The 72,089-nt window shown below is 38.1% G+C and overlaps 5 protein-coding genes across 5 annotated transcripts; 2 read left to right on the top strand and 3 right to left on the bottom strand.

The window, feature by feature from the left end:
* Positions 1-7,954: 7,954 nt before the first annotated feature.
* LOC140232778 (transmembrane protein 170B-like) lies at positions 7,955-17,125 on the bottom strand. The gene is made up of 4 exons (XM_072312892.1): positions 16,980-17,125; positions 12,692-12,816; positions 10,890-11,060; positions 7,955-10,213 (listed from the first exon to the last, which is right to left on the bottom strand). Exons 2-4 carry the CDS (start codon positions 12,759-12,761, stop codon positions 10,083-10,085), a joined length of 372 nt encoding a protein of 123 aa, XP_072168993.1. The 5' UTR covers positions 12,762-12,816; positions 16,980-17,125; the 3' UTR covers positions 7,955-10,082.
* A 2,285-nt stretch (positions 17,126-19,410) lies between these two features.
* On the top strand, positions 19,411-32,573 carry LOC140232550 (glutathione S-transferase omega-1-like). Its single transcript, XM_072312648.1, has 6 exons — positions 19,411-19,571; positions 20,442-20,547; positions 22,128-22,350; positions 23,041-23,173; positions 27,482-27,576; positions 29,707-32,573. Exons 1-6 carry the CDS (start codon positions 19,535-19,537, stop codon positions 29,827-29,829), a joined length of 717 nt encoding a protein of 238 aa, XP_072168749.1. The 5' UTR covers positions 19,411-19,534; the 3' UTR covers positions 29,830-32,573.
* Positions 32,574-36,363: 3,790 nt separating this feature from the next.
* On the bottom strand, positions 36,364-44,697 carry LOC140233128 (malonate--CoA ligase ACSF3, mitochondrial-like). The gene is made up of 6 exons (XM_072313244.1): positions 44,632-44,697; positions 40,882-41,878; positions 40,154-40,308; positions 38,953-39,098; positions 37,464-37,682; positions 36,364-36,731 (listed from the first exon to the last, which is right to left on the bottom strand). The coding sequence occupies exons 2-6, from the start codon at positions 41,857-41,859 to the stop codon at positions 36,364-36,366; spliced, it is 1,866 nt and encodes a 621-aa protein (XP_072169345.1). The 5' UTR covers positions 41,860-41,878; positions 44,632-44,697.
* A 211-nt stretch (positions 44,698-44,908) lies between these two features.
* On the top strand, positions 44,909-48,972 carry LOC140233511 (triple QxxK/R motif-containing protein-like). Its single transcript, XM_072313630.1, has 3 exons — positions 44,909-45,047; positions 46,091-46,271; positions 48,606-48,972. The coding sequence occupies exons 2-3, from the start codon at positions 46,122-46,124 to the stop codon at positions 48,690-48,692; spliced, it is 237 nt and encodes a 78-aa protein (XP_072169731.1). The 5' UTR covers positions 44,909-45,047; positions 46,091-46,121; the 3' UTR covers positions 48,693-48,972.
* Positions 48,973-50,976: 2,004 nt separating this feature from the next.
* LOC140233510 (uncharacterized) lies at positions 50,977-64,537 on the bottom strand. Its single transcript, XM_072313629.1, has 5 exons — positions 63,842-64,537; positions 60,079-60,174; positions 56,459-56,587; positions 54,995-55,044; positions 50,977-53,229 (listed from the first exon to the last, which is right to left on the bottom strand). Exons 1-5 carry the CDS (start codon positions 64,494-64,496, stop codon positions 53,146-53,148), a joined length of 1,014 nt encoding a protein of 337 aa, XP_072169730.1. The 5' UTR covers positions 64,497-64,537; the 3' UTR covers positions 50,977-53,145.
* Between the last annotated feature and the right edge of the window lie 7,552 nt (positions 64,538-72,089).

The raw sequence follows: 72,089 nt of genomic DNA, 5'->3' as shown, positions 1-72,089 counted from the left end.
AAATGAGAAAAAAGTTTGATACAGTGACTCTCAAAAAGCTATCACATAAACTTAGGAGTGCTCCTGACCACTCCTAGATTTATGTGATAGCTTTGCCAAGTTAGGAGAGACTTTATGTGCTAGCTTCGTTCATGAAATGGTTTGTAGAAAAAGTCTCTCCTAAGTCTGAGTTTATGTGATAGCTTTATGCGATAGCTTTTTCATGAAACGGTTTTTAGCAAAGTCTCTCCTAAGTGTGACTTAGGAGAGAGAAAGTCTCTCTTAAGACTTTCATGAAACGGACCCCCGCTATATAAACAGTGCCTGTAGTTAAGCTGTACTACTATACTAGAAAAAGTAACAGTCCCTGCTGGTTAACGTGCGTACTGTAGTGTAGGGCCTACAGTCTGTATCCTGGTATAGGATAGGCTATCTAACGTTAGTCTATACTGTTTTAGTCTCAGTTTTGTCGGCCATTGTGATTAGAACATATGTACGTCAATGTTGCAGTTTAAGCGGCGGCCTTCCGCTATATAAACAGTGCCACAGCTGTATACTTGTCAACCAGTTTTAAGGTTAAGCGGCGGCCTTCCGCTATATAAACAGAGCCACAGCTTACTTGTCAACCACAATTTAAGAACTCTGTAGACACGCTGTGTTTTCTCTGGATTTATTTTGATGGCTGATGCCTCATAAATAAAAATGGTTTAAGCCAGATATCTTGAACAGTATACCGACCAGTACCAAAGCCTTCGTTCGTTTGCGTGGTGTAACATTTAGTGTAAAGCCTAGAAATCTACCTGTGAATCCCGTGATCAAAAGTGTGGGGTGAATGGGCATGTGGAGTCCTTGGATTTTAGTTGTTGTTTTTTTTTTTACTTTGAGCTGCACTGAGAAAACATTCATGTGAATGGTGTGTGTGTGTGTGAATTTATTGAAGTCAGTGATCAATACTTTTGGTTACGTTTCATCTGACATCACACTCTCATTTAATACTTGCTAGGTATCTCATAGTACATCGAAATACAACAGCACCAAACCCACTAAATCATATTACTTCATATTGATCTCCACAAGGTAATGCAGACGTGCAATGGCATAGATTATTGCTTATAATGAGCATTTCATTCAAGCTACCACAATTAGCCATGCAAAGCATAGACTTTTTCTATATGATAAGATATGAGGTGAGTGGGTTGAACTTAAAGTATTATTTTGTGCTAGTACAGTTATATACTAGTGTAGTTCTGTGGATGATGTGATACTATGTGATACTTGAAGTACTGTGGTACTAGCATGGAAGGACCGTGGTACCACCATGGAAGAACCGTGGTACTACCGTCTGGATGTACCGTGGTACTACCGTGGATGTACCGTGGTACTACCGTGGATGTACTGTGGTACTACCGTGGTAGTACCGTGCAAGTACTGCGGTAGTACCGTGGATGTACCGTGGTACTACCGTGGTACTACCATGGATGTACCGTGGTAGTACCGTGGTACTACCGCGGTACTACCGTGGAAGTGATACCATGAAAGAATGGTACTCATGGCATGGAAGTACCATGGTAATGAATGGTACTACCGTGGTACAACCATGGTAATACTATGGTATTACCATGGTATTTTTTACCATGGTAAATCCATGGTAAATGTACTGCCTTCATCTGTCAATTTACCATCCTATGGTAATACTATGGTATTACCATTGTAAAAGTACTATGGTAAAACTATGGTAATACATGGTAATACTATGGTATTACCATGGTATTTTTACCATGGTAAATCCATGGTAAATGTACTGCCTTCATCTGTCAATTTACCATCCTATGGTAATACTATGGTATTACCATTGTAAAAGTACTATGGTAAAACCATGGTACTTTTTTATAAGGGAGGGTGTTTCTAGATTTACAGAGTTACAACTTACAGAGTTTCATCAACTTGCCTTAATTCTTGTCCCAAACAAGTTGCTTTTTCGAGTTCTATTAACTCCTACTATTGTCTTCTTGTCCCAAACAAGTCAACTTGCCGAGTTCCAATAATTCGTCGTCTTATCTCCTTGTCCAAAACAAGTCGATTTGCCGGGTTCCAACAACTTGTCGAAAACAAGTCGACTTTCCGAGATCCAACAACTCGTCATATTGCCTTATCGTCCCCAACAAATCGACTTGCTGAGTTTCGAGAACGTATCATCTTGTCTTCTCGTTCTAAACAAGTCAACATGCCGAGTTTCAACAACTCGGCTTCTTGGCTTCTTGACCTAAACAAGTCAACTTGCCCAACTCCAAGAACTCGTCATCTTGTATTTTTGTCCAAAGCAACTCGACTTGCCGAATTTCGACAGCTCATCATCTCGTCTTCTCGTCCAATACAAATCGACTCAACAACTCGGCTTCTTGTCTTTTTGACCTAAACAAGTCCACTTGCTGAGTTCCAAGAACTCGTCTTCTCGGTATTTAACTTGTCTTCTCGTCTTCTTTTTGCGGCATCTGGTTGGCACTTATAAGCTTCCGTAGTCACAACTGATCGAAGACTTCCCCTACGGCAGTATTCCCTCTCTTTCAATGTGCTTGCAACCATTATTGCCTTGTCAAATATTGTAGTGTCAAAAATTATATTTGTCACTTCAAAAAGTAGAAAAAAAAAGAAGAAGCTGAAACACGCTATAACGGAGTACAGTACTTTATTTGAAAGATAGGATAATGTATACTACAAAAAAAGGATTATTATAGAAAAGCGGATGTATACTGCAAAATAAAAAGAATGTAGGCAAAAAGTCAAACCACCCGTATGGATTACAAGAGGAGATTTACAATAGAATCAATAATAAAGAGAAATGAATTGTTTAAGTTACAATTACATGAACATTCTGAAGAAAATATAAGCAATTATAAGAAGTATAGAAATAGACTGACCACGATGAAACGGACGTCGCGTAAATTATATTATGATGAATCAATTTAAGAATGCACAAGGAAAAATGTATTCTACACGGAAAATTGTGCAACGAATATTGGGGAAGAGTAATGAAATAAATCGCAAAGTTCTTATATCAAAGATCTCCGTGTGAATTCCTCACAAAATACAGCCAATGTCTTCAATATTTTTTTTTCTGCAGAAGTAATTGGTTCTAACGTACCAGGCTTCAAAAATTGATAGCCACTGAAAAAACGTATAATATAATCATAAAATAATTATCTAAATAATCCTTGAAATCATTCAATATTATAAATATAACATTATCTTTGAAATCATCACATTCTGTCGGTCATGGTGATATTAGCACTGTTTTGCTGAAGTAGACTATCGGATTGATTATTACTCCTCTCTCTCATATCTTCAGTCTCTCTTTATCATTTATAGTAGATCCCCAGTCCACTCAAGATTGCAAAACTTATTCCTGTTTATATCAACAACAAAAAATGACTCTTCATGTATTACTGACCCATTTCGTTGTTACCTAGTATTTCTGAAAATACTGAAAAGAATTATATACAATTGAATAGATGAGAAAATTTCCCTATCGAATACAATATTCTCAATCCTGATCAGTATCCATGGGTTAAGGAAATCACATTCAACTGACTTAGCACTAGCTCAATTACTGTATATAACGGAGTATCAAATGCTTTAGCTGACCAAAAGCATTTCGTAGGCATTTTTATATACTTGAGTATTTAAAATCATTTTATACTCTTGACCGTTCTGTTTTATTGTCAGAGTTACATTATTACGGTAAAAGAGGAACTGCTATCAAACTGTTTGAAAGTTATTGAAACAATCTAAAGAAATATACATGTTTTGATTCCTGTAATTTTGACGGCAAGGGTACATCCATAGGGACATTGTTATTCTTATTTTATGTTAATGATTTGCCCAATATATATGCAGCAAATATATTCCTTTTTAGGTGATCCGAGTATCCTTCGGATCACCTATTGTATCTGTACGGATTCTTTATTTATTTCTGGACAAAAGTTGTGCAGCGATTAGCTCAGAAAGTGCTGCTCCTATCAATTTCAAAATTATACCATATATGTATCATGTCACAAAGACGACAGATCTAACAAAATCATAGTGATCAGTCGACCGTGACGTCACTGTGACGTCATTATATGAAAACACATTCTCATTCATATCTCATTAATGGAATAGAATATTTTAATGAAATTAACATCACATATATTTCAAGTCAAGCGGATTCTACCTATATTCTCAAAAGTCATCTATACCTTAAGACGTGCGCGTACGCGCGCGTTGAAATATTTGTATGCTCCAATCGAGCTCAAAATTTTTTTGCATCCATTTCAGACCATTTGCCGCATTTTTTGAAAAATTGAAAAAATTGGACGGACGCGTACGCGCGCGCGCATATACGCACGCACAGCTCATATGCAATATAAATTTCCCGATTTTTTCACACGGATCGGATGTTTGAAATGTCAAGGAATAATTCTACCAAGTTTCAAGTCAATCCGACTCAATATGACGTCATACGGGCCCGTCAAAGTTGAAATTCCGCGTGCGCGTCAATGGCGATATACAGTGCAACTATGCCAAAAAACGCCAATTTTAAATCCGATTTTACTCGTCAGGATGGACGGTGACCCCCCATTTTCTTTACATATTCTGAAAGCTGATGAGTTGTACATGTCATTTCATGCGGTGGCAATGCTGGCAAAATGATTAAAAGATATCAAATTTCTTAATAAAGTAAAAAAAGTAAATTTTCAAAATGACGTCATCAAGTCATTTCAAGTTTACTCGAGCGTATCTCACTTATCCTTGGCCAATTTTCACCCAGATTTCATTATGTTGTAGCTTATTAAATGTACTTTCATATTTATGGTAACAAGATTTTGATTGGATGACGTCATCACCTCGGAAAAATGGATTGAAAGTATCCTTGTAAAATTTGACCAGTTTACGTGTTATCTCTATGGGAGAGCAGTCTTTCTGGAAGTGAAAATTGACATGACTATCTTTTTCCAGCACTAGCTCACTTATGCTTCGGTGAATTTCTCCCAGATAATAGTATATAGTAGCTGAGACTTTGGGCTATCGTAAGTGTGTCCTTCATTTTTTCATACGATGGCGGAATCACGTCCAAAAACTTGGTTGAAATTAAAGCTTATCTTCGATTTATTTTCAATTCCTTTCTTTTTGCAACTTTCTTTGCAATAACTCAGGAAAAACAAGCCCTATCAGCCCAATATTTTGCACATGTTTAGTTCATGTCACGTACATTATTTCATAAAATTACAACTGCTTGATCGGACACCATCTTGGGTATGTAAATTAGGGTCAAAGGTCATAACTGTTTTATCCTGTATCTTGGTGAATACATGTCCTATCTTTCCCATATTTTGCACACGCAAAGACCATGTTACAAGAATCATTTCACAAAATAACCACTTTTTGCTCAGATGCCATCTTGACTGTGCAAAGTGGGGTCAAAGGTCATATGTACTTTTTTCTCTATCTTCGTTATGACGTGTTATCTCTATGGGAGGAAATTTTTCTAGATGTGAAAATTGACATGATTGTCTTTATCGAGCACTAGCTCACTTACCCTTCGGTAAATTTCTCCCTGATTTTACTATGTTGTAGCTGAGACCTTGCGTTATCGTTATGTGTCCTCAGTTTTTTTCATACGACGTCGAAATCATGTCGAAAAACTTCGCTAAAATTAAAGCTTATCTTCGATGTATTTTCATATTTCTTTCTTTTTGCAACTTTATTTGCAATAACTCAAGAAAAACATAGCCTATCACCCCCATATTTTGCATATGTTTAGCTCATGTCACGTGCATTATTTCATAAAATAACAACTACTTGATCGGACACCATCTTCGGTATGGTAATTAGGGTCAAAGGTCATAAATGTTTTATACTGTATCTTGGTGAATGCATGTCCTATCTTTCCCGTATTTTGCACACGCAAAGATCATGTTACAAGAATCATTTCACAAAATAACTCTTTGCTCAGGTGCCATCTTGTCTGTGCAAAGTGGGGTCAAAAGGTCATAAAATGTACTTCTTTCTGTTTCTTCGTTATGACGTGTTATCTCTATGGGAGGGAATTTTTCTAGATGTAAAAATTGACATGATTGTCTTTATCGAGCACTAGCTCACTTACCCTTCGGTGAATTTCTCTCAGATTTTAATATGTTGTAGCTGAGACTTTGCACTATCAGGACTCGAATCATTGATTTAAAAAATCGGATCACCTTAATTTGTCAGTGATGACAAATTACAATCTCTAGTTTTTTTGTTTTTTTGTTTTTTTTTGCTGATGATACAAATGCATTTCTTCCTAACTCAGTTTTTAGATGTCTTATATCATTAAATGTTGAATGATCAACAAATTGTCTCAATGGTTTAAAAGTAAGGCTTTATCTTTCAATGTACATAAAATGAATTATCTTTACTTAAAACATCCAAGGAAAATTATTGATAGTGATTTTGAATGATATCTGAAAATAAATGGTATTTTTCTTGAGAAGAAATAAATCATGAAAGATATTATTCAGAGGGTTGAAGGTTCAGGTGTGAGTTTCTTTGATTTGTCTCCCTCTACAAATTAAAATTTGTTAAGATCGCAACTGCTGATCTGTGAATTAACAAACATGTCAGAAAAAAAGGAACCAGTGGGACTCGAACCTGCTTTCTTTAAAAATCTTGCGATATTAAAAAAAAAAAAAACAAAAACAAAAAAAACCAATAATTTGAAGAGGGAGAAACATTGAAGAAACTTACTCCTGAAAAAATCCTTATGATTAAAGGAAAATCTTGGTTGGAATGACTTGTATAGGGCAATGTGCTTTCTTGAACTGTGTATGCTTCTTAGTTGTTTTTATTTTTCTTCCAATATAATGCCTTCATTTGACCAGGGAAGTGCTTGGCTGATTTGACAATAGCAACACTGTATATACATGTACAAAATGTATGTCTAATTGTACGCAGGTACATTACTGTAATCTATGTAATCAATCGTGTACACATGTACATATGTGTATGTGTATATGTATTGTGAGTCGATCTGGCAGGACTAGTATCGAGAGGTTTCTACTCCATCTATATAACGCTTCCTGGTAACATTAGGCAGTGTGTACATGTAACTGGGGCGTTTTTGGGTGCAGCCGCCAGATGGTAACCGATCTGTGATGAGGGTAGCTGGGTCTTTTTTCCTTCCCCGTTTTGTTTGTTGTTGTTGTTGTTTTTTTTTTCCTTGGTTTCTTTCTTAAAATGTATTGTCTGGTCTGTGATGGTTCATTAATTCAGACTTCAAACATTCCCATTCTCAGAAATGAGATTTTATCACATACAAATACAGTATTACCTGTTTTCATCAATCACCTGGTCAAGACTTCTCTGTATTAATTTTGTCTTAATGAAAGGAGACACCCTTTTCCTTTTATACACATGCATGTACACATACATGTAGTAAATTAAGATAGCCCCTACCTGTTTACACAGTATTAACAGTCTGAGGATTGAAGAAGGAACACTCCCATTCATAGAAGTGGAGACAATCAGAATAAATCAAGTGACAGGCATATGTCAGTACATGTAATGCAGGGGCTGCAGAAGAGTTTGGTGTGGGGGTGAAGCTGTGGATCGGAGGGGGGGGGGTGGGGAAAGTGAATGATGAGTAGTGTTTGTGGTTAGGGATTGGGTCAAGAGAAAACAGCCTGCCAGCTTCAATGAAATCTCTAGGCCAAACCGTATAGAAAGCCATTGGTTTTGTTGTGGTCATTAGTGTGTGTGTGTGTGTGTGTGTGTGCGTGTGTGTTCAGCCAGTGTGTATTGGAGGGGGGGGGGGGCATTTGGCAGCCCCTGTCATGAAATTATAACTGTAAACATTTCAAACAGCCCACTTCACTCCCAACAGTGTCCACACTTGATGTGTAAGGAACTGAAAATTCACTACAAATCTAGATTCTGTCTGCTCCACACTATTGATATTTAATGTCTTCTGCATATTAGTCAGAAATGGGACACTGAATAAAAAGATAGTACACATGTACAATGTATGTATGAAACTACAATAATATTAACATCGGAAAGGTGTCTCTTCAAGCATATACATGTACATGTATCATTCAAAATATCACTTACTACTCAACCTTCCAACAGTGGAACAACTAAGAAATCATGCAGCAAATATGATTTCAAAATTATTTATTTACAGTATATATACAGTACTGTATGTACATGTATTAATATTTTAATTTCATGATCATATAGGCTCAGCCTTTACACTAACAAAATGACAAAAATATTGTACAAAGTTTTCCTGTTTCATTCAATCATGAACACAAGAAATTGTACAAGCACGCATAAATACAATCAACATGTTGTAACATATTTTGTGGGGGGGGGGGGACAAAGTGCTGCAGAGCTGCAGGAGTGAGACTGCAAATTACATAACAATCACACAATTTGTACAATGCTATAATTATTACATGCATCTCATCAGAAAAGCAATGGAGTTTGCCAACCTTTACTAGTGTGTATATTCTTTGCCTCTGGTGTGGGTCCAAACAGAAATTTATGCATCCAGTTTACTGTCAATTAAATCAAGTTCCTACAGGAAAATGTGCATAAATATGAATTCAAATCATCAGGTTTAAAATAAATCAAATCATTTCCCTGATTTAGGAGATGCAAAATGGTCTGTACCAGCAGACCAAAAAAGAAAGAAAGAAGAAAAAGATGACATTGAATAGGCAGTAAAGATGGTAAAAGTGTTATTATTACAACATTATTTCTTTTCAGAGTACGTCACGTACAAATTGTACTGGTGTAATAAATAGACAAACCTTCTTGAACTGAGAGCAAAGGAAATATGGAGATAGAAACATGTAGCTGATCATAGGGTACATGTACATAAATCACTAAAAATCATATCAAGTCCATACAAATACAGTTGACCTCACACAAGTCAAAACAAATGGCTAAGTCAGGAAAGAATCTACCCCACATGGATATACATCTACACATGTGTCAAGTCTATTGGGTAAATTGAAATTCATGTAAGTCAAAGTATTCTCCCCTTTCTTTTTGGACTTGACTTGGGTGAGGATGATTGTACATGTATTACAGTCTGACCAGTATAAGCTATGCTTGCAATAGTATTGCACAATCTTTGTCATCCTGAACTTCTTGGTCACAATGGTCCTATATGTACCATTATGGATTCTATCTGACAGCTAATGGGGCAGAAAAATTGACTCACTCAACTTCAAGCAGAGCCTCCATCAAATGTCAGAGAGATATCAAAGTCATTGCTATCTGGTAGAAACAACTTATAACATGGAAGGAAATACATGAAAAAAAGCTTCCTTACTCTAATCAAAGGAATAAAGCACTTTCCATATTACAGTGGACTCTCGCTATAACAAAGTCCTCTGGATCGGCATTTTTCTTTCGTTATATCGAAATTTGGTTATAACCGAACAAATAAACAATAAAAAGCATAGAGCAGATGATGTTGAGGCCTGAATTTTTACTTTGTTGTAAGTGGAATTTCATTACTAATAACGGGAGTGCACTGTACTGCAGACTGTGAATCAATTTGACCTGAAAATTGATACCTGTAACAGTTTTCCACACCCAAGATGCTTGATACAAAGCACAATGTACTGATATGGTACATATAGGATAATGTGAAAACAACAACTTTTAAGATAGACTGGCATTATCAAAGAGCCATTGCTAATTCACATCAATATCATTTCCTTTCGTCTTAAAGGCATGTAGTTCCATCAAAGCTTCATAGCACTTTGTAGCCCTTCATTACCACATTATCTTTAGCTCTGGTATAAATAAATTCACTTAAAAAGATAAAATCATACCCATGATAGCCTGGACAGCTGACTCTTCACCCATTCAAGTGCACTGATCTCTAACATCAAGACACATTGTCCTTTGGTCTTTCAAAATAATCCACAATGCACAAAATGAGCAAATTTACCTGTTACTAAAGATATTAATAAAGGTATCGCAATGCTCAGAGTTCATGCAGACCAGGCATGTGGACATTGCCCTTTTGTGGATATCTTACTAGCTGCATTCTAAGATGTGGCTTGAGGAGATTATAATGTTCCCAGGATGCGTGAGAAGGAGATGACAGCAACCATAATAGTCTGGCCCCAACCACAGACAAGGGCCCACAATGGGATCATCGTCACTTCGGTAGTCTCAAATAATCCAGCAATGATTGCACCTGGATAAATCAAAGAGAAAATTACAAAAACAAATGGAAAAAATTACCTTGAAAAATAATCTTTTAACTCATATTGAATGCTTAAACAGGGCAAAAGTGCATGCACTGTGACATACAACATGCAATGTCACACTGATTCGTGTCATAGGTTGTCATCAATGGGATATAAGAGTGTGTGGTTGTAATCATGTTAGGCGATTCACTCCTGTCTACATTTTGGTATACCTGGTATACATTTGTACTACAAATGTAGGTTCCTGTAAATATCAGTTAATGGCACAGGAACCTGGTATAAGAGGTTCCTGTAAGGAATGGGATAAGGGATTTCTGCTTTTATAATGAGAATATATATATATATTTTTTTTTTTGGGGGGGATGTGTCTGGTTTTATTTTTCAAAACTACTTTTGGTATCTTCTAGCATCATAAGAATAACAAAAATATCAAATTTTGTCTCTCATGCAGATTACACCAGGACAAACAAATATCAATGTACATAATCTTATGTACAATGATGTTTCGTTTTCCATTTATACTGCAATTGACAATTGCATGTTTCAAATTTGTGTTTTTCTCTTTCTTGTTCTATTTCAAGGACCCCCTTCCCCCTCCCCCCCCCCCCACCCGATACTTTGCAAGACCTCTACTCTTTGGCATACGCTCCCTGCAAAACTCACTGCTTAGGATACCACCAGTGATAGGTCCGAGGAAGCCCATGAGGATGACGAGAAGGGAGTAGAGGCGGCCGATTTTGTGCTTGCGGAGGGCGCAGAACGCCACGATGGCTGCCACAGCGTGAATGAGGAAGGAAGAGAAGAGGTGCCAGAGGAAGATCTGATACCACATTTCTGCATGGACAAGGAAGAGACACATAATACATGCATTGTAAAAGCAGAACTTTTCATATACTACATAACGAGCTAAGATTTGTGAAAGTAAAATACACTTGAAAGTTTTTGTCTACACACAACGCATTCAATGCCAGGTGCCAATTTGCAAAAGTTTCTTGCCAGGTAAAACAACCGCCACCTCCAATGCGCGAAAGCCATGAATGATTCTGGTTTGACAGTAGTCCCATAAATAGAGGGTAAAATTACTGCAACATCACACAGGATCCATTCTAAACTTTACTCAAGACGAATTTTAATACATACCCAAAAAAAAAAGAAAGAAAAAAAGACGAGAAAGAAAAGGTACTCTACTGGATGGGCATCAAACATTGTTACTTACTGAATACTTGCACTTACCGGTATGTCAGCCTGAGCAAAGCTTGGCATAATACATACCAGTAATTGAGTTGTCCACACTGTCATATCATTGTATTGGATAGATAGCCAGCTTCAAAATTAAGAAAATAAAAGTATCCTTCTACTGAGGGCTCCACAATCAATATTTTAATGTATGTAACTTGCAAATCATATCCCGTTAAAATACAGGGGAAACTTGATACAACATGGAGGTCAGGACCACATTATTTTTCATGTCATAGGCTACAGCTCACTTTTCATTTCAATTTATCAGTCAGCACAGTGCATTGCTAAAACATATGCTAGGACCCCGTTTACAGTGCCACCTTCATTTCAGTGTAAACGCGCAAAAGGCCAAATGCGAGGCCAAAATTGGCCTCGCATTTGGCCTCGCTCTGGAGGTGGTCTCAGCCGCGGCTGAGCCACGGCCGAACCCGGCCTTAATTCAGTGTAAACGCAAACTGGGCCAAATGCGCGGCCAATTTTAGTCTGGCTTCCAAACCCTCTGCCTGTATATTTCGCTATTCAGGATGTTAACCCCCTCAACGTCGAAAACTAGTATAGTTTAAGGTGGTTTTGTCCTGCAAAGGATTTTTGTCCTTCGGCAAAGGCCACGGAATTCAGTTGACAAAGGGTCTGAAAACCAGACAATACCAAATTGCGTTTGTTTACAAGCAGAGCGACACTACGACAAAATATTGAAAGGTTTGAATTAAAAGCACGGCTGAGCCCAGCAGTGTAAACGGACAAAATTGCGAGGCTCGGCCGCGCAATTGAGGTCACAATTGAGTCCGGCCCCGCACTGTAAACGGGGTCTTTGATGCTGTGTGGAATAATCATAACATTATGATGTCGGTGTTAAGTGAACAGCTAAGTGTTTTTTAGTATGGATAACCACTTACAAAATCCCCCCCCCCCCCCCCCGGCCTACACACACACACACAAACACACACATTCACGCACAAAAATGTCAGTATCACACTCTTTGCAACTGGGAATACAAAGTTCACAGAGCATGAAAGAATTCAATATCTAAGTCATGCAGGTACGGTCAACAAATGTATTTCCAGTTGATAAATAAAACCTGTTACAAATGGAGATCTGTTTTTTTTTTTTTTTTTTTTTTTTTTTGTGTGTGTTTTTTTCCCCACTGCACTGTATTAAGACATTTGCAGTGTCTTAACTTCAAAAATTGATTAAGGTACACATGTAAATGCATCTTGGTGACTAACTTATCCAACTGTCCAATGCTGTCTTTTCCAAGCTGATGACACTTTGAAACGATGGAAATTTCCCCGACATTTTGAAAGTTCTCTCGGCTCCACCCTTGATTTCTGAAGAAAGCCAGTCAGTGTTCCTGTAGAACAAAACAGAAAATGTGTATTAGTTTTTCAAATATGAAGAACAAGTTCAAATACACTGATCCATACATTTACTTCAGAGGAGATGCATGAGCAGGACTAGCTCGACCAGACACCGTGCAAAGCACGGTATCAGACAAGCGGGGCCTCGCCATCACATCGAGGAACCACGACACAACTACAAAACTTATAAAAATTTATATGTTACCGGTACTTTTAAAACTTTATATGTTACTCACGTCAAGTGCATGCTTATATTACAAAAGGTACAAAGGTCTATAGAGAGCTCTCGTGATAAGTCCATGGAACAAAAAAAAAAAAAAAGACACTTTCTAGCGCAATCCCTGACCGTCGGGGTTCATCGTTGCAGAATTCAAAATGGCGCGTTGATCTCTCTGCAAATTATGCACGCACGTGCGTGACCATAAGTGCAACAATCTCTTGCGTGTGTGCGCTGCTTGAGTGTAGCAGCACAGTCGACAGCGTGACCTTTAAAAGTGCATTCAGATCGCGTGACCTACCGAATATCAGATGTACCGTTTGGTCCGTTCTCAAATGCTGCATATAATATTCATATTTGGTAAGTTGTTAATTGTGTATGTCAGTATCAATAACATAGTCTCATTAATGAAGATTGTCTTTAATGAGTTTGAAGTGACAAAAAATAATGTCAAGTATCAAAACTCAACGCGATTGTAAAATTTGCTTTGTGTTTGCTCTGTGGTGTGGGCCACTCAGGTACAGCCCTGTCGCGATTTATACAGTGACTGGGCTTGGTATAGTTAGAGCAGGACAAACTTTGCTTCAGCATTAGTGATTGGAACTACGCTTAAAGTTTTATCAGCCAGTTAAAGACAAGAGTAAAAAGGGAATGGTTCTCTTCTTTGTTAATAATAGTTTAACATCACATATTGCATTAGCCAGGGCTTGAGATTGCAATTGGCTATGACCTCATACTCTGGTAGGTAGCCCTAGAGTACAATCATCACAGTTGATGTTTGGCCACCAAGGTAGACTGATAGGGCAATTAAGACTCAAAATAGATTTCAGTCCACCAATATTACAGCTGTTGCCCAAACAGGCTACACAAGAGAGAAAAAATATTATACTGTTGAGCCATGTAATATCAGAGGTTTTTTTTTTTTTTTTTTTTTTTTTTTATCAAAGTAAAAAATGGAGCTTCGATTTCATACATCACAGTACAGTATTCATCGCATAATCGGGCATCTGATAATCGGGAACCTCCCAAAAACATTTCCAATGCATGTTATTTTCACTGGATAATCGGGCAGGGACTTTGATTTTTGATTTTGCTAATATTTTACACAAAAAATCTACCAAAATACCACAACAATATTTCAAAGATTCCCTATCAGTTGTCGTTTACATCGAACTTACAAAGCAAGCTTCGGACTGGTGTATTTTGACCTCCGTCCATCCAGTACACGTACATACATAGCCACGAAAGCGCCGTGTATAAGTATCCATGCCATTGCGAAACACATGCTTTCATGTAAAAACTTGACCTACATGATTGAGAAAATCCAGCACTATCAAATACCGTTGTTCCCTTTTCGATTCGAAGTTTCAGTGCAAAAATATCGCCGTCGAACTTGCGTGGCCTCGTATCAGCTCCCCGCGGTAAAGCTCCTTATTGAGATCGACCGCTGTTTTTGCATTGACAATGCACGCAAACCGAGTTGTATTGAACATCGTGTTGTACGAAGCTTTTTAGAAACTTCCATAGACATTACATTGCCATTCGGTGAAAACATTCATTCGAAATTTTGTCCTTGATTAAAACCATTAATGAACAGTGAATTTTCGCGTTTTCCCACACCATCCCCATCAAAAGTCAAAGCCAATCCATTTTTATGTGCTCTGCGCGCAGTGAAGTGCATACTAAGCGTTCTGTGCGCCAATGTATACGCGGTCGGTTTCAAAAAGGGTGGTCGATATGTAGTAGGGGTACCATACAGTAGAATACCGGTACATGGCGATCACGAACTGCGTGTAAATTGTCTGAAATAGGGTCGAGTTTTCCCTGAGATCGAGTTAGTCTGGATCCTTGAGTTCTGGAATAAAAGTCGGTTTTCCGACTTTTATTATTTTTCTCAAAATACTCCAAAACGACTCATCATCCTGGCAAATCGCGTCAGCCAGGTAAGTTTCTTTGTAGACTCTTTTGATATATTACAAGCAAATATGAAATGGCGCCAGACGGGTTTTCAAACCCTTACCAAAACTATGTTTTCACTTTAAAGGAACATAGTCCCGGTGCCCGGTCCCGGTGCAGGAAAGTGCGTGCTAATCCTGTACAAAACAAATGGACAGCGCGCGGTCCTCAAGCCTATACGCACATCACCTAGGTGATGTGCGTATAGATTGAGAAAATCCAGCTCTATCAAATGCCGTTGTTCCCTTTTCGATTCAAAGTTTCAGTGCAAAAATATTGCCGACGAACTTGCGTGGCCTCGTTTCAGCTCCCCGCGGTAAATCGCGTTATTAACATCGACCGCTGTTTTTGCATTGACAATGCACGCAAACCGAGTTGTATTGAACACCGTGTTGTACGAAGCTTTTTAGAAGCCTTTTAGAAACTTCCATAGACATTACATTGTGCTGTCATTACGATTCGGTGAAAATATTCATTCGAAAATGAACAGTGAATTATCGAGTTTTCCCACACCATCCTCATCTACATTCAAAGCCAATCCATTTTTATGTGCTTTGCGCGCAGAGAAGTGCGTACTAGACATAAGTGTTCAGTGCGCGAATTATACGTGGTCGGTTTCAATAAGGGTGGTCGATATGTAGTAGGCCTAGGGCTACCATACAATCCATACCAGAGCCAGGGCAGAGGGACAACCAATACAACCCAGCCCGCCGTCAGAGCAAGGCCGAGTTATCCCCGAGTCCGAGTTTAGCCTGACCCCGTTTGGGAATAAAGTTCTGAGACTGAACCTTTTTGGTTAATATTTCGCATTTTCGTCGTTACCCATCGAATATCTTGTTATTACAGCGTTATTCCGCACATTTCCTAGGCATCCGTTCACATTTGGGAGCGAAATATGACAACTTTTGCAGGCGTAGGCCTACCAGAACTAGCTTGTGTCCCCACACGTGTACAAGGAGCGCCCCGCCCGGGGCTACGCCATTTACGGTTTCGTGTCACAGCCACAGAACTCAGCCACAAAACTCTAGAGTTCTGTGGTCACAGCCCCGGGGCGCGTGTTTTTTTTAGACGGCACAGATTGGGGAAACTAAAAATCTATCGGGGACCCTATCCCTAAACCTAACCCTAATCCTAATCCTAACCCTAACCATCAAACCCTAACCCTAACCCTAACCCTAACCCTAACCCCAACCCTGACCCTAACCCTATCCCTACTAACCATAACCAAAAACCCTAACCCAACGTTTTTCCCATAGGTTTAACACGCGCCATGCCCCAATCTGTGCCGTCTTAAAGGGAAGATAAACTCCAAGAACAATGTGGATTGAGTGAAAGCAGCAACATTAGTAGAACACATCAGTGAAAGTTTGAAGAAAATCGGACAATCGATGCAAAAGTTATGAATTTTTAAAGTTTTGGTGTTGGAACCGCTGGATGAGGAGACTACTAGAGGTTATGACGTATGAGTGGACTACAATATCAAGAAAATATAAAGAAAATACTACAAAAATCCATTTTTCATGAAAATTACAAATTCCATCAACTTAATATTGACATATGTTAAGGGTAGCAATTATTCCCCCTGCTTTCTGAAAGCGGTTGGTCCACTGCTCTTTCATAATTCTAGAAAAGTGAATTTTTGTTGAATATTCTTTATATTTTCTTTGTATTGTTGTCCACTCATACGTCATATCCTCTAGTAGTCTCCTCATCCAGCGGTTCCAACACCAAAACTTTAAAAATTCATAACTTTTGCATCGATTGTCCGATTTTTCTCAAACTTTCACTGATGTGTTCTGCTAATGTTGCTGCTTTCACTCAATCCACATTGCTCTTTGGGTTTACCTTCCCTTTAAAAAAAAAAAAAACGCCCCCGGGGCACTCCTTGGCCTTGTCATGTCATGTTGTGGGGCTGGTCGTAGTTATTGTCACAGTTACTGCCTAGTGAAGTTTTTAAGTCAAAGAGTAAGTACCAGTACTTACAGTCACATGTTTTGTTGGGTCAGTTTCACTGTTCACGGTAGCTCCCGACTGTATCAAGCTCCTTGACTGTAAGCCCAGTCACACCATCTCCTCTTTGGACGTTGTTGAGGTCCAATTATATAACCACACGGATGGACAGTATACCGAGTACAGTACTCATAATATGCATGTATGCAAAGAGGTTCCCCATGCAAAGATACTCTGTAGTTGTAGTTGACACGGATCGGATCGCGGACACCGCTGAAAAAAAGGTCGATCGATCTTCTCAGTGCCGTATCCTTTTATGTCGCCCTCTTGTGTTCATTATCCGCATAAGCTGCACCCCCATAAAAAAATGGTTTAAAAAAACATAAAAATTGGTGTAGATTCCTGTTCATAGAAAACCCTTGAAAATGTGTTACCCTTCTTTTCCAGCTTTGAGCTAGCTAGTATATGAGATGTTTATGCTAATTATATGGCCGGCGCAACCGGCCATGTAATTTTTGCACCATACAAAGGAACACAAGGTGTCACCACTTTTTGTCACCCCCCCCCCCATAGAGCTGTATTACAATAGAGCTCTATGCCCCCCCACCACCACCACCACCACTTTCTTGAAGTGTGAGCGCGGTAAGGTATGTTTTGTTTTTGTTTTTGTTTGTTTTTTGCTTTGTTTTGCTTTTTGCTTGTCAGCTTAAAGGGGTGATACAGTATTGGTGGAGATGAGAATTGGGCTTTTAACTTTTTGCGAGATATCAAGAAAACACTTATGATATAGTACAGAACATACCATTTTAAGAGAAATTCAAAGTTTATTTGATGAAAATCGGGTTTTGAATGACTGAAACATCAAAAAACAAAGTAAAACAAAGCGATCGTAATAAAGTGTGGGTCCACACACTTTATTAGAATCTCTCTGTTTTGGATATCTCAGCCATTTCAAAAACCAATTTTCAACAAATAAACGTTGAATTCCTCATAGAATTACATGCTCTTTCATATTTCATTTAAGAGGTTTCTCATTATCTCGTGCACCAAAAATGTTAGAAACCTGAAATTAGGTCTCAACCAAAACTATACGATCCCTTTAAGAAACCTGGAAGTGGAATCAGAAGGATGAGCCTAAGACCCCCCCCCCCTTTTTTTTTTTTTCTTGTCAGCTGAAGAAACTCAGAAGTGGCACCAGAGTGCCGCCCCCCCCCCCCTTCCCTCTTTTGAAAACGCCGGCGGTAAATTAGGCTGCTAAATTGTAATTGCCTAAAATTGTCAAGGTGTCAACCAAGACGTATCTATCCTTCAATACAAAATCTTTAAAAACCGCGAAAAGTATCTGAGTTTTCAGGCTTCCTGAAATAGGATTAGTAACATGCATATTATATATCTATAGGTCTTATTGTGTATGAATTAGACTTAGCAATTACGATGTCTCTTGTAGGGGAACGTTTTCTACAGCTCATATTAAGGCATGATTATTTGACATGATATTTTATTTTTGCATTAACCAAAGAGAGAAATATATAAAGAGATTTTGTGAAGTGCTGATATATTCTAACTTGTTTGTGTGCCTGGCATCGATGTCACTATTCTTAAATATATATATATATATATATATATATATATATATATATATATATGTATATATATATATATATATATTTATTTATTTATATATATATACATGTATATATAAATATATATATATATATATATATATATATATATATATATATATATTTATTTATTTATTTATTTATTTATTTATTTATTTATTTATATATATAAAAGTTTACAAAGTTCCAAACTTTCTTAGAGGCGCACCGAATTTGGTCAATCTGATTTTACTCTTTATAGCATAATGGTTTTTGAACTGCACTTATTAAGGGATATTTAAAGGTGCCGGGAGGGGAGAGGGTAGAGCCTATCGGCCTATAGGTCCGAATGGGTTGTATTTTCACATTGATAGTGATTATAAAGTATATAATTAGATACACATTCTATTCAGAACCTATAGCTATGTGGTTGAGTTTTTGTTTGTTTGTATGGATGCGCAGCAAAGAATGATGATGGTAAAATCATTTTACTCAAAATTTTGTGTTTATCGGGCAACCATCTTCGAGATTTATCGTTGTTTTTTGTTTGTTTGTCTGTACTGCACATCGTAGGAATGAATGATTTTTCTGTGATAATCTATCGATCAGCACAATGAGCAGACCCCTCGACATCCACTTAGTGCAGTGTGGAGCGCAGGGGTGGAGCGTGGGCGGGGCCGGATTTGGGAGTGTAGATAATGGGCTGAAAAGGGCATCCTCGGCCTAGCTCGGCTGGAGCTGCCACCGCGCTGGCGGCGCGGCTCTCCTGCTTAGGACTGATTTTGTACACGCATGCCCATTCGTTTTTCTCGTGTACATTGTAGCAGTCTTTATACAATCAGCAATACGCGTTTGCAACCACTCCTGCCTCCTGTATCATCGCTGTAAAAAACGGACCTCAAAGTAATATCAGGCCAAGTATCTTCTCCGGTTGACCTAGTACCTTACTAGAACTGTCTATAGGTCTATAGGAAGGCTAGCTAAAGTATGCCGGCCAAAGCAAATCCAAAGCATCTTGTGCAAGGTACAGTAGTCAGTACGGTACTACATTATTTCCAGTCATGCTACCGGCCTTACCAGGCGGCCAGATACTAGTTATAGACCACCTACTCATATCCACTCACAGTTTTACGAGTAGGCCTGCTCAGATGTAGGTAGGAATAGTAGTACAACCCTGATCCCACAACCATAAACAGAATAATAGTGTGGGTGTTTGTGGCATACCGACCTCTTTCAGTTTCACGTTATTGAAATGCTGAAGAACTTGGAGGGGGAAAAAAAATCAGGTTTGGAAAGATTTTGAAAGGCTTGCGCTGTTTTAAATTGATTTAGACATTGACCATGGCATTGTAGATCTATATATTTTGCATCTTGGGCGGTAATTCTACACACCATAAATTGCAGTTTTATATTGTTCATGTTTAACTGATTTTACATTCGTTCTCTCTGTCAATTTATTGTGTCTTCCATCCCTGTAGACGCTGCATATCGGGTACAAGCACTACAAAATAGTCCAATGGCAATGTAGATCTACCATATTTTGATTTGATTTGCCACAAGTGCATTTAATAGGCCTTAGAAACCATTCTGTTTTCCCTATTCAACATTTAAAGTTGTACTTGTACATTTTTTGGCCACATATAAGTAGATAAGGTTTTGAAAAAGATGTCACATATTCAAATAAGTATCTCTATTTATAAACATTTTTCCCAAAATATTCATGTGCATATGAAATTTGAATCCTATCAATTCATTATATAGCACCAATATATAGGTCTGTGCACATATGAATTGTGACCTGCATCTTAATATACATTATGTTCTTCAAGAACATATCTTTTAAAAGTGACTCCATAGTATGTATCAGCTCCCATGAATGCCTGTTTTCCACCAGGGGAACCCCTGCCCCCACTCAAGTCTGGTATTCTTCGGCTCTACAGCTACCGCTTTTGCCCCTTTGCACATCGGGCTCGTCTCGTCCTCGCAGCAAAGAATATCGAGTATGTAAATGTTTGCTTATGCCTTTGTGCTCACAGTGTACTTAAATTAACCTGGCAAGATTATTTTATGTACTGGTTGTAGTTACTAGGATGAGAAAGATGAACTTGTATCCTCGGATCATGTCTGTCCTTATAGTCTGTTTAAAGGACAAGTTCACCTTCATATACATACTGGATTGAGTGAAGGTAACAATATTAGTAGAACACATCAGTGAATGTTTGGGGAAAATCGGACAATCCGTTCAAAAGTGTGTGTTTTTTTTTTTTAAAGCATCTGCGAAGTCGCTGCTGGATGTCGAAGAAGACTACTACAGTGTATGATGTCACATGCATACAACGATATAAGGAAAATCAAAAGAGGATTATACAAAACTTCACTTTTTGAGTAAAGTGCACATTTCTTCGACTTGTTACAATTATGTATGCTAAGTGTAATATTATTCACCCTACCTTCTGAAAGAGAGAAGTCGGGTGTTCTTTTGTTATGCAAGAAAAGTGAAAATATGTTGAATTTTCTTTATTCTTTCATTATATCGTTGTACACATGTGACATCACAAGCTATAGTAGTCTTCTAATCCAGCCACGACTGAGCAGAAACTTCAAAAATTCACAACTTTTGAATGGATTGTCAGATTTTCCTCAAACTCTCACTGATGTGTTCTTCTAATATTGCTGCACTAACTAAACCTACATGTCTATGAAGGTGAACTTGTCCTTTAAGCATTGTTATCGATGTCTCGACATTGTACTTATTGATTATTCCATATGTCTAAGGAACCTCTTGTTGACTAACTCAGTGACTACTTTTAATCTGCTATTACTGGTTGTTAGACTAGAATGAAGTGACATTCATGTTATATGTACCGGTATGCTGTTAATGTTATGAGTTACATCTGACCATTGATATGTGAGCCCAAGCAGAAACTGATACATTGTGCAACATGTTGAAAAAGAGTTGCTCTATTTAATTCGCAAATGATTTCAGTCAGGAAGGGCCCGCCTTATAGGCAATAGAGGATTCCTACTTGTAGTAAATGTTTATAAATTGGGAAAATTTGTTGTCTTTTTAGATCAGGCAATGAGGTTTGATGTTCTGGTAATATGTGAAAAATGTGATACAGTGTCCATGTAATAGTTTGCAATCTTGACAAGAAAATATGCTATAATATAAACTTCCCATCATTGGATGTCAGAAGTAAAGTCGAACTTAATTGACAACAGCTATGTTTTCTGCATTTAGCATTCATCATAAAACTTTTGGACTATTGAAAGCATATGTGTTTTGACAGAGTAATGTAAACTAGTTAGTTACAAAGGAGATTTTGACCTTACAAGTTATTACATTTTCAAGCCTGATTACAGTGCCAACAGACCTTATAGGTACTTGTCCCATGAAGTGTATAATCAAAGAATATAATCTGTTTTTAATAGTTGGTATGTTTCATGTGCGACTTTTAACAAGTGGGCATATGCAGATGCCATGATTTGTTGCTCAATTAATCTGCAGTGCCCAATCAACCACCCAAGAAAAGCTGCAGCCAGTTGACATGCCTTATTGATTATTTTCCAATCCCACTAGCTATGAATTGGTCAACATTAGCCTTTCCAAGAAGCCGGAATGGTACAAGACTAAAAACCCAATGGGCGCGACTCCGTGCTTGGAGCATGATGAAAAACTGGTGAGGGATTCAGTCATTGTATGCGAATACCTGAATGATGCGTATCCAGGCAACAACCTGTGGCCCGATGATCCTTACAAGAAGGCTTTGGACCGTGTCCTGCTCGACTACTTTGGCAGTAAGGTCGGTGAAAGTTAATAACATAATTTGTTGCACATCATATGACATGAATTGGAAGCTATCATTGTTCAAACAGCTAGGCTTTACTATGCTCAGGGCAAATTTTGCTGCTTTTTTTTTCATTTTTTTTAATACTTTTTTTAATCTTGCAGAAGGGGAAAGTACACACATGACCTAACTTTTGTTTCATACTTTTTTGTTGTTGTAATGTATGATCTTTCTTTCTGATTTCAAGTTTTAAGGCTTACAATTCTCTCTACTTGTTACAACTCATTTGATTAAAAATATACAGTACATGTATACATGAAATTATAATTCACCTGTGATTTCATGTGAATTTACCAACACTGGCTTTTTGTGACAAACAGTATAAAGAGAACACTTGAGAAGTCATTTACTGTAAAAGTGGAAATTTCCGTGGTGTTGAAATTTTCGTGCATTTTGCGTAACCAGAAACTAGCGCGAAAATAAAGGCACGCTAATATTTTTGCATGCCATATGTTTCAGTTGTTGATGTCCTGATTCTGCGGAATTAAAGACACGCGATTTCAACTCTTCTTACCCGGCCAAGCGCGAAATACTAGTCGCACGAAAATATTCACTTTTACAGTATATGATTCACCACACATCACTTTCCACGTTGAGGTAGATTTTTATGCACTGAGAGTTTGATTCCAATACCGGTACCTTCAGATCAGCCCTCCTTTCATCAAGGCTACATACCATCCACCGCCATCTTCAGATGAGGATTTCCTGGCCACGTTCAAGAAGGAACTCATGGTCCTTGAGGAGGAACTTCAGAAGAGAGATTCTCCTTTCTTCTTTGGTAAATTGAAGAGGCAATATCATTTCATTGATATACATGTCATATACAGTTCCACCTCAATTATCCACCCATCACTAGGGAGCTTTAGATTTTAGAGGCGCGGACGTTCAGAAGGAAAAAACATGTTCTGAGCGTGCGCAGAAGCACGCGTCAAGTCGATCTATTTTTAGCTTGCGTCGCCTGAATTTTTCACTACGTGTACTGGGCTATTTTTTACGTCCGCACAGTTTGCAACGTAGAGAACTACTTCATGTACCGATCATATGGGGGCGCGATTTTATTTTTTATACCGTGCGTCCCAGTGTAATCTAAAGCTACTTTTCTACACGACGCAGGGGAGAGGAGAACGTCCAGTGATTAGCATAGCCATCGTTTCCACTAAAAATACAGTCTGTATGAGTATACTTACATAGGAAAATTTTGAGTAAATGTATGTGATTTTTCAGCTAGATGTATTTTTTTCGCATCAGGAAAATCCGCATAGAGCGCACCCTCTGCGAGCTGTGTATAGATGAAAATTCTCATTGATAAACCACGCATGTGTATGCTACTGAATCTACTCGCATTGTTCTGCTTGGGTGCTCTCCTGCGGGAGCGGCTTTCATTTTGTCCCTCAAAGAGGGTCAAGCTTTCGTTCGTCGGTCAAGTCTTTCATCCTTTTGTCTTGGTGAACTTCACTAATCATCCCCACACTAGCATATATACAAAAGAAGAACACGCTTTTGTTCTTGTCTATGCACATGTACAGTGGACGGAAGTAGTTTACAGTAGACATGTAAACCAAGGAATTGTGCGAGCACAAACCCCTCGTGGACAAAGGCCTGCCGATTTCAATAGAGTACACCTGCCCATAGTATGTAGCTAGAGACAAAAGAAGGATTAGTAGGTGCTTGCTTCTAAGTGGACAAAAGACACTCTTCCAGGACCCCGGATTTACTTTAGTCTCAAATGCAGGATCTGGGACTAAAGGACTCACATTTGGGAATGAATTACCGAGGCAGAAAAAGAAATTAAAAAGACAAATTGAATTGCCAATATCTTTGGAATTATACAACTCTAGAAGACAAATTTGTTATCATTTGAAAGAGGAAATGTAGCTCAAAAACTTTGTCACAGAGTCAAGGGAGCGTTCTATTGAAGAAAAATCACGACTGACTCTTTCTTTCCATACTACACAAAAATTTATAATATTTTTTTAATGATATCGATTATTTCTGCAAAATTTCAGGTTCAGATAGATATCAAAGCAAACTGGACAATCATTTTTTTGATATTTGTTGTGTAGAACTAAGTTCAAAACAGTCAATAGTTTCAAAGATATGGCAGTTTTAAAGTACATTGTCTATCCAGTTCGCAAACTTTCTGGTGTTGGGCAAAAACGTCTGGCACGTTAGGGGTTTGGGGTCTGGCACATTAAGAGTTAAAATGCATGCAAAAGTTTGTGTATGCATTGAATGCCAGTGGCAGTGCGCAAAAATGTCATGCCATAAAAAAGACTGTTGGCTCCAATTCACAAAAACTTCAAGCCATGAAATCTTCTTGCTTTACAACATATGGTGTCCATTTATACTGGCAACAATGTTGTTTCCTAGCTGGAGGAAAAAATTGCCAGTTGTCTGAAGGTCTGATCAGGGAGATGATACACAGATCAGATGGAGGTCTCCTAGGCTTGATTGCCTTTGCTTGTCAGTAACCTCGGAGAAAGAAAAGACACACAAGAAGGAGTAGTGTTTTACAACTCATATTTCATCAAATGTCCACATGGAATATAAATGGTAGGACTAGAACTGGGTCAATGAGGCATGGGGATCAAATTGGCAGTGCCCCCCTCCCAAAAGAAAAAAAAACCCACAAAAACCCAACAACAACAACAAACAAACAAACAACAAACAAACAATGAGACAATTATGTAGGTTGTTGCTACTTTACAAGTTAGCTCAAAAATACCTAAACTACCACATTTCACTTTCATTTGACAAAATATGAATGTGGCCTTTTCATGGTCATATTTCAGATCGGTGCAATAATCCATATGTCTTGACAGAGTTCCAGAAACTTTGATATGGAATGTAACTGGTGAAAACCTCAATGTGTTATTGACATCACATGTGCTTTGATATCAGTATTATTCTGATCAGTGTTGCTATTTCATAGCTATTTTTACAATTATCATCAGTGCTGTGGTGTTTACTATTCTATAATTCCTGTAATCGACAGTGCTATCTGGATCATTATCATCATCACTGTAGGTCTTTGAGATACACATATAGTGTATACATTCTGCTGTCGAGAAAAAAAAAATGCAAGGGACATTTTTGCATGGCTTAAGAATGATATCTCCCAAAATTGTGTTTGAAATCTTATGCTAATACTCCTCAGAGTTTTATGGTTTTGGGGGATTTTTTTTTTTTTTTTTTTTTTTTTTTGGGGGGGGGGGGGGTTAAGAAGTGAATAATTAACCCCCAGAATATGCTCTTAGTTTGTACTGAGAATAAAGGTTCGATTTGTATTTTTATCAGGGTTCCAAATAAAGTTACTGGAAATCTATAGTATTTTCCCCCCATTATTATAAAAAATTGCAGTTCTATTATTCTGAGGGTTATCTGAATTACCTACCTCTGCAATACTGTACCAGCTTATTTAAGGAGTCTGGTTTTCAGGGTTGCAAAAGGGACACACAAACTTTAATTAGCATGAGCAAATATGACTATCAAACACTTGGTCAGGCTGTCAAGAACTTTAATCTTTGGTTATTGAGGGATTGTCAAGTGATATTTTAAGAGTTGTTTAAAAGATTAGTGAATAGGATACCCTAAATTATTGCTGGGTCTTGAATTTTGTTGTGATCAGAAATCAAAGGAAGATGTGACTCTGGCCTGTATCACAAAGCTAACAATTTCATGTTTAGGGCAGATTCTGAAAGAGTGGACTCTAAGCTTTAAAATGATGCATAGCTTAAAAATACAACAGGCTCTTCCTAACCTGTCCAAATGATGGAAAGAAAGTACCCACTCTGGAAAAGTGTTTACTGAGTAAAGCGGCTTTGAGTTTAGGGTCTTTTGAGGTGCTTAATCTCACCAAACTGTATCTTTGCAATGAATGGGACAAAACAACAACAACAATGTTGAACTCTGTAGCAACCACATTGAATTTCCACTCTCATTAATCTCATTCTGTTCATGACTGATACCAGTAGCACTATCATTTCAAAGTTGAGAGTGAACAGTGTGTAAAGGGTTTTTGAGAAATGAAAAGGGGCCTCTGAGACATGCCTTTATCACACTATTCTAAAAAATAGTGTTCTGTAAAATCTGCTTAATACAACTTCCCATTTGTTTTATAAACCAGAACTTTATAATTGCAGAGTAGAGAAGAAGAATTGCTCTTTTAGAAAATATGTGACTGTGCATCACAAAACGAACGAAAAGTCGCACGCACTGATTTTGTGTGAGAGCTGAAAATAGGTGAAATAGGTCAACCTAGCCAATCTTGACATTTTCATATTTTCTGAAAAAGCAAGTCTTCTTCTACATTATACCAATGTCTGGGATCATAAAAAGACAAGGTAATTGGGTTTTTAGCAGGGTTTTTTTAGCAGTTTTTTTTTTTTTTTTTTTTTTGAACATTTTTGGGGAGAATAGTGTGATTACATGTTTCTCAAAGAGTCCTCTTTTCATTTCTTAAAAACCCTGTCCATGCTCATCACTTTCAACTCCAATAACCTTAGAAGGCATGACGCTACTGATTTGAAAGTTGGCATTGATCATCAACAGAATGTGCTAATAAAGCATGTACAAATTCAGCTTAATCGGATAATCCCTTCATTGTTGTTGCTCTGGTGGTTATCATCCTGTTATTTGTTCCATTCATCGCACTGCTAGCTCGGCTTGGTAAAGATTAAGCGCTTGAATAGACCCGGTTCTTCAGAGCCTCTTTTCTCAGTTCACACTTATCCAGAGTGTGTACTTTCTTTTCAATATTTAGATAGGTTAGGAGAGTCCATTTGGATTGAGCTATATATCATTTTAAAGCTTAGAGTCTGCTCTTTCAGAATCTGACCTTAACTAAAGATCCATGTCTGGCGACATTTTGTTGGTTTTGTGGTGCAGGGTCACATAAAAAAAGCTGAAGATTGACTATGTTGTAGGTTCACCAATTTCACCTATTTTGAGTCCTCGTGCAAAATCAGGGCATGTGACTTTTTGTTGGATTTTGATCCACAGTCACATGTTGGCCCAAAGAAATCCAGATTCAGTAGTCATTGGTAGATAAAAGCTTGGTTCCTGTTTTATCTTTTTTTTTCTGCAGGTGAAAGACCAGGAATGGTAGACTTCATCATGTGGCCATGGTTTGAGAGATGGGCCATCCTTGGGGATGACTTCAAGAGAGAGGACTATCCAGTGGTAAGTCACCAAGTGGACATAAATAATTGTGTTGAAATTTGTTGAGTTTTGTTTTCACACCATGGTAAAAAAAAATAAATAAACTAGAGAAGCACTCTGAGAGCGTAGACCTCCCCCAAGCAGCTCATTTCCACCACTGATCTTGTTCTTCCATAGAGATAAATGATTTCCATCCCTATGTATGCATGCCGAAAATCGCCCGATTTCCCAATGTAGAAGACTTGTTACGCTATCAATACTGATCAACTTCCAGCTGCAAGGCGCGCCTCACCCTAGCAGAAACTAGAGCATTCACTTTAGTGCCCATATGAAAACCTAAAAAATATGCAGCTTGAACGCGAGTTTGTTGACCCTGCCTGCCAAGATATCGAAAATCTTTCATAAAATCCATAAAAATTCCCTGATCACTACCAAAATTTTATCATCTGTTCCTTGTGTCATTCTCAAACTTTCCTGCAAGTTTCATCCAAATCCGTTCACAACTTTTTGAGTTATTCTGAACACAGACAAACAACCAACGGCAATGAAAACATAACCTCCTCCCTTGGCTTAGGTAATGATAATGAATAATAATAAGGCTGATACCTGCAAGAGTCTTCAGGATTCAGGGAGGCAAATTTCCCCCAGAAGAAGAAGAATCTTGCTAACATTAAAGGGAAGATAAACCCCAAGAACAATGTGGATTGAGTGAAAGCAGCAACATTATTAGAACACATCAGTGAAAGTTTGAAGAAAATCGGACAATTGATGCAAAAGTTATGAATTTTTAAAGTTTTGGTGTTGGAACCGCTGGATGAGGAGACTACTAGAGGTTATGACGTATGAGTGGACTACAATATCAAGAAAATATAAAGAAAATACTACAAAAATCCATTTTTCATGAAAATTACAAATTCCATCAACTTCATATTGACATATGTTAAGGGTAGCAATTATTCCCCCTGCTTTCTGAAAGCGGTTGGTCCACTGCTCTTTCATAATTCTAGAAAAGTGAATTTTTGTTGAATATCCTTTATATTTTCTTTGTATTGTTGTCCACTCATACGTCATATCCTCTAGTAGTCTCCTCATCCAGCGGTTCCAACACCAAAACTTTAAAAATTCATAACTTTTGCATCGATTGTCCGATTTTTCTCAAACTTTCACTGATGTGTTCTACTAATGTTGCTGCTTTCACTCAATCCACATTGCTCTTTGGGTTTACCTTCCCTTTAAATTTTTCGTAAGGCAGAATGTTCGTAGGTCTTTTCTCTTGCAGCTGGCAGAGAACAGATTGACTTGGATGTCTTTGCGCAGTTTGCTTTAACCCTAGAGGCCAATGTAATCTACAAGACTGTATAGTTAGATTTTTCAAATGTTAATTCATGTATTTTATATTAATTTATGTTAATTTATGCAAAAATATTTTTTTTTTGCCTATAAATAAAAAAAATAAAAGCTCCAAGACTTCTAATTTTCTTTTCAATATCCTCAACAATGATATTGAAGCAAAAATTCGGCTTCATAATTATTTCTGATGTATTTTATTGTTTACTGAATTTCTTATGTATATCTCTATTTTTTTTACTTTTTGTTTTTGTTGGTTTTTTTTGTCAAAATATGCAGAAACTTTTTAAAGTATAATCAGGCTAAAATAAATCATTATCAGCCATTGAAAGTAAAAATGGTTATTTTTATATGAATTACTTGCAAAAACACAATTTACATTGGATTTGTACACAAAATCATATTTTTGAGCAATTTTTGGGTCAACAAATTTTGTTTAAAGGGGCGTGGCTTCAAAACGGTATGCCCAGGAGCGACAAATTTGGTCTCAAAAGTTGCGCGATATTTGAAAGAAAAAAGTCATAAAATGTCGTGGCGAGAGCATCATACGTTGCGGAATAATCATGTGAATCGTTGGGGGGGGGGGGCAAAGTGGCCCCTCCCTCCATTGAGAATAGGGTTAAAATGAATAGGTTAATCATTTGTTTACAAAATTCTATCTCTCTAGTTTCTGTAGCTCCAAGCTAGTTTAACATGGCAAGTCTATACGGGGGATTTTGAAAACTGATTTTTTTTTTTTCAATAGAATAATAGGCCTATATGTCATGCAACTGTGAAATTCTCCCTCGTGTCTTGTCTTGGTAGCTCCTGGCCTGGCAAGGGAGGATGCGTGAGGACCCAGCTGTCCAGGAAGCGGCCACGCCCGATGAGATCTACCGGGACCACTTCCGGAAACTGATGGCTAAGACGCCCCAGGATGATTACTGAGTGAACCTCCTCTGGCGTGTTCACATACTAAATACTGCTGATGAAAAGTGGAATGTCTGTAGTGATCTACTTGAAGATATAGATACAGTGCTGACCAAAGTATACTGGTCTTTCATAGCTTCTTGTTTGTGTAGGGGATTTTGGAATCGTACCAATATATGGGGTTTTTTTTAATACTGTAATATGCATTTTTGTATTCACTTCGCATGCACCCTTTGATGTAATTCATTGGAAGCTTTTCAAGAGTTTAATTTTACAGGTATATTCTACGAGTATCACTTAGATACAGATGAAAGAAATGGTGATTTACAGATGTCTTGCATTTCATTTCTTCTAAACATCACCTGTCATAACTTTGTTTGTTTGTACAGATTTAGTCTAAACAGACTCTCAGCGGGTCTGATTTTTTTTTTTTTTTTGTTAAATTTATGTAAACTTTAATGTTTTAAACTCTGTCACACTCATAGTAAATGTGTGGTTTTTAAAGTGTACATGAATACATGATCATATTTTTGTCTCCCTCTTTATTTACCTGGAAAAAATGATAATAGCCTTGACTTTTTCTATCGCAGAAACACAAGTTTATTATCTTGTGTTATGTCAATGTATCAGATATTAATGTCAACAACAGGTCATGTAAAGTCAACTTTGTTGATAGATCATACCATGTGCCATGCTCATGCTGATTCTTCCTTACTGTTTTGGTAAACATAGGATTTTTATGATCTTTTGTGGGTTGAAGGTTTTATGGCTTTAATGGAAACTATCAAGGAGCAATAAATTATTCATGAACACAAATTTGTGAGCTGGAACAGTTTCACTGCCTGTCACTGGAGTGGCTGCTAGTGCCATATGCACTTAGCTGATTTTTAATGGCCATTTCAAGTGTTCATTGCCATGTTAATTTTTTGCCTTGATGACATGGAAGTGAGACTAATATGCTTTATGAACAGCAGGGGACTTAAAAGGTTTATTTCACCTCAACTTGCTTATATTATTTGACCATGGAAATAGATATTCATTTTGCAACATAATCCAAATATTTCCATCTTGCCTTGAATTATTTTGTAAAATGGTGAAAAAAAAAACTGTATCAATCATATCATATTTCTCGCCACAGTTGCATGATATGAGAATTTCAAATCTAAAAGTTGCTCTATAGTTAAAAGGAAGAGAATGTCAGAAAATGTGTACGTAAATTTAGTTAAAGGTAAATATGATTAGATCCATCATGATGATGCTATTTTTTCATTGTGTATGTGAATTAGTGATGACCAAACAGCAGAGCCAAGCTGGCACATTTTGTCTGTAATGAAAAGTTGAAGATTGATTCTTCAAAAGAGGTATAAATTCCAAGACGATAAGCACATGTACTGTAAGATAACAGTGAAAAATGATTTCACTCCAGTGCCAGCCTGATTCCATGGAATTAAAAACATGCAAAACACTTTTCACCCAGCCAAGCGCGAAAAATTAGTCGCACGAAAATATCAACTTTTACAGTACATAGATCTGCATGAAGACAATCTTTTTTTTTTTTTCTCTCACTCCAGTCATGAGGAGTTCACCTGTCATGACAGGTATGTATTCAAAAGGATACCCTTCTTTGGATAGTTATTTAATGGGCAAATTTCACCACGGAAACTACAGGGATTACATTATGCACTTGTCTGCCTACACTTGCCATATGCCATTTGACACTAATACCCAGTAGATAATGCATACATTATATGGTGCTTGATAGGAGGTACTTGTATAGAATCATGCAAGGTGTACCATTAGTTATTACAGATTTCATGGTGTATTTCTCTTGGTACTTGTCATTATCTCATCTGAAGATTTATTCTGCAATCATCCTTGCGATGAAGAGCTCTCATCTGCCAAATAGTGTAGAGGATGGGTTATTGAGAGAATCGGGGTGACTTTGTCTTTAAAACGAGACGGTTTATGTGGTTAATAATGCAGGGTGAAATATTCAGTCCTGGGTCAATGTACAACAAACAACTGATAAAGAATGTGTTTTTCTGTTAAGCCATGGGATATAACATTGTAACTATGTTATCATTTGGAAGATTGAGGAATCTCAAGGAATTCTCTCCTCCTTCACTGCCGAATTGATTTGATTTCATGTGAGTGGAATTGATTTATCTGCATGAAGATTTATCAAACGTAACAGTTATGGTTGCATTGAATGTTTGTATGGTAAGCAGAGCAACTGCAGGACCAACAGATTAAAGTCCCGTCCAAAGAACTATAGGCAGCGAGGATAGAGTGCCATGTGTAGGGGTACAGCCACTGCAGCCAGAGGGACTCAAATCAGGGATCTCATAATCGACGGTTTGTGGTCTTGTCCATGGAGTTACAACAGCTCTATGTCACTTGTACTGAAATTTGAAACATCGTATAGCATTGTTTAACACCATCTCAAGTTGAAATTCAGTGGAAATTGTGAGGCCTGTGTGTACCTCTTTGAATGTACTTTGTACAAGTTGAATAAACTTGAAAGTACCAAGCTCCTAATAATCTCCAGTCTTTCATAGAAAACTTAAAGAAAAAAAGGTCATATCTTGCTTGATTGAATTTAACAGTAATTTCCTTGGTGTCAATGAATTTTAATGCTTTTTTTATTAGGCCTAGTGAATGTGCATACATGTATATGTCATCACTGTACGAGTCTGTATTCAACAATCAGGAGATAAGACTTTTGTGTGATTGGTTCGAAAATATATACAATGTACATCGTATCCACTTCTGTAGCTTCCTCTTTGTGTTTTTACTATTTTTCGTCAAAAGATAGGAAAAATTGTGTGTGTGTGTGCAGTGGCGGATCCAGAGGGGGCGCACTGGGCGTATGTCCCCTCTTTATTTTTTTTTTTATCCAAAGAAATAAAAAGGAAAAAAAATTGGGGGGGGGGGGCACGTGCTGCCCTTTAATTTTGTAAAGGCGCCTCCCCTTTACAGAATTCCTGGATCCGCCCCTGGTGTGTGTGTGTGTGTGTATGTGTGTGTGTGTGTGTGTGTGTGTTTGTGTGTACATGTGTGAATTTGTATTTGAGTTTGGTGATTTGCTATACACAGTGCAGCATTTTTTTTTTTTTTTCATTTTGAATTTGCAGTTCTCCTTCTGGATACTTGTCATAGATACATTTTATCTCAGAATCCCACTGTTCGGGTGACTCCTGTTTCAAGCACTGTAAAAGTGGATATTTTCGCATGAGTAATTTTTCGTGCTCGGACGGGTAAGATGAGTTTCGAGTTTTTTTATTCCATGGAATCGGGACAATATACTACTGGAACATGTGGTATACAAAAATATTTGTGTGCTTTTATTTTTGCGCTAGCTTCTGGTTGCGCGAAACGCTCGAAAATTTCCACACCGCGAAAATTTCCACCTTTACAGTATAACAAAATCATCATGACTGCCCGGTGCTTCCTTCATTATGTGAAAATTCCTATATGATCGAACAGTAAAGTCAATAAATATGTAACACTAATTTTGAGAGCTAAACCTTTACTTCACTGTAATTAAAATTTTGATATAACAGTGTTCGTCATAACCAGAGTGTACAGTAGTAGGCATGTGGATATTGACTTAGAGCAGGACATTTGGTCAATGAAAAGTAGCAAAAACATCCAAGTTCTTCAACTCTACTTTCTGTTGAATTTACCTGTATGCAGAGCACAATGGGCTGCAATGACTGCTTTCTCATGTGATGACTAGATCATGGCATTCTGCCACAAGAGTAGCCCTTCTGCTAATTTTGATAGCTTTCACAATCTTTTTCCTCATGAATCATTTAAGTTCTAGTCTAAACATGTATGGTACTACATGTACAATGCATTGGATGCCTGTGGCAATTCACGATAATCTAATGCTGCAAACATTTCTTGCCTTACAGTTACTTTATATACATGTACACACACACACACACACACTAATACATATATATATATATATATATATATATATATATATGCTGGATCCTTGTGCACATTGCTCAGTATTATGAAATACAAATGTTCAGTACAATGAAAATATACCAAATATTTATTTTCATACAAATGTTTATTTTCATTGGAAGTTCTGAAATAATTACATAATTGCACATTGACATCATATTTGTCATGAGGTAATATACTAGATTTATATTTCTCATTTTGTGTGCCATAATACAGTCTGTTTCACATGTAATCCTTTTATTCCTTTCCATGATGTGGTGTCAATTTTTCATTACAATTCCTTATATTAACATGGAGTATATTGTAAAAATGAGATTTATAACAAAGATAGTTGACTGTGGTATATCTTGTGCAAGTTACTTGTGATGAATTGAATGCGGGTTTTAGAAGAAATTTGTTTCCATTTTAATCAGTACCGTACCTTAGTGTTGGGTCTAACTGCATCATCGCTGGAAAACTTGGGGATTTTCACATTGACATGAAACCCTCTACATCTCCTTAAGTCAGTATGTGGTAGGAAAACACCTTGAGAGACAGGTTTTTGATTTAAGCCAAGTTTGTGTACACATTGAATGATGGTTGCATTATTGGGTGCGTTTGAGCACTCTAGAGCAAACAAAAGCGAACTGAACTAAAGTGTACCATACTGAACTCTGCCAGATGTGGAGTGTTCGAACGTTCTGTTGAGAAAGAGTATGTACGTCATGAGTTTTTTAGAGGGGGTTACACATATTTGTATCAATAGGTTCATTCATCTTGTGCACTTGAACTACTTACAGCTGATACGAACAAAAAGAAAGAACTCTTGCATTATGACATATGTGCATGTCACATGCATTCGCACATGTGAACTTTTGGAATGCTTTTGGTACCCTTTTGGAGCACCTCGGGAAGTGGTCCACTTTTGGCTTGGTTCAGTACGGCACGCTACACTTTAGCATTCAAGCACTCCTCTGGCATGGGTACGGTATGATACAGTTCGCTTTAGGACAGCGCTCAAATGCATCTATTGACATCTGAGTATTTTGTGAGTCCACTTTTGATACGATGGTTGACACAGTTTATGGAACATGAGGCACTTGACACAGCATGTACAATTGAAGGGGTCGGTGCAATATAGTGCTAACCCACACAGTGGTCATTTTGAGATAATCGCTGTTGAATGTTTGGAAAGTCCATACATTGTACATTAATAAAACATGAATGCATGCATTTTTTACCATCTTATTGGTTAATTCAAATATGATATTTTCACATAGGTTAGAGTGAAGGATAAGGATCATGAAAATGCATGTAACTCAATTTTGACAAAAGTGTGGGTTAGCACTATATTGCACCGACCCCTTCAATTATGAAAACAGATCTGATACGCCATGGTCGAAAGTGGGCTGATTTTGAGATATAATACAAGACCTGCAAATTCTAGTAACAACAAAATATGATGTGACAACATCCAACAGCAATATGCATGCTGGGAAAAGTTGTTCTCACGAATGGGTAGAAGGTAGTGACATTTAGGATATGTTACTTCCACAGATGATTACTCTGTAACAGTTCTGATGAAAACTGAGAAAGTAATATTTTGAAGTTGTGACCACTCAAACACAAATTGGCAAATCTGTGATGTGACATGTGAGCTCACCCCACATTTCCTCTGTATTAAAAAAAAGAAAAAGAAAAAAAAATGAAAAAGAAGAAATTACCATTTTCCCATCAAGTAGATTTCCAATTGTACATGCACCCATAATACAATAATTGTAAATATTTTCCTCAACAACCCCAGCATGCAATGAATATAATATTCCCTCACCAATAACAAAAACAAAGAGAGATCTTATGCAATTTTTTAGTACAGGGTAAATGGAAGGTGAGCTCACATGCTAAATCACAAAGTTGTCAATTTGTGTATTATTGATCACAACTTTAAAAAAAAAATAATAATCAATCAAAAATAATAATCAACTACTTAAACTACTTCTGAGTTTTGATCAGAATCTGCTCAAACTTTCAGTGTCCCGTTCCATTTATCTGCTTCTATTCACACACACTAATTTTCAAACAAGACTTCTTTACATTTGATTATCCTCAAGCCATTCCAGGCAAGACCATAGGAGTTTATACCAGGTAATCAAAAGAATACATTTCCACCTGCTAACTGCATACTCATTCAGACTTGATTCCTTGTAATACGTGCACACATTGCAGAACTCCTGATTGAACCTCAGTGGTGCACTTTCCAGTAGTTTTTCTATTCTACAGGGTACTGTGACCTGTAGGGTATTAAAACAAAAAAGGATTTACATAACAATTGCAAATATTTGCTGACACTTAATACTTTCCAATATCTGCTTGGATCATGATTGTGGTATTGGAAATCACCTAGCACAAATTTGGATGAAACACAAATTAGTTTATTTTTATTTTCCCATGATGTGTGACTGTTCAGATTCTCAGCTATTAGTAGTAGACACAATTTTATGTCTTGCACAACAGTCCCAAATTGAGCCACCCACTTGAAGCACACTGTATGGGGCAGACACTAAAGCAAACCCATGTGTCTGTGTATCCAAATCCTCATTCAATGCCAAATACCTCCAACAGCAACTGCTTCTTATTGACCTTCCCCATGGCATTGCATGGAATCTCCTCCAAAATTTTCATCTCGGTTGGGATCTGGTAGGACGGCAGCCTGTTCCTGCCCCACTCTCTCAGCTGGAACAGGGTCAGACCTTCGCCCGGCTTGAGCGCTATGACGGCTGCCACCCGCTGGCCCCACGTGATGTCGGGGAGGCCGACGACGGCGACCTCGGTGATCGCAGGATGGGAGAGGAGGTGCCGCTCCACGTCAAGGGCGCTAATCTTGTAGCCTCCACTCTTGATAATGTCGACGGACGACCGACCCAAGATGCGGTATGAGCCATTTTCGTAGCAGGCTGTGTCCCCTGATTCAAGAAACATATATCATGTTTGTCAACATCAATGTCCACAAGACAAAATTTTTCAGTCTGTTTTCTTTCAGAAAATGAAAGGGTGCTAAATGAAGCATTAAATGCCAAGCTCATTGACTAGTCTGATTTGACATCTCAACTGAGCAATGTCACTAACTACTGTCCCACCATAATACTTCTACTGAACTACATGTGTATAATGTTCCTATGCAATTGCTTCCCTGTACCTGTTTAATATCATATTATTTTCTTCTTCTTCTTGTGGAAAATTAAATAGGAGAGTGCCAGTTTAGATTTATGTGGATTTACTGAGCAGAAGCCAGATGAAACATTCTTTCTTGTGTTTTTTTTTTTCAATCATTTGTACCAACCTGACAAACATATTGCTTATCTATGTAAATATCTTCTATTTTCATCAAGCGATTTGTGTTTCTCAAATGATGCTCTCTCATTCAAGCATAATCATCTGACACCATTTCTGCTCCTGTCTCAGAAGAATGGCTTGTTAAAAACATACGAACACATCCTGAACACAATGTGCTTTCTGCACTGGTACGGTTCATCTTCAATCCTCATGCCAACATATTATAGTCACAAATATTAATAAACACCTACTGCACTCTTGATTGTAGTTACTGAAACACTGATTTCAATGGACAACTGCAAGTACATGAAATCACGTCTACATTCAAATATGACTGCGTTCATGTGCATGTAACGACTTACCAGTTTTGAACCAGCCGTCCTCTGTGAAGGTGCCTTTGGTTGCTTGAGGTTTATTCCAGTATTCCTTGAAGACAGCGGGACCTTTGACCTGCAGTTCACCTGCCTGACCCTCTGTGCCTGGTACGACGTCACTGTGGAGGGAGTCTCCCCTGACTATGACTTCATTGGATGGCGAGACGATCCTCACCTCCACAGTCGGGAAGGGATTTCCCACAGCTCCTAGCAATCAGAACACAGAGTGAATGTGCCTAAGGGCATATCAGGGCAAATACCCCCCCCCCCCCCGATAAATACTGGTTAGTGATAAGGTTAGAGTAGAGATTAGTGTTAGGGTTAGGATTAGGTTAAAGATTAGGATTAGGATTAGGTCTAGGGGAAGGGTACAGGGTAATTGCTCAGGGGGTAATTGCCCTAGACCCCCCGAAGGGAAATGTGTGATTACAGGGAAACCACCAAACAGTGCACTCCCGTTATAATGAACACCGTCATAAAGAAATTTCAGTCATACCAAAATAGAAATTCAGGGCGCAAAATTATTTTCTTTATGATTTTTCATTATTTGCTTGGTTATAACAAAATTTTGATGTAACGAAATTTACAGTAAAGAAAACTGGCGGTCCCTAGCACTTCCTTATAATGGGAGTCCACTGCATAACACACTCACTTACGATAAGGTAACACCTTCACGAGGTGAATTAGGCTGTCCCAACTTCCATTTACTGTATGAAGCTGGTCTCTTTCATGATATGTTTAAGAGGTTAAATCTGTGGTCTCAGCGACCTCCTTATAACAGGATTTCCTTGTACCATGCTTTCAACAGGTTAATTCCCCATGTCAATCATTTTCTTGGGTCAAACCGTGTGACTCAATTTTATAACCTACTACACTAAACTCTATTTGTCAATTCATTAGTTTATGTTATGGGGGGGTGGGCACTCGACCACATTTTTTTTTTTTTTGGGGGGGGGGGGGGGGATGGGAGGCATAATACATTGGAATACATAGGGTTAAAGCACTTGGCCCATCCACTCCCCCACTTTTTGCGGCTAAGCCTTTTGCACACTCAGTCAGTTCAAGCATGCACTCAGTCACTAACATGTACTTACTTTTAAAAGTTTTTGTACTTAATACCAGTGTGTTTGGAGCATTTCTTTGGAAATCTTGGCATTTTTAAAAGCAAGGTCTGTAATGTACCTGATTGCTATTCACCCTTGATCCCCTAAAAGTTCATAGACCCACTTTATAGTACAAATAATGCACATGTTTATTAGGGACATTTGCAATAGTGGAGATGCAGCTCACTCTTGGGTATTCACAATGTTGTGCAACATGCACTTGGCTGCGCTTACACCACTGTAAATACCCCTGAGTGTGCTGCATCTCCACTAATGCCCTCTCACCTGTGCATTATTTGTATACTAATTTCTACTAAAAACAAACGAACAAAAGAAACCCCAAAGGAACACATCAAATAAGGCATAGCACATACCTGGCACTCTATGACCCCTAAGAGGATTGGTGAGGGCCATTCCAATCTCCGTCATGCCGTATCTCTCAAGCAAGGTGTGACCAGAAATCTCCTTCCACTGCTCCATGACTGGCTGGGGGAGAGCCGCAGAGCCAGAGACCATTAACCTGCAAGTCATGGGATTCACAGAATACAATAATTGTCAAGCCTTGGACTTGGCTATCTAAAAGAATCTTTAACCCTGATACCTTTGGAAGACCAAGATTAAAAATAATACCGGACCCCAAGTGCGAGTTTTCAGTGTGATAACTTATTGAGCAAGAATTTGTATTTACAAATATATCATGTTGCCATAAAATGAGACCTTTAAAAGACCAAGATCTGGCAATAATATACCGGTAGTGGTTCTTCAGTGGCTGATAGCAAATTAAGCATGGCAATAATTGTAAATTCTTGCTAAATGGGTACCTTTATTACTCATAATCAGAGAACTGAGGTATACAGTACTGTCTGATCTATCATCATCTATATAGGACGTTTTAGCCGCGCATTAAAAATGCGGATTGTTGTCCGCGCAATTTTTACTGTTCAATATCAGAGCATATTGAACGAAACGCATAGGCCAACGTATTAATTCCCCATAGGCTACTGTTGTTACTGGCCGTTCAAGATCACACCATATTCTTGTCTGTTGCGCGAGCGCTTGCTGAGTGCGCAAACGCTTGCTACTAGTGCGCGTCATTTTGTTACAATTCACAAGCGCGCAAAGAGCTTGCACCACGCAGTTTTAGGGGCTTCCCCTTTTCAGCGCTGGGATGTGACTGCCGGTCCGAGTTACTGAGTAACTTCAAAGACGAGTAGAAGCCCGGTATTTTTCTGTAGTTTATGCTTGCTCTACTTGATTGTAGATGATAATCGATGGATGGCATTAATTCATGGAATACCAGGGAATATTGCACTCGTTAGGGCCAATATTGCACTCATCTTCGATTTGTGCAATATTGGCCCTAACTCGTGCAATATTCCCTGGTATCCCATTCATAGCCATCCAATATAATATAAGTATTTGCCTTACTGACTAAGCAATGATTACAAACTGTTCAACTTTGCTAAAAGTTGTAATGAACTGTTACTTTTGGTATGTTACTTCCTCTCAAAATAATGTATTGTGTGTCAGGCACTTTTCTAGACTCCATTAGAATAGTAGAGGGACCTTCTTCACCTTATCTTCTCCTTTAGTGTTGCCTGGATGAATGCCTGCACCTTGGGAGTCGTGTAGTTCTGTTGGTAGAATTCTATCAGCTTGGCATACACCGTTGGCACAGCCATGAACACATTTACCCTGGGCGGGTCATCTCTTAGCAGCATATCCCACACCTGTTCACACACATACATGAAGAACAATATTGTTATGTGACTACTTAGGCATGCCAAGGCTCTTTACAAAACATCATTTCCATGCTCTTTACAAAACATCATTTCCATGCTCTCAAAACTGCAACTTGCAAGCATACAAAAATATCAGATTTACTCTAAAGATATTAGACTTAGCTCTTTAACATGAGACATCATGCTCAATGTGAAATGAACATCAAATAAAGAGGTGCATTATCATATCGAAACTTCTTCTGGGTCTAGCCACAAATTACCCCAAGCTGATACAGTGTGAATGATAAAAAATCTGCATAATTCAGCATTACATTTTGGGCACCCATACATCCGTAGAAATATATGCTATGAGACTACCAAAAAAGAAAAATAAATAATAATAACAGTAATGATAATAATAAAAACAATAATGATAACAAAATAGCAGTGATTCCCAGGCTAAATATGTATCACTTCTTTTCTCATGATGTTCAACACATATCAAAGGCATAATGTATTCTGCAAGTGGTATTTGACATCCAACATGATGAATTCCCTGAGTAAAACATGTCATTAGTTTACCTTCTCAGCACTGAAGCTTGGCAACATCACACATGTTGCACCACACCAGAGAGGGCAGGCTAACACATTGACTATCCCATGGACATGGTGCAGAGGAAGAACATGTAGGATAACGTCACTGGGCGCCCAACCCCAGGATGATACCATCATCTGGATCTGAGCTTGGAGGGCACTAAATGCGGTCAACACTCCTTTGGGTCTCCCTGTGGTACCACTGGTGTACACCAACATGGCCCCTCGACTCTTCCACTGAGTTTCCTTCCACTTCTGTGAGAGGGCATCCATGCTAATGAGATTTTGGGACTGGTTGCCATTGAATCTGAAGATGGATATGTTATCTTCAAGAATATTGGATGCATCACTTGAGTGGTTGTCCTGGGTTTCCATTCCTGAGCTAGTCTCAGAAAGGCAATTACTGCTATCGGTGAAGGCATCTTCATCAATGAGGATGTAATTGATTTCATGTCTCTCCACAATGGGCAGGATCTTTGGAGCTAAGTCTGCAGTTGATATCACCAGGGAAGTCTGTGAGTCCTCTATGACATACTCCAGTTCCGACTCGGGGTGCGTCTTGCAGAGTGGGACGGCCATTCCCCCACTCATCCACACCCCCCACTGGGTGACTGTGTAGGTCACATTATTGGGACAAAGGAATGCCACTCTTTCGCTGTTGAGAATGACGCTCGACCCCCTCCTCCTGAGTTTTGTGTCCCTCTTGGCATTGCAGAGGATGTGACGTGATAGCACTCTACTCCATCTGATGATGTTCTCGTATGTGTATGATCCGCTAGAGTCAACAATGGCTGTCTTCTCACTGAAACCCTCTCTAATAGCTTGGAGAAAAGGTGTCCGGACTGCACTGACCTTCGAGGCATGTCTCTTTATGTACAGCTGAGCACACTGGAGATTTCTAGTGGGACATGAAGCGAGAAGCTTTAAGCTCCTGAGTGACCCAAGGCCCAGGTGATGAAGAATCATCGTGACCTACTAAGTCCATCTGAAATGGAAAAAAAACAAAACAAAACAAAAAACACATTTTAAAACAAACCTAAGTTGTACAGTATCTCAAACTGTTATTAATGAAACATTCACTCCACTGATGCATTAAGGGACCTGCACATACACACTCATGTAAGAGCACTCAAAATCTGCTATGAGAGTTAAAGTGAAAACTAAGTTCTGGTAAGGGCTTGAGAACCCGTCTGGCACCATTTCATATTTGCTTGCAATATATCGAAAGAGTCTACAAAGAAACTTACCTGGCTGACGCGGTTTGCCGGAATGATGAGTCGTTTTGGAGTATTTTGAGAAAAATAATAAAAGTCGGTAAACCGACTTTTATTCCAGAAGGCTCCAGACTAACTCGGTCTCAGGGAAAACTCGACCCTATTTCAGACAATTTACACACAGTTCGTGATCGCCATGTTCATCAGTACTCTATAATACTACGGGCACCGGCCAAACGAGGCCTTACTGAGCAGACAGGAAAGTGCGTGCTAATCCTGTACAAAACAAACGGACAGCGCGCGGTCCTCAAGCCTACTAGCAAAGACGCTTTATAATACGCACATCACCTCAGTTGCTGAGACGCGCGGTCTTTGAAGTTTTTGTTGTTGTTTATCAATTGTCTTTGATTGTTTTTAGAGGTGCTTGAGAGGCGCACACTGATTTTGCATGCGCGCCAAAGAGGTTTTTGATGCGCGTGTTGTAACAACTCGGACCATTACTGCGAGTAGCCAGAACGCTACAATGTAGTTTATACAGGCCGCTCCCGTATGCATAGTACTGTACAATCCAGAGGGAAAACCAGTAGCAGTACAACTCATCCCGCCGTCAAGCAAAGCGAGGCCGAGTTATCCCCGAGTCCGAGTCTAGCCTGACCCCGTTCGGGTAAGTTCCGAGACTGAATGTTTTTGGTTAATATATCCCATTTTCGTCCTTACCCATCGAATATCTTGTTATTACAGCGTTATTCCGCACATTTCCTAGGCATACGTTCACATTTTGGAGCAAAATTTGACAACTTTTGCAGGCATACCAGAACTTTGTTTGGGCTTTAACTATCATTGGTTTAAAGTGCTACATGATAAAATCCTGATTTTGATTAGAAAATCCATGTGAGACCACTAGAACTGTAGAACTTTTAAGCGTACAAGGTTTCATAATGCAAGGCCATTACTTCATACAAAGTAGATTGTCTCAAAATTGTATCATGTGTTTTGTAGCACATCTATAGCACTGATGAAATGTTTTGGAACAGCTTAGCAAATGACTTTGCATTACTTTTAATGCAATATGTCTCATCATCTCTTTCATGCTCTGGGCAATCAGTGGCAATATTTGTTACAGGATTAACATGTTTCATACCACACAATTACAGTAGGATGTGTCATGATGGTCACCCAATACCGTAGTGCTGCTGCAACCACTGTACATGGGTTGCTGCAACAGACAAGTGGCCATAAAAGGACACAGAGGAGTCACAATTTCATCAACATCTCTACTAGCACTAATCTCGATGTCCCCTTGCCCTGTATCACCTCAGTGAAGTCAAGATGTTTTCATACTTGCCAACTCTACCGCATTTGGCGGTAGACTACCGCTTTTGAAAGATTTCATTAGCATTCAAGCTAGCGCTGCTCGCATAGGCATCTTGGATTCTACCGCTTTCTCAAATGAAAATGTTGGCAAGTATGTGTTTTAGCTATGCCATCTTACCTACTACGTGTACTACTACTAGTCTAACAGATTTACTGCTGGTCCAATACAGTGAATAACATTCTCTGATAACACTCCCTGTTGAGGCTTGAGCTGCTAGTGCTGGACTCTGTGGTGTAGGCATCACTGTAACTGTAAGGTTCATCTCACATAGATAATTATATTTCTTGGACAGTTGGACATGTATGCTTGAAGCAATTCTGGTATTGTTATGTAGACCTAGGACCCCCCCCCCCCCCACCCCCCCCCCCAAAAAAAAAAATAAAATAAAATAAAATAAAAATAAAAAAAATAAAAAATAAATAAATAAAAAAAAAAATAAAATAAAATAAAATAAAAATAAATAAAAAATTAAAAAAAAATCTGCAGAGTTTAGCATCTTCTAGGCCCTAAATTAATGTAGCATAGGTTGTCTATAGCCATAGGGTCTAGATAGTGGGGAAAAGGTTTTTAAATTTATCTCTTAGTCTTGATATCAGGAGTTAAAGATCTTGTAAGTCTTGGTGTTTTTGCATGCAGTCAGTCCCACATCCCAGTAGAATTTGGTAATCAAAGAAAACTCAGGCCTCGTGTATCATTTGACGTTTGTACAAGATTTGATACAAGATCTATCATCATCTGACCAGTGTTTTTTTTTTGGGGGGGGGGGAGGGGGGCAATTAGACTAAGTCTTAAGAATAAGAGTAGTTGAAGAGGCTCCTACACTCACAATTACCCTATCATCGAATTCTTTAGTATCTCGTGAGTGGTCTATAGGGATTCCATGGTCTAGACGTTTATAGAGGTTGGCATATCACAGCATTAGTAGATCCAGACATAGCTCTCAGAGCAGAGTAAAGCAGAGATAAAAGTACAACTTGAAATCGAATGGATGGGGCACAGCAATCTTACAATCGACAGGCAGCAAATTTGTTGAGTAGCTTTCACCACATCATCTTATGCTAATCTCGTATTCAGCCAAGCCCATGACGTGCAATGCATAAAAACATATAATAATAAAATTATAAGTCTGTATAGTGTAAGTGGCCTTACCGGCTGGACTCTGTCGAAGTGCTAGCAAAAGGCCCCAAGAAGTGACAGTCACTGCACGCCTCATCACCACAGCTAGCCAGTAACTGTGCGGTGGGCTGGAGCCGGACGGCCGGAGCGGCGGGGCCGCGGCATCTATCTACCCGCCGCTGCCCGCCCGTCGATTCGATCCGATCATCCGAAGCAGCGGCGCGGGAAGCCAGCCAGCCACAGCTTCAGAGCCTAGCCAGCCACACCAGGCGCTCGTCTGAGTATCTTGCGCTCGCTCATCCTTGAAGCTTGAAGGGGAGTTGTGCTGCATGCTGCTGTTCGTCAACTGCCTTTGCAACTCAGCGTCATATTCATAATAATGTGATCTAGGAAATCTAATTAGAGTTTCGGCTATTGGAAATACGTGTCAAACATACTCTTCTAAAAGGGTAAGAAAAATTTAATGTGTTGAGCATGTGTTTTCAATGCTAAAAATGTATATGCAGGGAGCAGACGACATTGTGTACTACTGTCATAAAGATTTTGTTCAGTCCCATACACTGCATTGCTGGTGGTGTGCTGTCTAAGATGTGCCACGTATACCCATAATTGCTACGACGAGAGGTTCGGAGAGGTTTGGCACTTCTAGTACCTACTCATTCCAAACAATGTATAAATGACATGTTACATTAATTCGATATTTGCCTAGTACCTACGTGATATTCAATCGTTAGGCCTATCTGTGAAGGTGACCAAGAATAAGTGCCCTTTTTTCTACATATAAACATAGATCTTATGGGCGTAGGGGCTAGGCAGTGTCATCAAGGTTCTCATTTGACCGACAAGTATGTCTAACTGACCCAGCAAATGTCATTATTATAAATGAGAAGTTTTTCGTCTTAGACATACTTGTCGGTCAAGGTTCTCATGTACCGGGTACAAAAGATGTCTATGAATAGGATTTTCTGCAAGTGAAAGTGCGTCAATATTCCACAAAATAAAATCCTCCTGCAAAAATGACCTCATATGAGCTGGTCGCGATATCCCTCCTAGTATTATCACTAATCTTTATAGGAGTCTCCCTTTGAAGTACAGATCTTTTGAGATCTACTTCATGCATCTTATCACACCAAATTCCCTCTCTAGAAATGCATATGTTCTAAATTCTATTCTGACATGACACAATCCCTACCCGGTCTGCAAGTTTTAGAGTTCTGAAACAGTCTAAACTAATGTCCAAATCCTGATTATTGGGGGAAATTACTTGAAGTTAGTGACTTCAGTGTACATCTTCATCTTCCTTTCTTCCTTTCCTTGGCTTTTATTTCAAATCAAATACCACTTTTAAGTTATTTTAAGTGCTCTTGCACATTTACGATGTAATTTACTAGCATATTTGTTGATTCTTTTACCTACTTGTTGGTGTGATGATTAGTTTGTCTCTTTGTTATTCTTGAACTCATCGTATCTTGTTTTCTGTGTTCTCCCAAAGACTGCAGAGATAATCCTGATCTCCGGAAACCATGGGTAAGAAGGATGCCTCCCAGAGGGCACACCTGTCCATTGATCAATACCGAAAGAGCATTGGCAAGCAGGAGCAGAAGAGAACAAAGAAGGACGTCAAGAGGATGAAGACTGAGGCCCAAGCTAGGAGAGGAGGTTTCGGCTTCAAGGTGAGAATTACAGGGAAAATATGTAGAAGATGCTGGTCTGGGCAAAATATGTCAATGTTCTGCTTGTAATTTAGTAAAAAGGGCTGTAAGCTTTGTCCAACAATGATTTGTGTCCATCCATTAGAGAAGATTAAGGGGGCTTTTGTGTGTTTTTGTGTCGTGGTTTATTTGCTTGCTTGTTTGTGTTTTGTGGAGGCATTCTTGGTAATAAATAATACAGGAAAATGATAATGTAACTTTTTCCTTCTCTCATTTATTTCTGATGACAGCAGTACTGGTAATGTGTCACTACCTTTTGCTTTCAAAATGGTATGTGAACAGTTGGAGGCTTGCTTATATGACATGGATATTTTATGACATGTACTGTACTGGTAAATGTGGAAAAAACTCAAATTAGACTAATCTGTGTATAGTGGCTACCTGTCTACACATCACCTTTCTTTTGTTTCCTGTGACTGGTTTGACTTCATGTCGATTTGACTGTAGCCTACTTATCCATGTTGTAATGGTTGGAGTTGGGGTGTGAATAGGAAAGGAACAGCTGGGAAAAGTTAAAATCACTACAAGTAAATTTTTTATGTTTGTATGATAAGTATGTAAGTGCAAACATGTATAGCCCAGGCCCCGGAACAACTGCCAGCATTAAAGGAGCATTCCGGAAGATTTTCATAATTTCACATCAGGTTGCTCCATGTATAGATTTGTGGAATTTATTGTCGACCTTGAGCAGAGAAACCAATACTCTGAAAATTCTTAAACAAATTACACTGAACAGTGTTGATGACATAGGAGCCTCACATATTTCAGAAATGTAGCAGTGTAATTTCATTACAATACTGCTTGCTTAACAAGTTCACCTTTGCAGAATCTATGCATGCCTTCTTCTTTTGTTCTGCTTCCTTGAGCCCCTACTCAAGCATTCTTACAGTGAGGCTGCCATGTCATCATCCTTGTTCATTGCAAGTTGTTCTAAATTTTGAAAACATTCTTATTCCTCCTCGCAGTCACTATAAATTCTGACAGTCCATACTCAGTGGAGTATAACTAAGACCCTGTTTACAGTGCAGGGCCAGGTCGAGTCGCAGCCAAGCCGCGGCCGAGCCCAGCATCAATTGCGGTACTTGGCCCCGCAATTTTGTCCGTTTACAGTGCCGGGCTTGGCCCGGACTTTTAATTCAAACATTTCAATTATCACTCACTGTAAACTCATCCAGAGGTCTCTTTTAACAATTACTTAAAATTCTGTAGCATTATTGAGAGTCAAGCCTGCATCACTGAGAGTGTAATTACCAATAAAAATACCCCGTTAGAAATTACTAGATAATTGGCTGAAAGAGCATGGTGTATGAATGCCTTTTTTTTTCTTTGAATGTTCAAAATGAAGCAGATGTATCATCAAAAGCTAGACATCACCTTAAGAAATATTATTCCTCTGGCACATTGATAAGATGTACCAGGTAGCTGAAATTGATGGAAGTCTACACACAAACCACAAACCACACATCACAAGTGCAATGGAGATGGTGATGCCATCACCTCACAGTTCTCCCATTGTTTCGTGCACAAGATATTAAAGTTACGATTTTAGTCCATAACACGGTGCTCACAATTCTTCTTTTTGGTACTAGATATGGGTGCTAGATTTGTACCAGACTACAGCACTTTGACACAAATGGTACAATTTATTCAATTTATTCTCATTAACTTCATGCAAGGATTCTGTGTATCAGTCAGTGGGAAGTTTGTGTAACACCAATACCTTAACCAGTTGTGTGGTTTTGACGAAGATATCAAAATACACACGCACATGTACAAACACACACACACGCACACACACACACACACACACACACATATATATATATATATATATATATATTATAGATGTATTATACACTGTTATATATATGCACACACACACAAACAAAATGATATGTGTGCAACTTTCTTATTGAAGGTCCAATTTTAATAAAACATCTACCATTCTGTTAACTCAGATTTTACTAAATTCTGCATTTTGCACTTGTAATTCAAATCATTGTTCACACATATCAGGATGGTGTCCAGTCCACATTTCTGTGCATACACAACAGATTTCAGAGAGCTTCCTGCACAGATATTCAAGACAGCAGCTGACTTTCCCTGGTAGTATGTTGTTGTTTGGTTGTTATTAACCCCATATGATCTGTTCCTATCTCTTTTTCTTTTTGTAGCAGTGCTCATATATATATCAAGAAATATGAAATACATATGAGAAATATAAAATCAAATAAATTGAAATTGAAATCAAAATGTGACTGCAATGGAGATTTTTTATCTTCTTTTTTCTTGTAGGAATCTATACTCGTCATCCTGTCCATGCTTGGAGTAGTGACACTGATATACGCCCTCTTCTACTTTCAACTGACTCCAAAGACGTGATGGCACGGAGTAGAGGGACAGTTTCTGTTGTATAATACACTGTTTTAATTTGTGTGATTGTGCGTTAAATATGAAATATGATTTGTAATGCCATATTCTTTATTGCCAGTGAAACTGTGAGCTTACACATGCATTGAAGCCTATAATATGTATACCTGTAGTGTATTTGCTAGAGTCTCACTGATAATGACTTGATATACATACAATGTATGAGTGGAAATTTCTCCAGTATGTGCCTTTACATGTGCCTGACTGTGACATTTCATTTAAAGTATTATTTTTTTTTAAATCAGCATACCTGCCATGAATGGCACAGGGTGTACTTGATTTTATTTTTCATGTTTTGAAACTGTATAGATTTGAAAAGAAGTTATTGACATGATTTTTTTTTTTTTTGTGATAGACAACTGAAAAATAGATATACAGTATTTCCAAGTTATTATCATTGTAAACATTGTTTTCCTCTTTAGCTATGTGCTCTTCTGCGTGTTTCAATTGGTTCATTATATAATACATTTTGTATTGGTTCATTATATAATACATTTTGTATTGGTTCCCATTGTCATAGATGGAAAGCAGGCTTTCACCATTCAAATCTACTAAACTTTGTTGAAACAGCATCAAACTTTGAGTGATGGACGTCAGATGCCCATGGTACTGCTTTGAATTATCTGTTACAAGATGTTCAACAGACTCTCACGTGTTGAATATTATAACTTTATTTCAATACATCGTTTTTGCAAGGACAATGCACTAGAGCTCCATGTTTTGTTTATTATTATTATTATTATTATTATTGTTTATTTGGCAATTCAATATACAATACAAGTTGACATAAAATACAAACAGAAAATCGTATTACATGATATGATATGTTTTTTCATTATTATTCAGAGTATGCTATTAGACTTCTGTGAAGACTGAGGAAAGTGTTCAGAAGTAATTTTCCAAAGCTATGTTGTCTCTATTTCAATTCAATCTTCAACTTAATAATGCTTCATAGACACCTTTTAAATGCACTTTTAATAGTATTTCCTGTTGTTAATGTTGTATTCTTATTGACCGACATATAAAATATGAGCAGAGGGCTACGGAAGTGGGTATCGTGCTTGCTGAAGGTTTTTACTGAATGAAAAGTCAAGAATTTATCTACTTTTCAGTGGTATTCAATTCATTTGCCTTGCATGTGTTTTCAAACGTGGCAGCATTGGTGAACAGAGTACACTGTAGCCTGATTTTCCAAAATATTGTGTGATTTCCAAGTATGTTTTGCATCAGTGTTAAGAAAATACAATGTTGAGGCCAAGCACGCTTGAATTTGGCCTGAATGAAATTAACATTTGATGTACGGTTTTCATTATAACAATTTAAATTGAATCTACAAAGGTATTGACAATAGTAAAGTGCAGATTGTGATAATGGTATGAATGTGAGAATACACTTAAGTTCCTTTTTTCATGCCATGTAATCTGACATAATAGTAGTCAGTTTGCATCTACATACAGTCAACCTTGCTTAAGTCGAATCTACTTGGACTGCAGAAATAGCTTTGACTTAAAGAAAATTCGACTTGTAAAGGGATTAAAGCCAATAGAATATAAAGAGAAGATGACTTGAAAAAACCTTAGGCGATTATTTGACTTGGGTGTATACTCACAGAGAGACAAGCTACTTTGAAACGGTCAAACATTTAAGAAACTCCCATGCAGTTTGTGAAGCTATTGGCAGCATTGTCACGAGTTAAGTTATTTAGGTCAGTGTTCTTTTATTTGATGATTCATTCAAAAAAAAAAAATCTTGTCCATGTCGCATACGTATATGTAATGTAGCAGGAGATGTTATGTTATGTATTTGTCACTAGAAGATTCCATTTTATGGTGATCCAAATCATTGGTGTGTATAATAGATTATGATCAGAAAACACTTTAGGAAAGACAAGAACTACCGTATTATGGACATCTTTTTTTTTATTTCCCTTTTTAACAGTTTGATACATTCCATCATATAAATTTACTCTCAATTTAGTTTTAATTTTCACTCAAATCAAACATATCACAAAATACAATCTCTTATTAGATGTATGACAAGTTATATGATTTAAAAAAATCCTATCGCATATGTACACTTTACAGTTAAAAAAAGAAGAAGAACACTTTGAGCAATTTACAACATTAAGATAATACTGGTATGTAGTATATTACGTGACATTTCAACATCCAAGTTGCAGCTTCTGTTGTCACTGCACTTACCCTGCAATGCAATAATAACCTCTGCTGTGTCTTGGAAAAACATCTTGGAAAAACAAAAATACCAAATTTGGTACATGTACAAGTTTTTCTTTTTTTTTTAGCAATAAATGTGGATCAATCTTCCTCAACAAAAGTACTTTGTATTCTTGACAGCAAATGAGCAATATCGCTATGGTTATACCGTTTAACAACTTTGTACATAATAAGAAAAAAATGAGGTACTGTATGCGGTAGAGGTTTGAATAAGCATCGATTTTACAACACATACTTTGTTGATGTCTGTATTATAGTACTTGTAAGTTGACAACATGAGTTTATTGAGAGGTGGGATATGTAGATAAACTCATTACATCATGAGTATGAATTGACTCTGTTGCCTTCCACTTTTATTAGTGAAAATTTCACAGTTAATAAAGGTATGAATAATGTAATAAATGTATTCATCTTGAAAGTCTGCAGTTCTTTGCACGCTCTTTGTGAGCACGACTATGCATATAGCTCACCCAGCTTTGAACACATGGTGCACAATGGAGTAGCAACAGGATTGGAAATTGAATGAATTATTTTTTTAAGTGCAATGACCTTTACCTTGATATTTTACTTTTATACACATCCACAATGTTAGTAGAATAAGGCTAATACACTGTACTAATTTCTGTTCACTTCTACCAAAAATTCACTTCGACCAAAATTACATTTCCACTGGACATTTCTGACTGCAAATACATACATGTATTTATCATTTCAAGCCAAAAGGTCAGTGTCCTTTGACGTCAAACCTAAAGGCTATTGTCCAAATTCCAAGCACTGCATCTACACCTGATGTATAGCATACATGGACCAAGACAATGGACCGAGAAAGTTCACCGAGAATAGTTATCCTCAAATCGATTAAAAAAAAAAAATGTAGGACGGACGGACGGACGGGCAAGTCAAAAGCATAAGATCTCGGCCACCCTTCGGCCGGACGCATAAAACGGCGGTGATAGTAAAATGCTTGAATGCTGTATGCTAAGGGCGTCCAATATTCCGTCAGAGGCTCTTGCAGTTGTGAGTTTCCAGTTGTTCAAATGCGTCACAAGTAGATTCCTTGATCCGTGTTTTCATTTTCAGTTACAACAATATATACATGCATTCTGTTTTCATCCAATGTAAATATGAACTATCTTATGAAGAAATTATTAGACACAGGGGCCGCGGAACATTTTCAAGATATAGGGTGCCAAGGTCAAGGTCAATGGTGAACGTTGTCGATGATTGTCTAAGGTAATTTGATCACGACAGAAAGAAAACTAAAGAAGACTTTATTAATTTCTTTTGAAAAATCACCAATGTCTGCTATATAACATTATGTGCTGATTATGTAGGCCCTAGTATTCAAATACTCTCATTAGTATGGTGTATGGCTTTTAGCCACACATTCGGAAAGTTTGCTCTACGGGACACAATAGGGGCATTCCTCCTTGGCGATATTATCGAAAACAAACGAAACAACAGGCAACAAAAGTCATTAGAACATAGGTAAGATAATACGTTATATGAATAGTAACTACTATACGGCAGGATATCAACAGTCCACAATAACTTTCCCTCAAAACTTTGGCAAATGTTTTCAAAAACCCGCGAATAGGCAAGAAAATGTTTGCGAGCATGGTCGCTCGTTTGATGAAGGGGAAATTAAATGCGTCTTCCTTCAGCTGACGATCAAAACGAAGAGGGCGCTTTCCTGGTTACATCTCCCAATCAATCTCGCAGAACTGCCCCACTACTCTCCATTTTTGTACCGGGCGCACGTTGATGCTTGATACACGATTTTTTATTTTTTTTTTTATTTTTTTTTTTTATTTTTTTTTTTTATACATGAAAACTGCTCGTAAGAGTTGACCCAAACTAATGGTTTGCAGAGCGATCTTACACGCGCTGTGTTGGAAAGTCACCTTCACAGCCGTCACCATAGTGCAATATGTTGTGAGGTCATTATGTAACAGTTTGCAACATCAAGGACAATGACGTAACACCATACTCCAGGTCTCTGTATTGCACGTGATGAAGTCAGTCATTACCAGTCAACTCCTCTTCATCCCCGGCGACTTGCTGGTACAGTATAATGTGATCACGATTACTGGACGGCCCACACTAGGGTAGGTCAGCGGCCATGATGATCGCTAGAGAAGGAAGGTGAGGGGAAGAATCTTGATATCCTCTCATTTCATTGTCATGGTCATCGAAGAACAGAGGATTACCTTGTCGTTTTGGTCAATAAGTCGAGCCTCTCCGTAGAAAGTTCCCTGCATAAATATCATTGATTGAACAAAAAAAAAAGATAAAAATAACCGTTAATAGAAATGATTATGATAACGATAATGACATTGGATACAACAATATGATAACTTTAACAACGAGGAGAAAATCGAAGAGCAGAATGATGATGAGGAATAAACATGAATCCTTGTTGGTTCGTTATGCAGAGAACTTGGTCACCAAGTGGTGGCATGGTGACTGTTTTGCACCTTTTAGTTAACGAGGATGGGTAGATGGGGCACTTTGCCCCCTTCAAACATATAAGAATACATAGAGTATCTACCACTGACCATTGCACCCATGTAACCTTTTCTTAGTTTGCCCGGTGCTGTGATTGCAGACAATTGACGTCAAAAACAAACAAACGAACAAACGACCAGACTTAAGTCTTGATGTTCTCCTTTGTTTTTCAAATGCATGTCCCAACAATTCTCTTCAGAGGTTCGACTGAAAAAAAGCAGAGAAAAGAGAGAGTGCCGGATTATAGAGTAGATTCTTCGGGAAACTTATGTAATTTCGGCATACTCGTAAAAATAAAACCGATTTTTGTAAAATTAGCTGTTCCCCGCATGCCTCAAGACCTCGATTGAAGAAACAATTGAAACAAAAACAATGTGCAAATAGCAAAGTTCGCATGGACCTAATCTCTACCCATGATAGGGTGGAGAGTTAGCGAAATGAGGGACACGATTATCATGTACACCACGTGTTCACAGGTCACGAAGTCATGTTGAACCTTAAGTGGTCTTCGTGAAGGGCAGTACACTATTGCACTTGTCTTTAGAATACAACGCAGTATTACTCCATAATGTTTTAATAGCACAATGGGATCGTTTCACAGAGGTAGTCCTTAACAAAAAGAAAGCAACAATTGGGTAGTATTTTTTTTCGCGTACTACTACAAATGAACAGAGAATTACCGATAGTAATTACAAGTGTATGTAGAACTTGGACAAAGTGAAGTACTGATCATGAAGTTCAGAGTCGCAGAATATTCCGAATGTTCGTTAACACAGAAATTCCCTATACCTTAATGTTCTCATAAATCCGAAATGAAAAAGGGTTTGTTGATCCTAACATTAATTATTTGTGTGTGTGTGTGTGTGTGTGTGTGTGTGGAGTTATTTCAAAGGTTCGCTATTTCGAAGGTTCATTAATCTGTAAATTAAAGAAAAAGGTTCGTTATTCCGAGAGCTTGTCAATCTGAAACGAAATAATAAGGTTCGTTATTCCGAAGGTTTATTGATCGGAAAATGAAATATCTGAGAAAAATACTGAGTTAATTATTGAGCGCGGAAGATGAATGGGACATATTAACGTGCACTATTATATACACTTGAACATGTTACCAAGTATCGTGGGGTAGTATCCCTTATATTTTATGTAGGCCTATAATCGTGTTCAAACATGCATCACCACTGGACACAAACGGATACCAGTTGCTATTGGCTGTTTTTGTAATCACGTTGAGGATGCAATATACTTTATGTTTTCCTTCGGGGTCACCGACCCTAGCCTGTTCTCCATTTTCCATATGTAGGCCCTATACACATGACATTGTGCGTTAATTGCTTTAGAACAACGTGTAAAACAAGTCCCTTTATCTCTGTGTGTTCTCTCCCTCTATTAAAAGAAAAAAAAAACCACGAGAAAACAGATATCTTTGTCGTAGTACATGCAGATTATAAGAAGATTGCGCTCCTGTTTTGTAAATCATGGACGTGAATATAAACAGAAAATTATGTGACCTACCTTGGGAACTAATGCAGACAGATGCTGCTCTCTTACATAGTACTGATCTCCTGCGAAAGTGAAGAAAAGGATTATATATAGTTAGAGATTACTATTTCACAAACACACTTGATCACGGTATTATCATAGGATTTTAATGATACATTATACATCAGGAGTAACTCAAGTGGTTCCTTTAAAGAAAGCTTCATTTTTCTTATTGATTTCATATCAAAATTATCAAAATTAAATGAAGATTAGTGCAGATTCCATGGGATATTTGTAAGATGATGTCATCATCACTTCTGCCAATTTGAGTATGTGGGTATGACAGCGATTAGTACCAGTGTCTTATAAAAGTTTTTATTTCAGATTTTCTTCTGTAGAAATAAAACTAACTTCAACTTGAATATCGTGTGGAATTTCACTTCAATCGCATCTTGCTCTTCATTTTTTCTTCACAATAGCACTGACATGTCATCTAAGTATACAAAAGTGAAATCATTTGATTGTACAGATGTGATTATGGACAAAAGCGAACAATTACCGGTGAAAATGGGAATACAGATTGTAGTATACAATGACCTTCCATTTCCTAATTGTTTTTACTGTAACAGCACGGAGGCTCATGTCAAATTTTGCTACTTCCGTTTACAAAAATAGAAATAAAAATCAGGAAACTTGAGTCCTTGGCCTATTTGCAGTGATGGGGAAAACAAGGTTATGAATAATAACACGAAAAACATTAAGAAAACAACTCATACGATCGAATAGAGAAACAACACAAGGTCGCCATTTGAAATTCAACTTGGGGCTTTTGAAAGCTTGCTCGCATTAATAATGTTCAGTCACCGTTATAGTTATCTGTACTTGGGATTGTCCCGGCTTTAATCAAAAGCTAGGACTATCATTCATTGGTGATGCTTTCTCATTAGAAAAGTGAGTTTGAATGATAAGAGGGCAAAGAGACAGTAGGTATTATACCGTATGCCCCCCCCCCCCAAAAAAAAAAAAAAAATATATATATATATATATATATATATATATATAAATAGTGGGACCCCCTGCAATGATAACTTTAAAAATAGTGAATAAATCCAAATATTGTACAGTTTCAGGGTATGAAACTATAACTTATTACCCACATCTTACCGAAAACCTCATCCGATTTGGTTCAGTGGTCAAAGAGAAATGAGGTTTTTCGTAGAGCATGTCAGGAATTCCTTCCCTCCAAGTTCTGTCCATTGTGTTTACTTATTAAATATGCAGTTCCAAGAGCATCCTTTTTGTGCTTAACTCCAAAGAATCAGACCCATGACATGCTTTACAACGATTAACATTTCTCTGTGACCACTAAACCAAATCGAATGGGACTTTCTGCGAAATAAAGCTAAGGTGTTTTATTTTAAGACCCTGAAATAGCATTCAGACAGTTTTATCATATTGGAAGTTATCAATGCGAAAATTCGATTGTATAGCACATACCTTTCGCTATGGGACACTTGAAGAAATCCCCCTCGGTTTCTAAGTCTCCGAAGTCAAACGTGTTGCCATAGAAATGCATTTTGTTGTACTCGATGCTCACCTCGGCTTTTCCCATGACAACATCGTATTCTGGAAAGAAATATGGGGAGGGGGATCAGCGAAAGCAAGCCTTGATTAGAAAGCTTTTATCATCTTTGTCATAGGATAGCTCATGTCATGTCCACACTAAATCACATAGTAATCATGAATCTATGTTCGCAACATTTTTTTTTCTAACATTGGCTATTGTTTCAAGAGGTATAGGGATGTTACTTCAGAAAAAGTGTTGTGAATGCCAACAGTGTCAAGTTAAATTTGAGGTGCACTTGGAAAGGGTGATTAGATACTAGAACTGTTTGGTTGATGATAATTAAGGACAAAACGAAGGAAAGACTGTAAAGACGTATATGTACGTGTATATATATATACATATATATATATATATATATATATATATATATATATATATATATATATACATATATATATATATATATATATATATATATATATATATATATATATGTTCCAATTGATTCCATGCAGAGAGGACTGGGATAATAATGCCCAGTAACGCACTTTGAGCACTGCTCATATCTCATGGTGAAAAGGCTCTATAAAACATAAAATATAAAAAACAATGACGATAATGATGCCTATTATCAGTATCATTACCAATTTAATTCTAAAACTATTCACGCAGTGAAAATAATCAGTCATGATCACAATCATAGTGCATTTGTCAAAACAAATTTTGGATGGTAAAAGCGTGAACGCGGGTTGGCGGTGCGGTAATGACGTTACCAGATCGGAATGAAAACTGCAAAACAAGTCTTATCACACACACAAAGAGAGAGAGAGAGAGAGAGAGAGAGGGAGAGAGAAGGTGGCATCATAATTTAGGCACATCGTGTATGCGATGGTTCTAATAGTACAGTGACCCTCATTCAAATCCATTCACACAGTCACTATTTCCTTGAGCTATAGAGAAGCAAGGATGTACTCTGTAGGTATATACATAATGTATAATGAAAAACTAGTTATTATTGTACACTGTGGTCGTTCCCATGCATCTCCATGTTTCCTGTTGACGATACTGCCAATATGTCAAGAGGTGTTATATTACATTATAGCATCCCTTGACTGATTAAAAAACAAATCAATTTTCTACCCATGTATCTATGTTATACATCCATCTATCTACATTACGCCCATCCATCCGTCTATACATCTATCATATCTGTCTGTCTACATCTAAAATTTTGTGGCCGATCCTCCTGTTTTATTGCCTGATAATATCATCATGGAAATATGCTACTTTTTTCTATTTCATGTTGCATACAGCTTTCTGATGATGAGAATCGCCATAATAATGATATAGTGCTACGTATCTCTTTATGTGCTAAATATACTGTTGAAAGACATTTAAGAGAAAAGCGTTATTGTCGGAAACTTGCCCTAAGCTTTACAGTTGGAAATCTAAGCGGGGCTATTATTTCCACTATAGATTATTACAGGAATGACGTTAGAATGGCATAGAGTCAACAATTTACACGCCCTTCATGGACAACCTAATCACTCCAATGCATGTCATTGACCACTCATGGGGAGAACGGAATCGGGTCATTTTTTGATTTGCTCCAATTTTCTTTTCTTTTATTTTCTTTCACACATCTACTAGTAGTGAGGTGAAGAAAATCTGGGTTCACATGAATCCCATCATCCTTTCATGTGTTAATTTGCCAATAGGACGTTTGGTGTATGAAAGGGGTTCTTCGGTTACTCTGACCATGCATTTCATACATTGAAGTGCGAAAAGAGACGTCGATTCAGCCAAGTGATACTGACCTGTTGGTTACCTGTGTAGTATAAACGGAGAATCCAAATATAATCCAACCCATTCTCAACCTATATTTGGGAAGTTTAAAATACGATGTAAATGTCATGAACTTTGTACCGTTCCAACAACTGCACTCTCAAAAAATCGAAGAGTTGATTGATACGAATATACTGCAGTGGAACCATACCAGCTTTATTATAATAGCGCTCTTTGACTTTCAGTGTAAATTTGTAACCATTTATCTTAAACTGTCAGCATTCGTCATTCAAGTTCAAGTTCAAGTTCAATGGCATCTATTTCCAGCAAATATGAATATAATATGATTACAAGTAACATGCGGTCAATTTGAAAATGCTGAGGGCACATCTGTAGAAGAATAAATCATTGTTACCCCATATTTCAACCGCATATTCATTGAGCTATCTCCATACACTGAGATATCAATGGTAGCCATTATTTCATGGAAGAGGCTCCTAATCCTGCTAAATCTCCGACTGAACTAAACCGATTAATGGGTGACCTTTCCTTTCACGATGGGCCGATCGTCTGGCACTCCATTATCTTGTCTTATCTCTGTCTCTGTTGATCCTTGATACTTCTTGTTAACAAACGTCAACCCGCTATAACCCACAGACACCTTGTTGAATGACCTCACGTGAACAGAACATGATTGTTTCAATTGCTAGAAGATTAAGAGTGCTTTTACAACACGGATAACGATAATATGAAGATGAAAATCTATGTCCTTTCCTCCCACGAACGCATGGGTGTGACATCGTACCATCTATAGCCTAATTTTTGCGGAACGAAACATTAAATTGATCATTCGTGTTACAGGTCATGTGTGAAAATCTGCGCATCAGAAATCGATTTCTTTTTTTATGGGAGGGGATTAAACTAATCTATTCATGATTTATATTACGACAACTTTTTTTTTTTTTCATTCATCAGATCATGTTTTACGATGGAGCGCACGTGTGTGAATGTATTCCAACTCAGTAGTTGCGTGAATGCATTATTCTGCCATAACCATCAATCATCAGCGATGAAATTACTGCTCATAATGTCAATGCCACTTGCAGTGGTGTTTGCAATGATGCGAGTCTGAAGTGTTTTGGCCTTATAGAGTGGCGTCATGGGCCCGAATTCTCAAAGGTGGAATAACTTTATTACACCGCTTACTAGTATTCCGCCAATTTATTACGCCTCTTATGCAAATCAGGCCCTCGTGACGTAAAATGACGCGATTTATTCCCCGGAGGCTTTTATTCTCACAGGTGGAATACATGTAACTTATTCCCCGGAATAACTATTCCGCGGAATAGTTATTACAGCTTTGAGAATTCGGGCCAAAGAGTATATCATTATGCGTTTTCTTACTTGTAGTCTTAAAGACTACTTTGTTCAACCCCATTTTGATTTCGACCAGTTATCATTACAATTGATGTGTTATTACCATGTCCATTGTTTGTTTTTGCACATTGTTTACAAGGTAAAAGAAAATGTATTATTATTTCTGATGTAATATTCATATACGAGAAGTATGAAAATAAATGAATTGAACTGAAAGACAATAATTATCACTCTTCAGTCTTCATAATCACACTATGATAACGTCTACCTTTTGGTCATCGGCGGCAAAATTGAGTCCTGTGAAAAGAAAATTATAGAGGGGGATCTCAGAACCTCTCACAGGACAGGGATGAGGCAAACATAATATGGGTAACACTAATATTCTTACCTAGAGTGGTGTTGAAGATGATGACGTTCTTTAGACCTCCATTATCCTCATCGGGCAAGAGAAGGACTTTCCCCACGACGGGAGGGTCCTCATCATCTGAAATACAGGGGAGAGATTCGGTTTCCTCCATTTGTTAGCCAATTATTGTGTTAAACACGTTATAGAACAAACAAGTATACAGAATTCGACACAATGAACTGGCTTTAATACTAATGTAGACAGAGTCCCCCACCAGGCAAAGGGCCCATGGTAGAAGTTTCATCAGAATCAAAGATGAAATACGGCTGTTATGAAAGGTTAAAGTTTCACATGTTTTCACCGCATAGCGATGTAGGCCGCGACCCGTGACACACGGAAAACTCCCCCACGTCTCTCATTTTGGCTGTACCCAAATCTTCACTAAACTTCCTACCTGACATGAAATCAAGGAGAACAAGTTGCGTAGCCTTCTCGCAAAGTCATTGTGTAGTATTGTAATGAGTATGGTCCAGAAACTGCGGACGACTTACACGGGGAAAAAGGGGTTATGTCACTAGTCTTACTGTACAGATTATCGACCAAAAAAAGTCTATATAATATTGTGAAAAAGTGAACATTAACAAAGAGACAAACAAACTAAGGGAGAGTTGTGCGGTGATCGACTTACGACATCATCAACTCTTTCCCCTTGTATGTATATATGGTTAAAGCCCATTGCATATCACTATCTGGTGAAGACGTGCCTGTGTGAAACTGAAAATTCTCGTAGCTTAATTTCTCATTTCATTCCCGTTTTTTAACGAAACTTTTAGCGTTCTGTTCGCTTTGTTTTACTCTATTCAACAGGTTAAAACCTGAAATATATAAGTTTAAAACATAAACAGTAGATGGTTGTACTATAATTCTGTGAACACGTATTGTTTCACTGTACAGAAATCAAGATAATTTCACTGCAACCAAGATGACTGATAAAGAACAAAACCAAATCAATTATTGTTACACGACAAACTTCAATTACGAAAGCAGCGTAAGCGTGGTGCACGTGGAAGTGATATAGGTGATGGTTTAAGGGAAGTATGGTTACTGAACAAAGTAATAGCTATTTAATTTTCGTATCCGGGCAATTACCCCCGGAGGGCAATTACCCCCGGCCAATTACTGGTTAGTGGTAAGGTAAGAGTAAAGATTAGGGTTAGGGTTAGGTTTAGGGTTAGGAGTTTGGGATAGGGTTAGGGTTAGGTTCAGGATTAGGATTAGGATTAGGGCCAGGGGAAGGGTGCGGGGTAATTGCCCAGGGGGTAATTGCCCTAGACCCTTTAATTTTATATCATAATCCTATCTTCAATATTACCCACATTTTATCAGCATCAACTCAAATAAAGTTAGTTTTCATCAATATACAATAAACGATTTACAACTCAAATGAGGCTCATAATCTTAAAGGTTTTAATCTGTATTGGAAAGACATGCCGATTATTGAGTGCTAGTGTTGGCAGTACAATAGGCGTTTGTGAGGCCATCCGGGGTTTTGTTTCATGTCAAGTGTCTCAAATGGCAACTGCATATCTCCATTTTATACAAGCAGTATATGAAGTATAGTGTAGAATATATAATTTCGCTTCATATTTAAATGTTTATGGAAGAGTCAGTCGCTCATATCGAAGCAAAACAAAATAAGACACATCTCTTATAATCATCACACGGGGCGCACATTTATGTTGAAATAACGTACACATGAATCTCCATGGTAACAATAGCTCCCCTCTGAAGCGTATTGCTAATTATAGTGAACTTGATGAAATTACCACAGATTTTCTCCGAGTATGCATCTTATAAATATAGAAGCCCAGTCACTAAAATGAAGCATGACATTTAGATTGAATAACGGATAAAGTTCTACGCTAAACGGATGTTGAATAAGGCCGGCAGACAATGTCAGCTCAAGGATCTGAGAAAATATGCAAGAGAAGACAACAGAAGATGACGCTTCATCATCTCTTTGTCATGTTAAACCCTAGCAGGATGAAGTGGTATGGATGTGAGATATATATATACATATATATATATATATATATATATATATATATATATATATAGTATATAATTATCTCTCTCTCTCTCTCTATATATATATATATACATATATTCCACCCGAGACTTAATGTTTAAAGGGCAGATAGTTTGGAAAGTAAACAACTAACGCGACAGAGGGGCATCATTCTTAATGAGCTTGAGACAAGGGTGCTAAAATTAGTATATTTGCCAGGCCTGTGATTCATGTTCGAGTCTTTAATATTCATGCTTCGTTTTATCGTTTAGCCTCACTTAAAGGCTGTCTCTCCGAAACGTGGAACCTTTTCCACTCTATTTTGTCATCTTCAAGTATTTTGTGAGGTATTGATATAAATAACATACAGTAGTTTCCTTCTTCATCGTGCGGTGGTCAAAGAGGTTGCCTTCACTCACGGCAGACATTATATAGTGTTTTCATGCCAAGAACTGACCGCCATTATATAATTTGGTGAGAGGCGGCTAAAAGTCTTGAACGAAGCCTGGGTTAAGTGTTGATGACCGGCACATCTTGACGCGAGTAACTATTTTCTAATCCATGGCCGAGCTACCGTAATTGATGTTTTCCTGACCACTCCATGTATGACTGCTCTGAATGCCCTCTTGATAGTTGCGAAACTTTAAACATGCACCATGATGATTGTCTTTTCGCGAATGGGTATAGCAGTTTTCTTTTCAATGTTGAATGCAGCATGATACTTTATTCAATCATATTGTGCAAGCCGTAGCTCCCTCACCCCAACCCCTTGGTCTCTCTCCCTCTCCCCCCTCTACTGCTTCAGGTTTATTGGTCTTCACAATGGTCCACTACACTACTGATGAACGTCGTATTACCATACAATAGAATAGGGCCTACATTATTCACCAAAATGCTCATTATGAGGCATAAACACAACTCCGTCGGGGGCCACAAGATTAGGACGTGCATGCCTCACTGATTCGGCCCAATTTGAATATAATGCTACGGCTCGCTGTTTTCAGAGAGACGTTTAGGATGCCTTGACCCTGTACACTCACCAAGCGCCTTCGAATTACTCATTAACACGGTCCGGCGTCTAGTTCAGTACTCCGTAAAGTTTGTCAACAACTTTGACGTTAATGCTCATGATACCCGTGACTCTACGGGGGTCGCTTATAGAGATTTTCATTGCAAGTGAGAGTAGCGATGAAACTATCGCATAAAATGGGAACTTTTCATGATTGGTGTCGAAAGATTCGCCATCCACACCCCATCAGGATGCGCTATAAGGATATCGTTATCTTCATAAGGAGGTTTATAGTGTGATACCTCCTTGGACCTTGGTTAACCGTAATCCCAACATGCGATTTTGAGTGCCTTGAGGTGTTGTATGACCCTACAGCGACGATGTAAAGAAGAGACCAAGAGCATCTCCAGGAAGTAGGAGAGGACAGTTGGGTCTTACCATGTACTTCCTGATTGTGCTCTTGAATGACTGATAAGTCATGTGCATTCAATTTCTACTGAATTATTAAAAAAAAATGTGGTCAACTAAAAGAACGTCTGTACAAGGGAGTGGGAGAGAATAGTTTTATATTACGAGTGTACTTAGTGATTGCTCAGGAGTGATTGATAAGTCAAAATGATCGAATTCCACGTCTATTTGATTATTTCGAAATGTGAAATAGAAAAATCTGTGAAAACGAAATACAAACAAATGCATTTTTGTTGTTCTTTATCCGTGATAATACCTACCACAATACGCCCAGATGTTGCCTAGCTCCACGAAGTCGTTGTCTTTCACCCACTTATCCCAGTCAAAGAACTTGATACCATGACGACCACGCCCATTGTGACGTACTCCATCTCCCTCTCCAGCCTCCACCTCCCCATCTCCATCCTCCGTGCGTTCTCCACCATTGCCACCTGCATCACGTAACTTCTCGTCATCCCCGTCTTCCTTCTCAACATCTACAATAGGTACCTTCTCCTCCTGGTCTGCCGCGCCCACGCTTTGCTTGTTGGCTTGCGCGGCATTCTCTACCTCACCATTGTCTTCTTCTTTGATGGCATTTACATCTGCATCTGCATCATCACCCACATCTACCATTTGCTTAATCTTGTCGCTCTCTGCCTTTGCTGGTTCCTTCGTTGTCCTTTCCTTGATCGTATTTATCAAGTCATCTTTGCCAACGTTCACTCCTTGGTTCTCATCCTCCGCTGATGCGATGACTTTGTGTGCCTTGAAATGATGAAATCTGGGTTTGGCCTCGATAGGCTGGGCCTTCTGCTCCATTCGGTTAGCTGCCAGCAGGTCTTCGGCCGATTCATGGTTGAAGAACTTCAGATACAGACCTAATGTCACACATACGGTGCACAGCACCCCGATCAGCAGCCGTTTGCCTGACATCCTCCTCCGCGAGAGACCAAACAGAGCACGAATACATCCAGTTGTTTGCCAAAGCATCATATAACACCAACCAGCCAACACACAATGCGAGCGCGGGGTTTGATTCGGACGCAAACGCGCGCAGTGTACAAAATCGTCTGCTCTTGTGTTGTGATCAGCTGGATCACACGTGCTGCTCGGCTGCCGAGTACCTAGAAACCGCAGCTCAAGCTCTTCCCTGCTTGCGGGTCAAAAATGTCAACAATCAGCCCATGTACAGCAGATTTGGGGTCGGCAAACTTTTGTCGCATCGACCAACCGATCGGGGAATGCGTGAAGCCCGTGAATACCTTTGTAGCTCTTCGCGGAAGAGGATGTTCTTTCTCCCTGGAACAACTGGGATTTCGTTATTCAACAATGGTTGACTGGTTTGCAGCAGCAGGAATCAGGGCGATGTCTTCGCGATCGAATCTAGAGAAATGGAGAGCGGCTCAAACGGGACCTCACGATTAGCCCTGCTCGACTGTTCTGTCATCTTATCTCTCTGAGATGAAGAGCAAACGGACTAAAATGAACGAGGGCAATAGACATGCTTAAAGTGCATGTTGGCGTACTTGCAGACGGTGGAAGAACAAAGTCTGTCGTACTAAAACGTTTGTAGCTATATCTAACTCGACGACAATCGCAGTGTGCAAACAATGTTCAATGTCAGTGGTACAGAATAATAAAATCACGTACATGCAAAAAAAGGCAGAATCCCCTTTGGTAGGGTAAAAGCAAGACTAATCACAAGCAATACCCGTGAATGTAAAATTGTAAGGGCTATATTCCTGTGCCAATAACAGCTGGCCCTAAAGAATCATAATGGCGATTTTCATACAGTGTCTTTGCACTACTCTTGACTCGGCGACGGCTCTGATGTTGAGTAGATTTGTATAGTGTAGGATATTGTTCCCGCGAGGGCTTGTCCATCGCGGCTGGCCTGCAGTGAACTTCAAAATCGACCTCAATCCAAAAGCTTGCCTAACCTTTATTCACTGCTTTCTATGCTTCAATATTGATTGTTGTTATTATAATAAAAACCTGATTCAAAGGTCTGAAATTTTATAGTCTCTTCAAACGCTTTGTCAATTACTCATCATAGCATTTCATTTGTTTAGCAACAGTGGCGTATCTAGGGAAAACGGCGCCCGGGGCAAGCACGAAAATTGCGACCCTAATTTCTGAAAAAGTGTTCAACCCCAACACCATCCCGGTAGGGACTTTAAACAAAGTCAACATGATGCTTTTTCAAGCACTTAAAAGGGATCTTTTGAGGGTGATTTAAATGTAATGAATTTTGATAGATTTTGGCGAGCGAGCTCAGCGAGCGAGCTGAAAATTTTTGTATTTCAGCTTAAAAAACATGGAATTCTTGTCATTTTTGCTTATTAAATCTCACAATTATAGTGACGACCTTATAGATAACGATTTATACCAACAAACTGAGGACTTGAAAAAATACTCTAAATTAGTACGAGCGAGTGAGCCGAAATTTGTATATTTCTGCGTCATCATTACGTTTTTTTCTTATCTTTTTTGATTTTTTTTTGCGCCCCCTCCCCCGTATGTTCGAAACCGTTGGCGTCCTCTTTTGATCCAATCGGCGATCGCTTCTGAACGAATGAAATTGCAGTCGCTGCTCCGTGTAACATTTTTCCTGCTAAATATAAAATGACATGAGTGAACACAATAGACATTATCATTTTGTCCGCGTCATCGTCACGTTTTGTTCTTATCTTCTCTTTTTTTTTTACAAATTTTGGCGAGCGAGCCGAAAATTTTTGTATTTCTGCTGACAAATCATGAAACTCTTGTCATTTTTTTTTATCAAATCTTACAATTCTAATCAAGATATAGTGACGGCCTTATAGATAACCATTTATACCAACAAACTGAGGACTTGAAAAAATACTCTAAATTAGTACGAGCGAGTGAGCCGAAATTTGTATATTTCCGCGTCATCATTACGTTTTGTTGTTATCTTGTTTGATTCGGGGTTTTTTTTGAGCCCCCCCCCCCCCCGTATGTTCGAAACCGTTGGCGTCTTCTTTTGATCCAATCGGCGATCGCTTCAGAACGAAAGAAATTGCAGCCGCTGCTCCGTGAAACATTTTGCCTGCTAAATATAAAATGACATGTGTGAACACAATAGACACTGTCATTTTGTCATCATCACGTTTTGTTCTTACCTTCTTTTTTATCTAAATTTTGGCGAGCGAGCGCAGCGAGCAAGCCGAAAATTTTTGTATTTCAGCTCACAGAACATGGAATTTTTGTGTGAACACAATAAACATTGTCATTTTGTCCGCGTCATCATCATGTTTTGTTTTTATCTTGTTTGATTTGGTTTTCTGCCCCCCCCCCCCCTCCTCACCATTCTCCCTCCCCCCTTCCGGGCGAGTTTTTTTTTTTCCTTCTTCTTCTCCTTTTCTTTTTTTCTTCTTCTTCTTCGTTTTTTTTTTCTTTTTTTTTCTTCTTCTTCGTTTTTTTTTTTCGTTTTTTTTTTTGCGCCCCCAAGGAGTGGCGCCCGGGGCACGTGCCCCCCTTGCCCTCCCCCCCCCCACCCCTAGATACGCCACTAGCAAGCATTGGGAAATTCGGCGGTATAAAGCTGCTTGCAGTTGATAAGAATGTATGCTCTCCAGGGCATTAACCGTTCAAAGAATTATTGCGATTAAAGGGCCGTGGAGAAGGAGGGCACGTTTACTTTTCCGAGTTACACATGTGCGTGCATGATGATGCTAATCTTGAAATACATGAAACCATGCCTAGGGAGCACTAAACGAAATATGGTTATTGTTATGAGAGAGAAAGTGAGGCGGGGGGGGGGGGCGAAGTGTGGTGCGGAGAGAAAACAGTTATAAGTAGTGCTACATAGATTGCATTGTGTTATGTGTAGTACTATATATTATGATACCTCTTTTTGTCGCTATTTCGGGACTGAAACTCCTGTTCCAAAACTGAAATACCACTTAAAATTTAGATTTCTTGTATACATAAGCAATTATAAAGACAGAACCACCCACGCTGAACGATGGGAAAAATTCGAATCAATTGGAAAAAATCAAACAAAAGAAAGTCGGTATTGAAATCTTAACTTTTCTCACTCGTTCTAACGATACATTGGTGTTGACGAAGTGGCGTTGCATACTCTTCAAAATTGTGCCCTTTCTCGCTGAATTTATCATTTGCATGGACGTCGATATTAAGTGGGTTTAGTCTGGGTTGTGGTCTCTTCAGAGCAAGGACATAATGTAGGCCAGGGTCTCTACCATTATACCATGCAGGCAAGACTTGTGTTTTCTGAACCTTAATTCACATGTCCCTTAATTACCAAAGTGAAAAAGAAAATAAAAGTAACCTGCTACTTACTAAAATTGCTCATGAAAGTAACCCGACTAACAGACCAGGAAAAAACGAAAGTGTCGGAAATGGGTCGCAAAGAACTGCAACAACAATACCTTTCCGGAGTACAGCGTTTGCCACAGATTGATGCCAAGTGGGGAAAAAAAAAGTTTGTTGAACTCGAGCAAAACGATGACAACAACGCATCGCGACCCCTAGCGAGAGTTCACCCATTGTTGTTGAACGTGTGAACACTGGGTCTGGAAAGTTACTTGAAATAAGGAAAAGCGATGAGCGCATGACAGAGTGTGGATTATATCAGTACTCATACCGGTGAACAGCTATAGCTGTGATTTTTGTCTCATCTCACGTGAATCTTTGTTCGTTTTGTGTGTGTTTGTGTTCTAAGTTTCTTATTTGATATTTTGTATAGGGCTTAAATGTGTCTAATTCCTAAACATCTCCACTTCATACATAGGGCCTATACTTTCGCACATTCAATCTTCATCTGAACTTCTTGAAAACACTGTCAGTCCTTCCCAAAAGATCTCCTCTCCGCCTCTCTCTCTCTCTCTCCACACCATATGATATATATATATATATATATATATATATATATATATATATATATATATATATATATATATATATATATATATATATATATATAAAGAGAGAGAGAGAGAGAGAGAGAGAGGGAGAGAGATATACGTATAGATGTATATTCGATAGTGTTTATATCTGTATATGTGTTTAAAAAATAAAGTTTGTGTGAAAGGAGATACTTGAATTGACACTGACTGAGAAAGTTGTTCGGAAAAGTTGATTGACCTCAAGAAACGGGCGAATAGAAAGCCACTACTTAACGCTACACGAGGAGATAGGAGAATAAGTGTGACTTGACAAGTTGTGTAGTGGAATGTTTTTATCAACCAAAATGACGTGAATAAGGTCATGTTATTTAACAATGGCAAAAGGGATGGTAGTTTTGGACCAAAGATTTAACGTTACTTTCTTCGTCCTTAAACTGCTGCCACCCGCACCTTACCACTTTAGCAATATAACGTTACACGAAAGTGAAAAACTAGTTTAGAGATTCATGATAACAACATTGTAATTTGAGTGTCAAATTCTCATCTATAGACAGGCACAGATATTACGTAACGTGTGGCTGTGAAGGTCAAATGATTATGTTTTCATTTGATTCACCTTTTTCGATTTTTCCAAGAAACATCCTTGCTTCTTGCCAAAAATGTAAAATATACAATCATCTCCATTAAAAAACAAAACAAAACAAAAACAAAAAACAGAAAACAAGACTTATACATCAAGATTATTGTGTGTGAGCATTGTCACGGTGGTTTAAGGTAAAGGATGATGATTATGGATTTTTGATAGAAAGTCCTGGATGATCTAGAAACGAGTGCACATCTCAAACCTAAGGAAAAAAAAGACAGGCTAATCAACCAAAGTTCATAGTAAAAAACTGAGGCTCTTCTATCAAATAAATTACGCTGCCTCAACCTCGATAATATTCTGGCTGTTAACATTTGTAGGTCCATGCTGTTAACAAACCAATGGAGCGTTTTCATTGTTCTGCTTTCACAGTTTTCACAGGGATGAAAATTCCAAATCAGGAAACACACCCACGATCACCCGACCGACTTATTTCCTTCCCAACATGTGATTCGTTGGCCTTCAGCATATAAAAGTTCGTCCAAAGTAGAGCTGCTGGGGTCATGAAACTAACTTCCGGTATCACATATTGTTTGTTTGTGTTTGTCACTTATTCTAAAAAGAAAAAAAAATGAAAAAAAAAAAATCTCGCTTGCATGAAAATTGGGCGAATTTCACTTAGAGCCAAGATTCACAAAATTGAAAGTTTTTGTCTACACAATGTGAGTATGATATACTCGTATAAATCTTTTAATGGTCGGCAATTCGTTTTAGTTTAAAGCCTCGAGAAAGGCCGTCGTCTCCAATTCTCGAAAGTTTAATGCCGCAAATGTTCTGATTTTACAGCTATATACTATACACTTTTTTTTGCAGATTCTGTTTCTATCTCTCGGGTATGGGTTGATAGACATATGTGTATGGATAGAAAGTAAAGACATGCAGAAAGAAAGATCTGTGGAGGGAAGAAATGCCATATGAAAGAACAAAATAAAACAGATGGCTTGAGTATATTATGCGGGGGGTGGCGACGGAATTCTCGGGTATCCGCTTGTTGTCAGTCCAGATTTCATCCCCGCCTCACCAGTTTAAAATCTTGGACAGATCATTTCAAAATTGACTGATGTGCTACACGAGATTAAGACGCGCTGATTAGAATTCGGGCAAAATTTGTCAGAGTCAAGGCCAGTAAATGTCAACAAAAACAATAACAAACAAAACAACAAACACACAAAAGCAATCATTTTTTTTTTTTTATCAGCTATCTCTTGATGCACAGAAAGGTCCGAAGGTAGACCTATAAATATTATTCGGTTTATACAAAATTTGGTGAAATAATGAAAAACCAAGGCTAAATGTAATGTCAATATACAGTCTGCCAAATTATGTCATTCTATTCTATTATAAAATCAGCCTGGCATATTATATGAAAATATGTAATTTTCATGAAAGAAAATATCATATGAATAGATAATAAGGGTGAAATGACGGGGATGAAAATCTTATTGACAAGGCCAAAGGTCACTGAGCAATAATTCGTTAAGCAACTATGAAATTAAATCAGAATGAGATAAATTTCCTTTATGCAAAGGATAAACCATAACTGTCCTCAGGGTTAAATGTAATTGTAAAGCGCCTTGAGCATTCAATCAAAGTGGAGAACGGCGCTATAGAAATCGTATGTATTATTATTATTATTAATGGTGATGGGTGACCATCTCCATAACTAGGAGTCATTTAGTTTAGCGATAATCATGTACTGATAGTTTGAAAAGCCTGGATAGAGATATACCAGACGACTGGGCACGGCAAGCGAATTTCCTATGGGATGGAGTTCTTTTAAGATGATTTCCATGACAAACACTCGAAATTTCTGTGATGTATCTTCACATTATCTTTACTGATAACCGATTCGTTATAATTGGATATCTGGAGATGCTCCAAGTCACAATGAGGTCTTTACACTTTTTGATTTGGGTGATAAACTTTTACTTTAAGTGCAATGATGTTGTAGGCTATGTTTAATTTGATCTCAAAGTTTTGAGTTTTCTTTTTGGCAATCCTGGGTTTTAGGGGCTAAATCATTTTAGGCTTCTAACTTCAGTACAGCCATATGTAACTTACCTCCGCTGAAATTGAAAAAAAAAGTGATATATCTATCAAAGTAATATGATTAAATTTAGGTGGCTTTAGAGTTTAAAGGGATAGTATAGTATTGGTTGAGGTGAGAATTCAGCAGAGTTTTTAACTTTTAGCGAGATACTTGAAAAAACATTTTATAAGTGGAATTCAAAGTTCATTTGATGAAGATCGGTTTTGAAATAGCTGGGATATCCAAAAACAAAGTAAAACAGGGCGATCATAATAAACTGTGGGTCCCATGTTATAGGATTGCTTTGTTTTGAATATCTCGGCCATTTCAAAACCAATTTTCATTTCTATTAGAATTATATGCTTTTTCATATTTCAGTATAGCCTTATTCTTATCATTAGTTTTATTTTTCTTTCTTTTTTTCATTTTAGTGAAGAGCCTTTTTTTGGGGGGGGGGGGTTATAACAGTGTCAATATAAGTGAAAAGAAAAAAATGGCATGAAATGGAAAGTAATGGATGGGATGGGTATTTTGATAGATGTACACACACGTACAACCGCAGACACATTGCATGGCCTCTGCAATTATAATACATGTATGTATACGTATATATATATATATATATATATATATATATATATATATAGTCTTGAAGAGCTTGCTTGTTAAAGGCGCTAAATCCAATTCTTATCAATTGATTTAGCGCCTTTTGTTTGAAAGGTCTTCAAATATATATATATATATATATATGTACATATATATATATATATATATATATATATATATACATACATATATTATAATTCATTTATTTATATAATTAGTCATCACGAAATCCTGATAGAGTCACTGATCTGGTTTTCATTTTACAATGCAGGATAACAATCTAAAAATCTTTGTACTTGTTATCATGCCCTCTTAACAATATGTTTTAGATGCTGATGATTTGAAACTGATAACAT

The sequence above is a fragment of the Diadema setosum genome, chromosome 9 (genome assembly GCF_964275005.1).
Source record: "Diadema setosum chromosome 9, eeDiaSeto1, whole genome shotgun sequence".
Taxonomy (NCBI): domain Eukaryota; kingdom Metazoa; phylum Echinodermata; class Echinoidea; order Diadematoida; family Diadematidae; genus Diadema; species Diadema setosum.
The sequence above is the reverse complement of the archived record's forward strand: the minus strand, read 5'-3'. Positions and strand labels throughout refer to the sequence as shown.

Coding starts and splice junctions, on each gene's coding strand:
- LOC140232778 (XM_072312892.1), bottom strand. CDS start 12,761: ATGTCGGGGAAATTTCCATCGTTTCAAAGTGTCATCAGCTTGGAAAAG. Junction 11,061..12,691: donor AGCATTGGACAGTTGGATAA/GTTAGTCACCAA, acceptor TTGTCCATGCAG/AAATGTGGTATCAGATCTTC. Junction 10,214..10,889: donor CACTGGTGGTATCCTAAGCA/GTGAGTTTTGCA, acceptor TGATTTATCCAG/GTGCAATCATTGCTGGATTA.
- LOC140232550 (XM_072312648.1), top strand. CDS start 19,535: ATGCCGGCCAAAGCAAATCCAAAGCATCTTGTGCAAG. Junction 22,351..23,040: donor TCGACTACTTTGGCAGTAAG/GTCGGTGAAAGT, acceptor CGGTACCTTCAG/ATCAGCCCTCCTTTCATCAA. Junction 23,174..27,481: donor AGATTCTCCTTTCTTCTTTG/GTAAATTGAAGA, acceptor TTTTTTCTGCAG/GTGAAAGACCAGGAATGGTA.
- LOC140233128 (XM_072313244.1), bottom strand. CDS start 41,859: ATGATTCTTCATCACCTGGGCCTTGGGTCACTCAGGAGCTTAAAGCTT. Junction 39,099..40,153: donor ACACTAAAGGAGAAGATAAG/GTGAAGAAGGTC, acceptor CATGACTTGCAG/GTTAATGGTCTCTGGCTCTG. Junction 37,683..38,952: donor TAGGGGTCATAGAGTGCCAG/GTATGTGCTATG, acceptor TCTGATTGCTAG/GAGCTGTGGGAAATCCCTTC.
- LOC140233511 (XM_072313630.1), top strand. CDS start 46,122: ATGGGTAAGAAGGATGCCTCCCAGAGGGCACACCTGTCCATTGATCAA. Junction 46,272..48,605: donor GAGGAGGTTTCGGCTTCAAG/GTGAGAATTACA, acceptor TTTTTCTTGTAG/GAATCTATACTCGTCATCCT.
- LOC140233510 (XM_072313629.1), bottom strand. CDS start 64,496: ATGTCAGGCAAACGGCTGCTGATCGGGGTGCTGTGCACCGTATGTGTG. Junction 60,175..63,841: donor CAACATCTGGGCGTATTGTG/GTAGGTATTATC, acceptor CCTGTATTTCAG/ATGATGAGGACCCTCCCGTC. Junction 56,588..60,078: donor CATCTTCAACACCACTCTAG/GTAAGAATATTA, acceptor ATTTCTTTCCAG/AATACGATGTTGTCATGGGA.